The 54,945-nt window shown below is 41.4% G+C and overlaps 3 protein-coding genes and 1 long non-coding RNA gene across 6 annotated transcripts in view; 2 read left to right on the top strand and 2 right to left on the bottom strand.

The window, feature by feature from the left end:
- Positions 1 to 5,186: 5,186 nt before the first annotated feature.
- Positions 5,187 to 7,919, bottom strand: LOC134206924 (uncharacterized). Its single transcript, XM_062682667.1, has 7 exons — positions 7,856 to 7,919; positions 7,698 to 7,790; positions 7,191 to 7,654; positions 6,952 to 7,123; positions 6,368 to 6,555; positions 5,872 to 6,049; positions 5,187 to 5,659 (listed from the first exon to the last, which is right to left on the bottom strand). Exons 1-7 carry the CDS (start codon positions 7,917 to 7,919, stop codon positions 5,187 to 5,189), a joined length of 1,632 nt encoding a protein of 543 aa, XP_062538651.1.
- A 13,729-nt stretch (positions 7,920 to 21,648) lies between these two features.
- On the top strand, positions 21,649 to 22,874 carry LOC134210030 (uncharacterized). Its single transcript, XR_009978798.1, has 3 exons — positions 21,649 to 21,962; positions 22,039 to 22,508; positions 22,576 to 22,874. It is a non-coding gene; the product is annotated as an uncharacterized LOC134210030 (long non-coding RNA).
- Positions 22,875 to 23,612: 738 nt separating this feature from the next.
- Positions 23,613 to 39,608, top strand: LOC134205693 (uncharacterized protein YdcI). The gene is made up of 5 exons (XM_062681218.1): positions 23,613 to 24,019; positions 24,143 to 25,099; positions 25,155 to 25,522; positions 37,731 to 38,213; positions 38,642 to 39,608. The coding sequence occupies exons 1-5, from the start codon at positions 23,820 to 23,822 to the stop codon at positions 39,505 to 39,507; spliced, it is 2,874 nt and encodes a 957-aa protein (XP_062537202.1). The 5' UTR covers positions 23,613 to 23,819; the 3' UTR covers positions 39,508 to 39,608.
- A 15,252-nt stretch (positions 39,609 to 54,860) lies between these two features.
- The window catches only part of LOC134205692 (vacuolar protein sorting-associated protein 18 homolog), a 21,696-nt gene continuing 21,611 nt past the window's right edge, over positions 54,861 to 54,945 (bottom strand). For all 3 annotated transcript variants that reach the window (XM_062681216.1, XM_062681214.1, XM_062681215.1), the window contains one exon: positions 54,861 to 54,945. This exon is cut by the window's right edge and continues 213 nt beyond it. In XM_062681216.1, coding sequence (XP_062537200.1) covers positions 54,932 to 54,945 — 14 coding nt within the window. In that variant the 3' untranslated portion in view covers positions 54,861 to 54,931.

Here is a 54,945-nt window from a genome sequence, read left to right as displayed (position 1 = left end):
TATTAGTTATTAGTTAGGTTATTAGTTCCTGCTCTAGGGCTCTTGAAATGTGACTTCCAATTCTCTTGAAAGGAGGCTTTCGACCCCTTGAAAGGATGCTTCCTGTACACGCTTAGATTGGTGTACCTATTTATGGGTACTATATTCACTCATATGTGGGTAAATGCAATTATACCAATATTATTAGTAAGACTTACCCAAAATATTGGTGAAATTTACTGATATTCTGAAGAAATAGACTTTACCTATATTTGGGTAATCGCATTAACCCATATTTGGATGAAAAAATGAACATAAATAAATAAAGCAGAACTAATGGCCGCCTCGTGAATGTCGCCATCGTCACAGCAGTTCATAAATTCATCCCTTTCTTTATTGTTCAACCCAGTCAATGCCGGTATCTATCAAAGTAACTAGTTCCGAGTGTTCTTCATAAAAGGTACATATTTTTTGTATTTTATTGGGTAGGATTGGTGTTTTCTTATCTTATATATTATTGATACACCACTTTCAGATTGAACTTCGAAGATCTCCAGTTCCGACCAAATAGCACCATATCGACCTCCATGCATGCGGCCAAAACGGATACTAGTTCCTAATCGATCGGCGGAGATTCCATTGTCGAAGCTGTGAGCCCCTGACCCCAAACGGTTCCACATTCTTAGGAAGTGCCAGTGCTTCGGATTGTTTCTCAACAGTTCCAGTGAGCTAATTGATTTTGCAACAGAAAGGTCTTGACGATGTTGTTCCGACATGCATGCTACCTACCATCTTGGTCTCAGTTTTGGTGTTCCCGATCATCAATTTGGAAGTGGCCGTGATGGCATCAAGAAGAACAGATCCAGTTAATTCGAAAAGGAAATGGAACGTGAGTACGAAAGGGGTGCGGGTACGGGTGCAGTAGTTCCTGTTTGTACCAAAAAATGGTTTTGCTATAATCCGATGCTGCTCCTGAAGAAACCTCCGGATTGATAGGATTGGTAGGTTATTTGGTTTTTAAAATTATAGTTTATTCATATAATTGATGGTTTGGTTTTTATTTTCCAGATCACCAGTTCCGCATTGGCATGCCGTCAAACATCCACACCGGCATTGCGTTTATGTTGTCAGCTAATTTATGTTTCGGTGTTCCGTTCGTTCCGCTCGAGGTTCCACCATACTGATACGACGCTGCTACTAAGGGATGTCCTGTCCTGGGATCTGTTCCTGCGGTTCCTGCTGATGATTATACAGTAGCAGCCAAGCATCCGGCAACATAAAGGTTTAAAAATAATCATACCTTATATATGTACTATATAATGAGTCATAAATTCAGATAAATAAAATATTTTACTTTATATTCATATAACCAATCAATTATTATGCTTCATTTTTATTTATATTTTGAACATATATGTCATCCAAAACAATTTTCGAAATGAAAACATAAAAAATCACCCATATATGAGTGAATTTCACCTAGAATAGAGTACCCATAAATAGGTAAACATTACAAATATTTCTATGAACCACTTGTACTCAAATATGAGTAAATGGCACTTCACCCATAAATAGGTATGTGCACTTTTTCACGATTATAGGTACTGTTCACCCATATTTGGGTGAACTGAACTAAGCGTGTAGGGTTTTGCTCTGCATACGACACTGAACAATGATTACTGGAGTGCGGCCCTGGCAAGTGGAGAGAGGTGATAGAGATTGGGGAGAACAAAACAGGTGAATGGACTGACCGGTCGTGTTTCTGATACAGTGAACGTTCGCTAATTGGGGTTTTTCTAGTTGGGGCACTTTTAAGTTAGGGGTTCGCTAATTGGGGCGAAACCCAATTAAAAAGCAGCTAAACGTCAGAATGTGATGTCAAAAACGCGTTGACGTTTTGTTTCCGTGTTTGGCGGGATCGATATTTTCTGGCGCGTGAAATTTTCTTTTTTTCAATGCAAAAAATAAACAACATTGACGCTTGTCAAACCGCCCCAATTAGCGAACGACATTCGCTAGTTGGGGTGAGGTCGTGCCCCAATTAGCGAACGATCACTGTATCAGTTCAAGTAAGAGGAAAAATAAAGAAAGGATTTTTAAAGTAAAGTTTTTAGTTTGTTTCTGCAGTGAACGTTCGCTAATTGGGGTTTTTCTAGTTGGGCGCTTTTTAGTTGGGGGTTCGCTAATTGGGGCGAAACCCAATTAAAAAGCAGCTAAACGTCAGAATGTGATGTCAAAAACGCGTTGACGTTTTGTTTCCGTGTTTGGCGGGATCGATATTTTCTGGCGCGTAAAATTTTCTTTTTTTCAATGCAAAAAGTAAACAACATTGACGCTTGTCAAACCGCCCCTATTAGCGAACGGCATTCGCTACACTGAGAACAAAAACATAGTAACCACTACCGAATCATAGGGTAAAATTAAAAACATCGCACCATTTGATTTCGGTAGAACGCTTACTGCAATTGAAAACACCATTTCCGCGGTGGAAGTTACTATGCTCTGACACATATGGTTGGCATAGTACGATTTACTATGAATGTGGTGAAATTGAAAATTGCTTCGATGAGAAAGTGACATTTATGGGAATGGTTCAATTTGACCACAATGAAGATGATTTTACTATGGCAAAATATCGGGCACGGTATTTTTAGCTATGTAAAAATAGTCATGGTAGTACAGACTTTCACTGGCTGGTCAGACAGACTGGTTCAAATGGAATAAATATTAGGAATTAATCAGGTATTTTTTTTATTTGGTACAGTTTTTTTTATAAATTTGGTCATCAAATTATATAAAATATTTCTTCAACCTTATATAATATTTGTTTCCTATGCAGTACAAATGAATAGGTGGTCCATCGAAATCATCCGCATTAATTACCCTAAATATAGAGTGAGGTTGACCAACTTCAAATGAAGCAAAATGTTCTATGTAGCCCTTAACTAACCGTTCTTGACATGCTATAAACAAGTGCTCATCCTTTAATAAAATATCTTTGATCTCGTATAACTGTACACATTTCATATTGTTTTTCGATATTGTAAGAAAATAGCCAACTTTATAATCGGTTCCCCTATACTTTACAAAATTCGTGACTGAAAAGTTGGTTGTTAGCAGCGTAGTAGTTAATTCCAATTTAGGAAAATATGGAAGATTAACAAGTTTAATTTTAATTGGTTGTTTGGGTTCTAGTATTTCAGCAAAGTTGGTTTGATTTTTGATATTTTTAATGAAGATAATATGAGCTTTTTTGCATAACGTCAAACAAATATTTCGGCGGCTCGTTATGGTTCTACAATACTTTTTAAATATCTGATGAACGGCTTCAAACCGAAAGCTCCATGTGTATCTAGGTGGACCTATTTTTCTTATGGCTTGTGCATAGTGTAAAATAATGTGATACTTAGGTTTAAGATTTCCGTTAAATAGCTCAATGTATAGAGAGTGATGATACGTTATCTGTTTTTCCAAAACACCTATCATTTCTACGTCAAAGTTTGGTAACAAGACTATATCAACTAACTCTACTAACGATAGAATAAAATTCCACACTCTATTACTTTCTGGCATCAATTCTCCGAATATCAAAGGAAAGTAATGGATGAACATCAACATTTCTCTAGCTGTCATCTTGAAGTTAGAAGATTTTATCTGTTCCTTTGTAATTTTCTTAAAAGTATTGCGCTTCTCGGTATCTCCGAAGTTAAACATTTGAATTTTGTAGTTGATTGTCGACAGAGATATGTGTAGAGTTTGTATCAGGTAATTCAAAACAAGAGAAATGTCATAGCTACAAATTCCGTGTGAAAAAAAATCGTGCATCACATCTACTACTGCAGAATCAGCAACGTGATAATGTGTAAGCCTATTAAACTCCGAATTTTCTCTTATACCTGTCTCTTTATATGGTTTATGCAAATCTACCTGATAATTCTCTTTCGATCGGTTCATATTGGTATCAAGTGTTACCGCGGATTGCGCATCGTACTTATTGATTTTGCAAAATCTGCAATAGTAGATATAATGAGCTAAACGACATGGAATATCCCATCAAAGTGTTGATGCCCAAATTGACTCCTAATATTCCTAATAGAACAAAATGTACTTTTACAATGCTGCCATTAATCGTCAAATCTAGCCCGTTAGTTTCCAAATCTACTAGAATATCGACTAAATCATGCAATGCTTTAGACGACCCGAGGTCAGACATATCGCTCGCCTTCACAAAACCAGCTACGAAGATGTTATCTAATCTTGATAATAAATGTGAAGGTATGGTAGGGAAACTATAATATAACGAACACACTTTATGTGTCCCTGAGTGAGCGCCAATTGCATCATTCATCTCGGCCTCATCTGAATAAAGGAAATAGGGTATGATTATCTTATTCATGCATTGCTGTCTGATGGATTTCCACAAAGACGTATTGATGACATTAGTTGCTGTGTCCTCTAGCTCAAGTCTTCTCATGTTCTCGATTGTTCTATCAAATACGCTGGGGCTTTCGAAAAAAACTTTAATTTGATGTTTAATAGGCATAAGGCATCCTTTTGACTTTACTTGTCCGTCATTATCGTGAAAATTTAGTATTTGGAAAGGCGCGCCTAACCCTAAGCTACGCGTAGTAGTGTTGAATGTTTGTTCGGTTGCAATAAATTTGAAAGGATCCATCAGTTCATTTAAAATATGACGTGTGTTTCCATCTTTTGGAATAGATACTACACTAGTTATTAATTCTAAAATAGGTTTAACTATATCCTCCGTGATGTTTTTCTGTATGTCTAGTACATCCTTTCTGGTTAAATTCGTTTTACTGTATAAATTTAACGTGAAACTGTGAACTTTTTCTCTAAGAGTAGCCCTTAATTCTAAAATAGCTTCTTCACTTAAATTTGAATTCTCTACAACTTTCTCTTCACTTTTGGGATCGATGGTCTCCTTTTCAGCGTCATCCATCGCAAAATCGTTAAATTGGTCTGTTTCAATTTCATCACGGCGTTGCGGAAAGCTTTTTTGGTGTTGTGGTTGAGGTGCAGATTGGAACAGGTGCTTGTGTTGCCCGATGATATGCCGTTTGAACCGATGAATGTCTTGAAATGGCGTGATGGGAATGCAAGCAGTACATTTGTACATGAATACGGGTGGTGTGCCATGATTAATTGTTAAATGATCGATGTAGTCCGACAATGTACTATGTATTTCCTCACACAGGAAGCACTTCATGTTGTTGATTTTCCAGGAATGATAGAAGTTCAAGCACCTGACCGTTTTTGGTTTTACGGCTGCAGTCTACGTCATAGAAATATTTTGCAACAAAGCACCAAAACAATTCACAGCTTTCAGGGAAGTTGTAGTTTAGAACAAGTTTCAACTTGATCACTACATCAATACTGCGTAGGAATGTTGGTAGACGGTACTCAAGCCATTGAGTAACGACGTAGAATGCGTCAAGCTGCTCCGGCCTTCCTACCACAAATATACGGGGTGAAAACTGCAAACCGCTGGATTCTGTTTCCGCTCTCAGTGAATCTCTTTCCTTCGTGTATTCCTCCTCCGTTTCGCATATGTAAAAACTCTCAATCTGGGCTTGCAGGATTGTTGGCAACTTTCGCGTCGATGTTCGAGATGGCTTGATTACAGCGTGGAAGACGGAACAGTAAATGAAATTCCGTGTATCTGAAAAAAAAACAACAATATGAAAAACTAAAATGTGTCCATTTGTGGGATGCCAGCAATATGAGCTACATCACTATACATTGATAAACTTTATATCAAGATGGTTTATATCAATTGCTTTTTATCAATCGAAATAGCTTGTACTGTAAACATAGCTTAAGAATGTATGCGATTTGTGGATCATAAATAGAAAACATGATAAGTTTGCTTACCGTCGGCGAGTCTGCGATTGTTCAAGTAATCCAACAGTTGAAGAGAACGATGATCCCTGATGTCGCACTGGTCTATGTACTCTCGGAACTTCACGAGAAATGTGTTCCAGGTATCGTAGAGCTTGTTTGTTTGCGCGCCGTTTGTATTCCCGTATATATATCCGTAGTCAGCATCGATCTAAACAGGACATAATTATTTTGATTTATAAGTGACATAATAGTGCAATCAAATTTGTTTATAGCGTGACTTATCAAAATAACTTAAATCATGACTATGTTTTGGATAAGTCGTATATTGGTAGAGTGAGTTTAATATTTGATCACCTGATTTTAACAATAGTGAAGCACATAAGTTTTAAATTAAGGATTTTTATTGGTGATGATATCAATTAAGGTTACACAGTCCCCTGGCTTTAAAACCCGTTCCAGCGAAAATATTTGAATTGATACTATTCATCAAGTGATCACAATGAATATTAAATAGTCTACTACTTACCAGTAAATACCCATTTCCGTCTGACAATCGTGGCCAATTTTTTATAACGTTTGATTTGTTTGTATCTGTGTCGTGACTAATGTGAGGTATGCGCAATAAAACTGAATCGTTCCACCGAAGTAGGACTTCATCAAACGGTTCCAAATTATTCCTTAACCAGTTTTTTATCGAAGTCAGACGATTGATTTCTGAAATATTTGATAATTAGTGAATATAATATCCTGGTACTTATTCAAAAGGACGTATGTGATTTTGTAAACAAAGATTCAAACGTTGATTCGTCCAAACTGATGGCACTCCCACGCAAACCAACACCACCAACAGATAGCCGAAGGCTTCCCCTACCTATCTGTGGTGATGGTTTGCGTGGGAGTGCTATCAGATTGGACAAATCGACGTTTGAATCTTTGTTTACAAAATCACATTCGTCCTTTTGAATAAGTACCCGAGAATGTTGATTTTAAAGCTACCCACTGAGCGAGACAAAGGGATAAAGCGTGATTAGATAACGTTGAGAAATAAGTGTCAGTAAACGAACCCAGCACATTCTCCGTGGCGAAGAAAGCGTTTCATACTTAACTTACCTTTCTCTGTTAAGTTCGATGCTTTCGCCTTACAATTCGTCCAGGGATCTGAAACTTCCGTACGTCGTCGATTAGGTAAACTTGCTTTTTTCCTATTGTGGAATCGATCGTACAGAAGTCCAGAGGGATGCTTTTTACCAGATGCTGCGTTTCGCGGATTATAATAGATCACCTGCAATGAAAAGTTAGTTTGAAATTGTTTAGTATAGAAATTCATTGAAGGTGAAATTTTAAATTACAGATAATTCAGTTGGAAATCGTGCAGCAATAAGCTCAGAGTAACGATCCATATCAGCTAATGTAAAGTAGGAATTATTGGCGATGTAGTAATCTACAATAGTATGTGCTAGGTATCTCCGGTGTTGCAAATCAAGCCGCCTATTTGCTTCGTAATATTGGCAGACAATTTTGCCTTTCTCATTCCTTTCGAGTATGCTGAGAAGCTCGTTGTTAGTTACTGCTGTTTGAAGAAATCTGCGTTGAGATGGTCCTGGCAGAGTGTTTTGGCTCGAAGGTGCTTCGTTAATCGGATTAATCAGCGGAACTGTTGGGCGATACAAAGCGCTTTCGGTCCACTGCTCCAGTTTTGAGCGCAGAGCATGTTTATGTCCCGTCCATTTTACAACGGAGAAAATATCGTTTAGCGCTTTTTCATCTATGACTTTAAGATAGTCTGGGGTGATTCCGTAAATATGTGATACAGCTAGTACCGAGATTTGATGAGAAAATTATCACCAATTACTTACTTATTAGAATGGAATAAACGGGGGTTTGTAGCTTCCAATCGTTTTCAATAATGTCCCGCAAATCCGGTTGCTCTTCCGGCTGTTCGTCAGTCTCTGAAACCAATTTTTATTCGTGACTTCAACACAATGATAGGTGTGACTAATTGTTAATAATTCACCTTCAATCAGTTGGTCTTCAGCAAGAAATTCTTCCGATAAAACATCGATTTTGAACTCTGCCATTTTCATGAACATGCACTTTCAAAATATTGCGATACAAAATGGCCACCTGCACGAGCTCGGAAAGTTTAAACTGAACTAATCATTAGCAGTGTTAGCAAACATTTATATTGTCGTGATTACTATGTTTTGATGTAAAGCGGTATTTTGTTCACAGATATTCAGAGGTTATATTGATTACAAACATTATTAATATTACTATGATATGGATCGTGTAACTCATGGTAAATTTAAATGAACTGCAGTAATCGTAATATTTTTCATGGTTTTGGCTACAATATTTTGTCATGGTAAAACCAAACGCATTACTGTAGTTCTAGATACTACATAATTTGTATCAGTGTAGTTGGGGTGAGGTCGTGCCTAGGGATCCTATAATGAGAGATATGCGAAAGCGGCCATTGTAAGCCAATCGAGCATTGAGAACTGTCAAAACGTGAGCCAAATGAACGTTGTTATTGTTGCAGATTGAGACGAGGGTGAGAGGTATTGAGATAGATTTTAAGAAAAGTTTCTTCGAATAAATAATTTGTTTTACTTTCGCGAGTAGATGTAATCTAGTTTATGTATCATGTTTCGCCTATTTATATTGCACTTTTATTTTAGTGATAAAGCTTATTTAAACACTGTTAGTGGACAGACAAACATATTCCAAATTGTTATCAAATGCAAAGTCATATACAAGCTTCAACATTTTGCGCTGCGGCAAGTGCTGGAAGCGTTTGCTAACAAAAGTAACAGCGTTGCTAAATCGTCTGGAAAAGTATTTGCATATATCTCATTATAGGATCCCTAGTCGTGCCCCAATTAGCGAACGATCACTGTATCCCTTACAAATTTGGCGACGAGGATTGTGTTTTGTGGTGAGTGGATTTTAGAATAATATGTATGTGTATATGGTGGACTAGAAAACGGAGACTAAACTTTTTATTGCAAATCCAAAATGGCGACTCCTCTGTGAGAATATGTGGATATCATTTGGCTGGAAGAGCTGGATTGCAAACTGGTGCAAGATTGTGATAACAAATATGGTGGCTGGAGAGGATTTTCTTCTTCTTCTTCGTTTCCAAAATTATATGTGTATGGTTGGTAAGTTTGAGAAGTCGAATATTCTGTTGAAGAAAAATGCATTGATTGTGATGAGAGTTATTGGGGAAAAACAAAACGACAACAAGGTATGACGGGAGATGTGAACGGCAAAGTGTTTTTGTTTACGTATTGTACCTGTAAGGACGCAGGAGGTGAACAATCGGGTCACGGGTCATTTGAGAAAAAGGTTTGTACCTGCACTGTAAACCTAACATTACTCTTTAAAGAGTAAAAAACACCCATTATTTTTCGACATATAGAACTGTCAAAATAATGGGTAAATATTTTTTCCCAATAATGTATATTTTGTGCCCATTTTAAAGTTCCACGCGTTTACTCATTAAGGAGTGAAAATCAAGTTGGAATTCATAAAGAAACATTCAAAGATTCTGATAGCGGAAGAGGTGAGAATTTATACATTTGTTGCTTTTATTCTCAATAAATATCCAATAAATTATGCCTATTTCAGCCTGGCGAACGAAAAGCTTATCAGCCAACAAAGTTGCCTCGAATTGAGACCACCGATTCTGAACGATTGCTGATGCAACTGCAGCTGCTGGTGATGTTTCGTAGCCGAATACGTTAGTCAACAGTAAGGAACGGCAATAGTGCCCAACATTGGTCCCGGGACAACCGGCCGGAGGCAACCGCTGGAGAGGATTCGTAGTGAACTGGTATCAGGAGGACGAAACGGTTGACGGTGATAAGGAATGCCTTCGACTCCGGCATTGATAGACGGTCCCAAAGCAGCTGCTAGTGGTGCTCCGTAGCTCGGCGCAGAATGCCGCCACAAGTTGGATCCTTATTTGTAGCTTAACTGGTTCGATTTGCATGTAAATAGTATAGATCTCATGATCAAGTTTATGAGAATCAGTGATTTCTTTCGACGGAATCTAGAAATGGAAAAGTTTCGAGTCACCGGCGAAAAAACAACTTATCATTTTAAACATTATGTAAATATACGTTCATAATTGAATAAATACTAATATCATGTTCGATTATATTCATGCTCAACATCTCTATCGTTTAATAACTTGATGATATTTGTTTTCAAATTTTCGGGAATGCATTACCAAAATAATAAAGCATGTTTTTTACCCATTTTCCGGCCAAATTTTTTTCAGATAATGGGTAAAAAACACTCTTTGACTTGACGTTAGAGTGGTTTACCCATTAATGAGTAAACACTGTTTACTCTTTTAATGAGTTGAACTATTTAACTTCATAATGGGTACTTTTTTACCCATTAAAGAGTACTTTGCTGGCACAGTGTGTTATGTAATGACAGGAGGTGAACTATCGTTCGCGGGTTATGTTATGTACCTGTAGAATACAGGAGGTGGAATTTATTTCCACGGGCTGTCCCTGCAGTGGTGTGGCAGGAGGTGGGCTTACAAATAAACGGGCTACAGATAAAATGCGGTAAACTCACGGGAAATTAGTTTCTTTGAATGTGATGAGAAAGAAAAAGGGAATAAAATAAAACCTTTCCAGCCAACCGTTTCAGAAATATTTATAATGAATTAAACGAAGCATATTTGTTTGAATTGATCATTGCATAGTGGGTATCGATGTTATTTATTTGTAAATGGAGGATACACGGCCACTGCCACCTTTCCGGTGTGATCTGGGACGGTGTGATGATATTGAAAAGCAAAAACTGTCCAAAGAGTGGAGAATCTGGAAAGGTGCACTGGAATGTTATTTCGACGCATATGACTTAACAGATCAACGAAAAAAAACGCGCCAAACTTTTGCATTTGGGTGGGCCCCAATTTCAACGTATTTTCCAAAATTTACCTGATCGCGAAAACTTTCCGTTAGTTGCAATTGAAAACCCTTGGTATGATGTGGCAGTTAATGCGTTAGATGTGTTCTTTGAACCTTGTCGACAAAATTGTCTGGAAAGACACAAACTCCGGCAAATGAAGCAAAATAATGGGGAAAGGTTTGCTGACTTCGTTCTACGCTTACGGCAGCAAGTCTCCGATTGAAAAGTACGCTACAGAGGGCCGAGAGGTGTTGACTGCAGTCTTTCTAATCGACGTAATTATCGAGGGATGTTTGTCTCAGGAACTGCGCCGGCGCATTTTACAGCAGGATCGGACACTTGCAGAAGTTGAGGCACTTGGTGTTACACTTGAGGGTGTTGAGCATCAAGTGAGGGACTTCGGAAAGAAAGATCAAGATTCGGTGGTGAACCATCAGGTCATGAAAATCACAAGTAAACCCATTCTCAAATTTCAAAGTCGTTCACAGCAAGTACCAGGAAAAACATTTTTTGATCGCCAACGTCCATTAATGACCAGATCAGACATCAGTTGCTTTAATTGTGGGCGACGTGATCACATTTCCTCAGCAGAGAATTGTCCAGCTAGAGGAAAAGTTTGCCACTCTTGCAACCGGGTTGGTCATTTTGAGTCTCGTTGTCGATTCAGGAAGAGGCAAACAATGTCGTCACATCCGAGGAAACAGATCCGCACAATTGAAGAGCAGAAAGACACATCACCACCCGAAGAGGCATCCAAGACATACTACGCATTTCATGCAGGCAATGAGTCAAATGTAATACAGTGCAAAATAGGTGGGGTAGCATTGGACCTGTTAGTTGACTCAGGTTCGGATGCAAACTTGATTTCAGATAAAGAATGGGAAACATTGAAGCAGAAAAAGGTGATTGTCTTTGAATGTGTAAAGGGAAGCAACAGAGTGCTCAAAGGATATGCTAGTGATGAAGCGTTGACAATTTTGGGAACATTTGTGGCGGACGTGACGATTGGTGAAAAGTCGATCCGTGCGGAGTTCTACGTCATTAAAGGTGGACAAAGATGCTTGCTAGGAGACAAAACAGCAAAGGCGCTGGGGATACTGAAAATTGGACTTGATATACAACGAGTTCAGCAAGATAACGAACCATTCTCGAAAATAAAGGATGTGCAACTTCAAATACATATGGACCCAGATGCTAAACCAAATACCGATGCCTTTGGAGTGTGCCGTTAACCGTAAGTTAGAGCAAATGCTGGCCAGAGACATCATTGAGAAGAATGAGGGTCCTGCGTCTTGGGTCTCACCACTGGTAGTGGTAGGTGTCGTATACGCACTGGACTCAGCCGAATAGTCATACAAATCGCGAACACGAATGAACAAAATACATCCGATTGATTGAAACATCGTCAATAGACTAACCCTCTCATGTAGAGATGTCGCAAATTAATCGATTATTTCGATTAATCGATTCATCGTTGTGATAATCGATTAATTTTGAATCGATTATTACCCAACGATTAATCGATTCAATAATCGAGATGAATCGTGAGTAATCGATTAGTTACTAATCGATTAATCAGAATTTTACGACATCATAAGGATGTCGAAAATTAATTGATTATTTCGATTAATCGATTCATCGTTGTGATAATCGATTAATTTTGAATCGATTACTATACAATGATTAATCGATTCAATAATCGACAAGAATCAAGAGTAATCGATTAGTAACTAATCGATTAATCGGGATTTTACGACATCTCTACTCTCATGCACATTTCTGCTTTCTCTAGCTGCCGTCTGTCCGGCTCAGATCCTTACATTTACATTTTCTCTCTTTCATACCTTCATTCTACTTCCCTTCATTCCTTCATCACCAAGTCGCACCTCTCACGATTGAATGACGTTTGTCGCATTCGTATGCATCAACGTATGCGCTTTCTGTCTAAGCTTTTCAAAATTGAAAGCTTTGAAACAGTGGACTTTCTAACACTCAGAGAAATTCACATAAATGGTCTAAACATATATTAAATAGTTCAATCAAAGGTAATTGCCTATTTCCGGGGATTAAACCACCCGACTTGGACGTTAATTTACAATGTTATGGAAACTCATATGTGAATATGTACGTTATGTGGAAGATATTGATTTGGAAAATGTATTGGAGGTAACCACTTTCCCTTCGATGGGACTCGAACCCATGACCCTACAATACGCTAGACTGGTGCTTTAACCAACTAAGCTACGAAGGACCTCCGTCGGCCTTCGCAACCTAGCGACTACTGAACGAGCTCGAGATTCCCTAATTGGACGCATAGTCAAATCACTCGCAATCCATTTCTCAAGTCAATACTTCCACATGTGTATTGTACACATCCACATTAGAGGAGCGTGAGTATTTAGAATGTCTGGCAGGCTATACACATTCTTCATCAGCAACTGTACTGATCAAGTGAGGTTGTGTAAGCTATTTGCCAGTCGGTCGTCAAGCCAAATACTCACGCTCCTCTAATGTGGACGTGTACAATACACATGTGGAAGTATTGGCTTGAGAAATGGATTGCGAGTGATTTGACTATGCGTCCAATTAGGGAATCTCGAGCTCGTTCAGTAGCCGCTAGGTTGCGAAGGCCGACGGAGGTCCTTCGTAGCTTAGTTGGTTAAAGCACCAGTCTAGCGTACTGTAGGGTCATGGGTTCGAGTCCCATCGAAGGGAAAGTGGTTACCTCCAATACATTTTCCAAATCAATATCTTCCACATAACGTACATATTCACATATGAGTTTCCATAACATTGTAAATTAACGTCCAAGTCGGGTGGTTTAATCCCCGGAAATAGGCAATTACCTTTGATTGAACTGAACTTGAGTTGCGTGCTCTTGCCTACGCAATGCGGTCGGGTCTGAGCTTGACGACCGACTGGCAAATAGCTTACACAACCTCACTTGATCAGTACCGTTGCTGATGAAGAATGTGTATAGCCGCCAGACATTCTAAATACTCACGTTCCTCTATTGTGGACGTGTACAATACACATGTGGAAGTATTGGCTTGAGAAATGGATTGCGAGTGATTTGGCTATGCGTCCAATTAGGGAATCTCGAGCTCGTTCAGTAGCCGCTAGGTTGCGAAGGCCGACGGAGGTCCTTCGTAGCTTAGTTGGTTAAAGCACCAGTCTAGCGTACTGTAGGGTCATGGGTTCGAGTCCCATCGAAGGGAAAGTGGTTACCTCCAATACATTTTCCAAATCAATATCTTCCACATAACGTACATATTCACATATGAGTTTCCATATATTAAATAATCAGATGGTCTATCGCATTCACTACAGTAGGGAAAACCAACGGTGAGCCCAGAATATGTCTTGATCTGCGTCGCGTCAACGAAGCTGTCCTTCGTGAACGCCATCCGATGCCATCCGTTGATGATTATTTAGCTAGATTGGGTGAAGGAAAATACTGGAGCAAGCTTGACATTAAGGATGCATTTCTGCAAATTGAGTTGGCTCCTGAATCGAGGGATGTAACAACATTTATCACGAATACAGGACTGTTTCGCTTCGAGAGGCTTCCATTTGGCCTCGTCACAGCCCCAGAGATGTTTCAAAAAGTGATGGATCAAATTCTCGCGGGGTGCTGCGGAACTAGATGGTATCTCGATGACGTTGTAATCGAAGGAGATGATCTTGAACAACACAACGAGCGTTTAAATGAGGTATAGCTTGAAAAAAGCAAATGTTCTGTTTTATTAATTTTGATCGAAATAAATGAATTTGTTTGATTTTTTTTAAACATTAGGTTTTACGGAGATTTAAAGAGCGCAATATTGAACTGAATTGGGAAAAATGTGTATTTCGGGCTAAGGTAATGGACTTTTTGGGGCATCAAATTACTGAGTTCGGAATTTCCCCGTCACCGAACAAAGTTGATGCCATATTGTCATTTCGTCCACCAGCAAACGAGGCCGAGATTCGAAGCTTTCTCGGGTTGGCTAATTATTTGAACAAATTCGTCCCCAATTTAGCCACTATTGATGCACCACTAAGAGAATTGATGAAAAAAGGCACTAAATTTGAATGGACATCTCGGCAGCAAGAATCATTCGACATGATTAAGCAAGAAATGTCAAAAGCTTTGAAATTAGGATTTTTCAACGAAAATGACGAAACATCAGTGATGGCTGACGCAAGTCCAATTGGACTTGGAGCTATTCTGATACAAACTAAAGTGGACGGGACCAGCAGAGTGATATGTTGTGCTTCCAAGTCACTCACTGAAACCGAAAAACGATATTGTCAAACTGAAAAAGAGGCGCTCGCTGTCGTTTGGAGTGTCGAACGCTTTCAAACATATTTGTACGGAAGTTCTTTTAAAATTCTATCGGATTGCAAGGCGTTAGAATATCTTTTCACGCATCGCTCACGGCCTTGTGCTAGGATCGAGAGGTGGGTACTCCGGCTTCAGGCATTTGATTATCAGGTTATACATATTTCCGGAGAAAAGAATTTAGCGGACGTTCTATCCCGTTTAAGCACTATGCCTGCCATTCCTTTCGATCCAGCTGAAGAACTGATGATTCAACATATTGTTACGTCTGCTGCAACATCAACTGCACTGAAGTGGGAGGACATAGCTGATAAGTCTCAGAAGGATCCCGAAATCCAACAAGTTTTGAAATGTATTGACGAAGATAACATCAAAGAACTACCGCTTGCCTTTCGAGTTATCGCTAACGAACTGTGTCGTTTTGGAGAAGTATTATTGCGTGTAGATAGATTAGTAATACCAGAGTCCTTACGTGATCAAGTTCTCCATATTGCGCACGAAGGTCACATTGGCGTTAGAATGATGAAACTACATCTCCGCGGAGCGGTGTGGTGGCCAAAGATGGATACAGCTGTGGAATCTTATGTCAAAAAATGTCGAGGGTGCATACTTGTCGCTACTCCGGAACCACCGGAACCCCTGGGAACATATTGCCATCGATTTTCTAGGCCCTCTGCCAAACGGACAAACTCTGTTAGTTGTAGTAGACTACACAGAAGGAAATAATGGAAAATAAACAGCGCGTAAAACTCAACATGCGAAAATTTACACTATTTTACGCTATAATTGCTCTCTTCCTAACAAGATTGCTTATAACTTGTATGCAATATAAAAGATTAACGTCAAAAATTGTATACATTTAGGCCATATCCCGTCTGGACTTACGCTAATAATGGCGTTCCATTTATGTGCATGAATTTTAGCGTAAATTTCAGTGGATTTTTCTATCTGTGTATTATAGTCGCTATGTTGAAGTGTGCGATATGAAACAAATTTCCGCTAAAGAAACGATTAACCAGCTCTCAACAATCTTCAGTCGTTTCGGCATTCCTTTATCGATTCGGGCGGATAATGGACCCCAACTAAACTCTTCGTGTGAGGAGTTCACAAGTTTTTGTAAGGATTTGGGTATTAAATTGGTCAATACTATTCCTTATTGGCCTCAACAGAATGGGGAAGTTGAACGCCAAAACCGCTCCATTCTGAAACGGCTACGGATAGCACAGGAACTTGGGCAGGACTGGAAGAAAGTTCTGTCGCAGTACATCTTGGCTTATCATGCTACAATTCATCCAACCACGGGAAAATCACCATCAGAGCTTATGTTTGGTCGGCGTATTCGCAGTAAACTTCCAGAAGTACCGCGGTTTGATAAATCTCGTTCTGAAGTGAAGGATTACGATCGGCTGGAAAAAGCGAAAGCAAATATAGTATATTAACAATATAGTCCACTTCGTAAATACCCATATATTAGGCAAGCGACAGCACATTAACACCATCTTGCGTCACAAAAGGCAACTAACGCCTAAAAACGATAGCCAAGGGGTGCGTTAATTGCGAAAATTACACTAATTTTACAATTTTTGAAAATTTGAATCACATTTTTTTAAATTTTATTTTTAAACTCAGATATCAAAATGGGGTCATGGGATGATTTCTAGCATATCATTTTGAAATGTTATGTTGCATACTGAATTATACGTTTAAGCACCCCTCGGAATGTATCTTCACTACATTGCTTGCCTTTTGTGACACCGCGGCGCTACTGCATTGTCTCTTCAAATCAGCCAGAGTGGACTATATTGGTAATAGAGTATATTTGGCGAAAGGTAAGGAGTACACTGATGCAAAGCGAAAAGCTCGGAATAGTGAAATTGCAGTTGGAGATCACGTAATTGCCAAACGTATGCGCAAAGATAATAAACTGAAAACAGACTATTCTCAGGAAGAATTCATTGTGACTCGCAGATCTGGCAGTGATGCAACTATAAAATCTATGATGACCAATAGAGAGTATCGTCGAAACGTATGTCATTTGAAAAGGGTTGAGCAAAGCGGTGACAACTCTTTACAAGAGGAGGAACTAAAGAAGCCAGTGCAAGTTGCACCAAATGGAGTTGAAGACCGAAATGAAGTCTCCAGTATGCCTCCAGTCTGTGTCAATGAAGGCGAAAAACGAATTCGAAAGGAGCCTATTAAATACAATGATTATGTACCTCACTAAACGTGATAAAAATATTGTTAAGGTGGGATTGTAGGGTTTTGCTCTGCATACGACACTGAACAATGATTACTGGAGTGCGGCCCTGGCAAGTGGAGAGAGGTGATAGAGATTGGGGAGAACAAAACAGGTGAATGGACTGACCGGTCGTGTTTCTGATATCTTTTATCTTCTGATCTTTTGAGACTCCTGAAAGAAGGCTATCGAGTCTCTTGAAAGGAACCATTTGGAAGGCCTCTAAGGCTCTTGAAAGGAGGCTTTTGTCTATCTTCTCGCAATATCGAATTCAACCGTTTTCAGATTTTAAGGCATCGACACGGTTGTTTCTAATCTTCCTGAAATCAGCAGAAGTCAAAGTTTACGTTTGCGACTTTCGCCCTTTTGAAACAACAATGACATATCCAGTTTTCCGCGAGAGCGGTAATGACCGCCAGCTTGCCTGCGGGTTAGTCTCTGATTTTACGTGTGTGGAGGTTATCTGCACCCACCGTTCGAGCATATTGATCAATGTGTATATAAGAAGGCTTGAAATCACTTAATCAGCACCTTCTTAGGGCCGATGCCCACGTAGCGTGTTTTCAAGCTGCGTGCACGCCGCGTCCACGCAAAGTACCCAGCATCAAATCTAGACCAACATTTGAAAAGGGCGTAATCAGAAGGAATAAATTTTGGCTGTTACGCCCTTTTCAAATGTTGGTCTAGAAATGTACTCGTGCACACGTTTACGTGCATTACTCCATTTGATGCTGGGGTAGCTTGCGTGAACGCGGGTGCACGCAGCGTAAAAAACCGCTACACGGTTAAACTCGAAAACTCATTAATGAGTAAAAAAGTACGCATTTTAAGTTGTAGTATGTAAATGTCAAAAAATGGGGGAATTTTGACAACTTAGAATGAGTGAAAAAATACTCATTTCGAGTATGCAGTTTCCAGTTGAAAAAGAGTATTTAAAACACCTAAATGGGTGAAAAAATACTTCGGCAGTTTTTGTTTACGAATTCGACGCTCTCAATCAAATTATTGAAATAAATTCAATATTGTGGTAATAAACGAGAAACTAATAATGGAAGACGTCAAATAGATGAGAGAAGCAGGTAAGTCAAAATCTTGGGCAGTTTGATATTATTATGTATTTGTATTTATGTATTCTTTCAGAATCAGACCAAAGAGCCAGAACTTATGCGGAGAATCACGCGTGATTACTTATTTGCATCTGCACCTTGATCGGTAACACAATTCACAGTTTATGCACCGGAATCGACAGTCCAATCCGCCTACATATTTATTATTTATTTTCTTTCCATAGCAATATGGGCAAATCGTTGTAAGGATAGAAAAAAAATTATGTTACTAAATCCAATCTCACTGTATGTAATGTAATGCATGTAAATGACAATATTTGAATAAATGTACGACTTCAATTTAAATTATTCGATGGAATTAATATGTTATTGCAATCAAAAAGAATATTTCAAAACCCCACGAGATTTTATTCCCCAAAATGAGAGTTTTTTACCCATTTTTAGCTTCTTTTCATTCCCAAAAATGGGTAAATATCCCACATTTTTTGACGTATATGTCGTTAACTCAATAATGAGTAAAAGCAAGTTTACTCATTAAATGAGTAGATCCACTTATTCTTTGAAATGAGTGAAATTTTACCCATTAATGAGTTTCCGAGGTTCTCCGTGTAGGTGGACATCGGCCCTTATATGCCACATTGGTCAGAATGCACGGAGCGGTGGGTGCTGTTGACCAAAAGATATTTTAGTTACTAGATAAAGATTGTCGCTGTCGTCGCTGTCCGGAACATCTTTTGCTGGCGAGGATAGGGGAGCTAAATGTCAAAGAAGGAAAATCCATACGATTTGACAGGTATGTACCACACATGTTTCGGACAGCAGAACAAAGGGAACAGAAGCGACAATCTTTATCTAGTAACTAAAATATCTTTTTGTTGACCTCAAATCAGAGACTAAAGCCCCAAACGCAATACAACGGAACGGCGACGGAAACGGAAAATTTGACAGTCAGCCCATATATTTTCTGTCAAATTTGCCGTTTCCGTTACCGTTCCGTTGTATTGCGTTTGGGGCTTAACCCGCTGGCAAGCGGCGACCATTACCGCTCGCGGAAAACTGGATTGGCTGCTTTTTTTTAACAGTTTGATTGGCCTCACGATGTCCGCATTTTTCATATCCAGGCCTCTAGTGAGGAGCTCGTAATCAAATATATTCACGCCAAATGTTAAGAATTTGGCGGAGATTCACCTTGCAAAACAAACATGTTAGATTTATAAAATGCATGAATCGTGAGGTCCCTGGTTCCACAATTTGAAAACGCTTCACACCTTTCACGGAGAATTGAGAATACACATTTTATGTATTAAAATCACCCACTTTCGGAATCTATATGAAGCTGTCAAAAAGGTGGGTGATTCTAAAATATGCAGAATGGGGGGAAAGTACCCATCTTCAAATAGTTCTATTGGGTTAAGAATGTGAGTACTTTTTATCCGTTTATGTGGATGAAAAATAGTTTGCAGTTTTCTGTGAAGTTTGGGAATGGCGTCTCTCAGGGATTTTTTTATTTAAGATTATGTATTTGCAACAGTTTATTGACTAGTTATAACTATTAGGATGCTAAAGTTGTAAACAATAAAGGTAAGTAAATTGACTGTTTGAGTCAACAAATATGTTGATTAACGTTGCAAATTATATTGAGATTTTTTTATGCTATGGGTTTTTAAGAGGATTCATATTGCCATTTCAGCTTGCTTTGCGTTGGAACGGTATGCTAATATAACGGCATTATATTTGAGAACATCGACGAGACCTGGATATCTATAGATGGATGAGATAAAAACTAAAGAACTAGCATGCAATGGACATAAAAAGAACAGGGACGTCGTAGAACAGAAACGACTGGTCAATATGTGATTTGTGAATAATATAATTAATATTTTTAAGTGTATTATAATTATTTATAAGATAAAAGTAAAAATAAATGCATTATTCGTTGTTTTGTTGTGTAATATACTGTATATGTGATCATTTTTTTACTGGACCAAAAACATCAGCGCTGAAATTGTTTTTACTGCAGATGGGTGTTTTTTACCCACCCAAGAAAAAAATTGCTTCCTGAGATGGTTGAAAAGTACACATCTGTTTTGACGTACAAGCCCTCTTCCCATTTATGGGTAAAGCCATTTTACCCATCTTGTGGGTTAGTCCAGTTATCTCGAAGATGGGTGAAAAAACACCCACTTCTGAGTATTCCAATTTCTCCGTGTTTATCACACTATGCTTCAGATGGAAATGATCTACACTGTAAACCCGGCATTACTCATTAAAGAGTAAAATGGACCCATTTTTTGACGATATATGAAATTGTCAAAATAATGGGTATTTTAAAAAATTGGATAGTGGGTAATTTGTGTCCACTTTCAAGTTCAATAATTCTACCCATTAATGGGTGAAAAAATAGTTGTTTGCGACAAATCTGCATAAGACTGCCGATACAAAAAGTTGACTAAAGTTGAAAGTGAGAATTATTTTAGTTTTATTTGGTTTGTATGTTTTAATATAATATAGTTTTCTATCTATTTCAGCAAATGGAATTTTTTCAATCTTCGCGGACAACTGATTGTTGGGAAAGCATTAGGTTGGAGAAAAAATGTCGATGGACGAGTTCGATTGAAAATAATCGCTGGCCCGCTAAATCCCCGTGAAAAATATGCGATGGTTCTGAAAAATGCCGGAAGCATTGAACGAGGAGGGTAATTTTCATTACTTCTACGAAATGTGCCAGCTGAATTTGTGAAGCATGTTCCCGTAGAGAGAATGCTCTCGCGATGTATGGTACTGCCATATAAAGATGTGGATTATTTATTATTGGTGAAATAAAATGATTTTATTTAATGCAAATATTCGGCAAATGTTTAATTTATTGAATTACGAATGAATTTGATTTTATTATTAGCAATTTTTAAAACGATAAAGGGTGAATTTTACCCATTGTGAACAAAAAACTTTTTCCAATAATGGGTGAATTTTACTCGTTTTTTGACGTACAAGTTGTTTACTCATTAATGAGTAAACGTTGTTTACTCTTTTAATGAGTTGAACTATTTAACTTCATAATGGGTACTTTTTTACCCATTAAAGAGTATTTTGGCGGCACAGTGTAGGATAGGATGTGACAAGTAGTCAGTAAAAATCGTACCGATTTGCTGTCACAATCGTACCGGTTGCTGATTGGTTGAATATGACAATCGATTACTTCGATTGGTAGCGGCGCGTTTTCCGTACACGCTTAGATTGGTTTACCTATTTATGGGTACTATATTCACTCATATGTGGGTAAATGCAATTATACCAATATTATTAGTAAGACTTACCCAAAATATTGGTGAAATTTACTGATATTCTGAAGAAATAGACTTTACCTATATTTGGGTAATCGCATTAACCCATATTTGGATGAAAAAATGAACATAAATAAATAAAGCAGAACTAATGGCCGCCTCGTGAATGTCGCCGTCGTCACAGCAGTTCATAAATTCATCCCTTTCTTTATTGTTCAACCCAGTCAATGCCGGTATCTATCAACGTAACTAGTTCCGAGTGTTCTTCATAAAAGGTACATATTTTTTGTATTTTATTGGGTAGGATTGGTATTTTTCTTATCTTATATATTATTGATACACCACTTTCAGATTGGAACTTCTCGAAGATCTCCAGTTCCGACCAAATAGCACCATATCGACCTCCATGCATGCGGCCAAAACGGATACTAGTTCCTAATCGATCGGCGGAGATTCCATTGTCGAAGCTGTGAGCCCCTGACCCCAAACGGTTCCACATTCTTAGGAAGTGCCAGTGCTTCGGATTGTTTCGCAACAGTTCCAGTGAGCTAATTGATTTTGCAACAGAAAGGTCTTGACGATGTTGTTCCGACATGCATGCTACCTACCGTCTTGGTCTCAGTTTTGGTGTTCCCGATCATCAATTTGGAAGTGGCCGTGATGGCATCAAGAAGAACAGATCCAGTTAATTCGAAAAGGAAATGGAACGTGAGTGCGAAAGGGGTGCGGGTACGGGTGCAGTAGTTCCTGTTTGTACCAAAAAATTGTTTTGCTATTATCCGATGCTGCTCCTGGAAGAAACCTCCGGATTGATAGGATTGGTAGGTTATTTGGTTTTTTAAATTATAGTTTATTCATATAATTGATGGTTTGGTTTTTATTTTCCAGATCACCAGTTCCGCATTGGCATGCCGTCAAACATCCACACCGGCATTGCGTTTATGTTGTCAGCTAATTTATGTTTCGGTGTTCCGTTCGTTCCACTCGAGGTTCCACCATACTGATACGACGCTGCTACTAAGGGATGTCCTGTCCTGGGATCTGTTCCTGCGGTTCCTGCTGATGATTATACAGTAGCAGCCAAGCATCCGGCAACATAAAGGTTTAAAAATAATCATACCTTATATATGTACTATATAATGAGTCATAAATTCAGATAAATAAAATATTTTACTTTATATTCATATAACCAATCAATTATTATGCTTCATTTTTATTTATATTTTTAACATAAATGTCATCCAAAACAATTTTCGAAATGAAAACATAAAAAAATCACCCATATATGAGTGAATTTCACCTAGAATAGAGTACCCATAAATAGTTAAACATTACAAATATTTCTATGAACCACTTGTACTCAAATATGAGTAAATGGCACTTCACCCATAAATAGGTATGTGCACTTTTTCACGATTATAGGTACTGTTCACCCATATTTGGGTGAACTGAACTAAGCGTGTAGGGCAGCATGTTGTTGGTTTGGCCGTGTTGCAGGTTTTTAAAGTTGATTTTAAGGAAAATACGAAAATGTTTGAGTTCCAGTTTTTTAGTAAGAAATAAAATTATATTGAACTGCAAACGCCATATAAATTATTCTCAAGGGTTGTACAGGTTTTAAACTGTTTATTTTAAGCATTATCATTCACCTTTCCGTCATTTTCGATCTAAAAGTCATTTTTTCAGTAGCGAAAACTTCTCTCTGTTAGTCTTTCACTTCTCTTACATAAATAGTGGATGGAACGGGAAGAAAAACATCAAATTTTGAAACATGATATTTGGAAAATTGCTTTGGCTGCACTGGCGACCACCTCGTCAGAGCAACCGACTAAAAAACAACAAGGCAGTCCCAATTGAGTTGTCACATCCTATCCTAGGAAATGATTTACCTCTTTGTTTTGAAAAACCTTGGCTCTTTGAAACATGAAACGTCAAACCGGCAAAAAAATGCGAAAATTTTCAACCGTCGTTGTTTACTTTCAAATTTCTGCACTTTTCGGGTGAAATTATCAAAAATATATGCTCTATTTGACGCATTAGTTGTGAATTAGAAGTGCCATAAACCTCGTGGGTCGTGCTCTATCGAATAATAAGTGTAATTCTGCAAAAGTGATATTATTTAGCAAATAATCATGTCCACGAGGGCTCGGCGTGCCGCCACCAAGGCTCCTATCGTGATCGAGTCCGGCTCGGAATCAGAACAGGAAGACAGTGACCCAGAAGGTATCTTCTCTAGCCCGGACAACCCGAAAAAAGCAAAGCGGGGAGTCAAACGCCCGCGTAACACCGGCAGCGATGATTCCGATTTCGACGAAAGTAAAGTGGCCGAACTGTGAGTATAATCGGGAAGCGACAGGGCTGGTAGCGAATTAGTTTCTATTGACTTAGCCTTATTCCAATAGTATTTTAGGAAATCTGATGGTTTGTAAATAATTACATGTTTTTTTTTTTACAGGAAACCCACTGCAAAACGGAGAGGTGCAGCAAAGGCGTCAATTAGCCCAGCTAAAAAGCCGAAGGCAGAGCCCAAGCCCAAAGCAGAGCCTAAGCCCAAGGCAGTCAGAAAACCCAGGGAGCCGAAGGCGCCCAAGGCACCAAAAGCTCCCAAAGCGACTACGGGAGTAAAACGTAGCCGGAAAAAGGTGGTTGAGACATCTGCTCCCGAAGAGCCAAACATTGTTGAAGTAGTTGAAGCTGTAAAAAAAGAAGAAAAGCATGACGAGCATGAATCAATTCCGATTGATGATTCTATGGAGATTATGACTGTTGAACCAGTCAAACCGGAACCAGTAGCGTTCAAAGATGAGTTCCAGGATGAAGTTGACACAAGGCCAAAATATAAGAAACGTGTGAGTATGACGGTGCGGGAGCAGTGGGATGACTATGAGCTTCTGTCGGAGATGCAGAACATTGATCGGAGAACGGCTCGAACTATTATCAAGCTATTTGAAGAAGAGAACACAATTCCATTCATTTGTCGATACCGACGGGAACTGATCGGGGACATGAGCCCAGACGATCTGCGTGACGTCAAGTTGGCGTACAATCAGATTTTGTCAATCAAGTCCAAAGCCGACACCATTATCAAGAATCTTGAGAAGGAGGAGAAGCTAACGGAGGATATTAAACAAGATCTGCTGTGCGCCAAGAGCATCGATGAATTGGATCACATGTACGCGCCCTTTAAACCCGCTAATAAGGGTTCGCTGGCAGACCGTGCCAAGGCACTTGGTTTGGATTCTTTTGCCGAAAGCATTCTCATAGGAAGCCTTCCGAGCATTGATTTGCCGGAACTGGTCAAACCGGAAGTGGAGGGCTTGGAAACTGTTGAAAAGGTGGAGGAAGGGATCAAGCACTTGATGGCTCACAATTTCAGCAAAAACACAGCGGTTCTGGAGGAAATTAGAAAACTGTGAGTATTGATTAAATTTAGGGAAGATTTTTATAATGAATCGATTGCTTTTCAGCATCACAAAATACGATATCATGTTACATTCGACTCAAATAACAAAATCCCGATCCGCTAAAGAAGAATCAAACAACAATGCCAAAGGAATCGGTGGATTGAAACGGATTCCGAAAAAGGTCGACGAGCACAAGTTTGAGCATTACTTCAGCTTCAATTGCTGTACCAAATATCTGCGACCGCATCAGATAATGGCCCTGAATCGGGGCGAAAACCAGAAAGTACTCAGTATTAAGCTACAATTTAAGGATAACGTGAAAGGAGATTTATATTGGTTCCTCAAAAAAGAGTACCTTCAGGAGGGAACAGCGTCACGGAAACGAACGGAACTGTTCGAGGCGTCATTCGATGAGGCGTTTACAAAGAAGTGTAAGTATCGAAGAAAGGCTGTGATTATTAGAAATACAAAACTCTTCGGCGGTAGTTTGTATTTGAACAAATGTTTGTAACATTGTCCACTATTTGTTGTTTATACCCTAAACATGAGGTCGGAGCATTTATTTGAACTTTATTCCACTCGGTCCACGATCTACTACTCTTTATTTGAAAGGTCCGCAAGTCTTGTTTCGCCTGTTCAATCTCTTTGGTTTGTTGTCCCTTCTGGTACCAGTCTGAAAATTCTTGTGAACAATTTCTCTCCAGTGTCGTACAGCATTCTGATGACGTGTCCTACTCAGTCTGAAACAAAAACCATCAAGACGCGGTCGATATTCAAGACCTTCGCGATCTAACTTTTGCAAGAAGAATTACTTTCTGATTTACCATATCGTTGGTTGAAAACGTGTAGAGGCACACATCCTGCATCTGTCCTTTGTGGCCTTTAAAGTACTACACGTGAACCTAATAATGTTCAAAAAATAAGAGGAGTTTTTATGATTTTTGATGAAAGAGTTGTTCCCGACACAAAGATCTTTCCTGCACTAAAAAAATAATTCTACCAGAATATGGAACATATTCGCTTCACTAATAGTCCAGCGGATACAAAATTGTTCGATATTGTTGACAATATTTTTATATCGGGATGATGTGGTCCGCAAACTCTTCTTCCACCTAACCGATCTATCCTGGTTTCACCTGACCGATCGCAATAAAAATCCACTTGATCAAGCTGTTTTCGGACTTTTTTTATTGGGTGGCTTCTGCTAAAAGTTGTCTACACTCTGCTCTACACATGCCTGTCCATCAATCGTCTTCCACCTGATCGACAAACTTTGTTCGAAAACCATTTTCACCGGGTTATTGTCCAAATAGTGCGCCCCACCGCAGTCGTCCGATTTTCGCAGTGTTAACGATGGTTAATTCTTTCGCGGTTCATTCGTCTCCTCCACGTGCCGTCCGCCACCATTGTGTGACGCAATACATTTCTTTCGAAAACTAAAAATGCGCGTTGCTCCTCCACGAGCATCGTCCAGGTCTTGTATCTGTAGATGGCTACCGGTCCAATGAGCATTTTGTAGATAGTCAGTTTGGGACGGCGGCGAGCTCTTGTCGATCTGAGTTTCTTGTGGAGTCCGAAGAACGTACGACTTCTTGCCACTATGCGTCTTAGTCGATCCGTCTCTCTGCTGGTATCGTTTTCGACGGTCTTCAGTGAGTCCAAGTACACGAATACTTCAACAACCCCAATTTCATAGGACGTTCTCACTACATGCCAAATCTAACGCGATTGTGATTCATGTCTTATTTTCCCGGACTGCTGATGCCACTCCTAGTTCATTCCCTTTTTTCATGTATCGTTTTTTACACCCCTGTAGAATTGTTAAAATAACAAACATTTTTATTTCCTTTTGCCATCACGATAGATAGTAGGTACGATCGACGTGTTCAATGATTGGTAGGTTTATTTCAATAGATTGAGTTCGGTTCGGGTATAGCGTGATAGAGATCAGGATGAGAAACTAATTTTTCATTGTGGTACCATCAAACGTTGTCACCAGAGGCCGATAGCAACTGAAAATCGGGATCGGAAGTGGGACTGGGTCGGCTACACACCAAACAAAATGTGTAAACAAGTATTAGACTGGAACCCAGCGGGACAATCGTAGCAGAAGCAGACCCAGAGGCTCATGGCAGGGTAGTCTCAATAAAAATAATTAAATAAGTCGACCGAAGTCTACCATATTTTAGACATCTGGCACACCAATTTGAGAGACTTATTTGGGTGCTCACTCTAGCATGCCCTGCCACTCCTTACTTCTGACACGCCATGCGAGGCTGACTTGAATGCTCACTCTACTCTCCGCATGGCATGCCTCGAAATGTCGATAGCAATTATAGGTACCAACAGTTCTACGCTACGATCTCCTACCTCGGCATGTACAGTCCATACTCACACCGGTTGTCCGACATTTCGCGGTAAAACATTCCGCGGTAAACCATTTCGCGGTGTACCATTTCGCGGTCTGTACCATTTGGCGGTAATCTGTTTCGCGGTTTATACAATTTGGCGGTATTCCATTTTGCGGTTTATATAATTTCGCGGTTTACAATTCCGCGGTGCTCCGTTTCGCGGTATTCAAGTTTAGCTTATCTTTTTAACTTTTTTTTTATTTTTAAGTGTTTGCCATTCTTTTCTACCAACTCTTAATTTCCTTTTCTTTATATGGCCGTTTCTTTCAATGCGTTTCCCTTTCAAGCATTTTTCTCTTTTCTTTTACGCACTATTTTATGCTATTTCCAAAAAAACATATACATTATTGTCAATATGGTAATTAGATGTGTAAACTTTGTCGTCAAGATACACTATATTATATGATAAAGCTCGTTGTCTGTCTATTTATTTTGGTAGAACTCAGAAGATGGAATGACTAAAAGTTATTCATATGGCAAAATGTATCTTCCTTAAATGTTAGCCGGTATCAGAGTGTATGTAATTAAGAGTGGCGACACTGTCAGAATTGGAACAAAATTCATCTGTTATTCCCATACAAAATCGTGTTCCAAACGAGCAGGAGACCTGTCAAATGCGGCACATGTCGCCACTCTTAATTACATACACTCTGGCCGGTATTAGGCGAAATATCACGTGCTGCCTTCTTCAAATTGTGATGTTTTGTATTCTTTAAATATTTGCATTTGCTCGGTAGAAGGCAAAATGTGTTGTTTTGCTTTCTCCGAATGTTTGCATTTGCCCAGTATAAGGCAAAATCTATTGTTTCGCCTTCTTTAAATGTTCGCATTTGCCCGGTATAAGGCAAAGTGTGTTGTTTTGCCTTCTTTACATAGTCGCATATGCAAATATGTTTTGCTTCCAAATATTTTTTTTGTTGGGATTTGAATTTATACAAGTCTGGTGTAAACTCAATGATTATATGCTTTACATTAAAATTAGGTAAATTTTGAGGCTTTTCAAAGCTAAAGAACACATTATTGAGCTACTTATAACATTAGTAAAATTAAGCATGCGGATTGGTATTGACCGCGAAAAAGTTCACCGCGAAATAGTACTAACCGCGGAATGGTATACCGCCAAATAATATAAACCGCGAAATGTTATACCGCGATATGATCTGAACGCGAAGTGGTAGACCGCGAACTGGTACACCGCGAAATGGTCAACCGCGGAATGTTTTACCGCGGAATGTCGTACAATCACTCACACCTTTGCGCTTCCTCTTCCATAATGCCTCAAGGTGGCGACTGCGGTTGCCACCCGCTGCGACACTCTGACCTCGACATGTGCAAACCTTTCATTCACTTCCCCGCGCTCAGCCTGTTTTCGCCCTAACTAACCAATCACAAGTTCGTCATGCATTTCGACTGCTGCTCGGTGCGCCAGATTCTCTGCAAGCTGCAGGCAATCTGAGTGGTTGCAGTCGAAACTGCGTTCCACTTCTTCACTGGTGCACACCATGGAACTGTTGAACATCATCCTCGATAACGTCGAAACCCTCTTGCATAGTCGACATGGCTGCCGAAGGTTAGCTTGTTACATTATTACCAATTACCTTCAAAAGGTTGCAAAACCCGTACACTAATTACGTAAACGCTAACGGGAAAAGGGGATGTAGGTAATGTTCGCTCCATATAAATAAAAACCATATTTTGAATAAAAAAAATTTACATGGTGAGACGATGAGTTGAAAATATCAGGAAAATCCTTCACCTAATAAAGGTAGAAACGAAGATGATTTGTTGATATTGTGGGGACCATTAATTAAAAAAAATGCAATCTCAACCATTGTTAGGGTTACAGGCCTGGTAGCGGGTCACTTTTTAGTAACTTGGTCACTTTTCTTTTGTTGGTCACTTGGTCTTTTTTCGACCTCAAGTCACTAAAGTCACTTTTTCTCGCAAAAAGTCACTATTTTCAACTATTTTAAAACTATTGACTATGATTTTTTTTTAATAAAGCTCTATGTCGGACGATGCTTTGTTCATGGCATTTCACCAGTAGCTAATTGAAGGTCACATTTTATAAATTGGTATAAGTCATGCAAGAAGGAAACCTCCCGAGTTGATTTTTTTTAGCAGCACAATTCAAACCTATTTGGTTGCGGTGACTCAGAAACAGAGGCCCTCCTTAGCCGTGCGGTAAGACGCGCAGCTACAAAGCAAGACCATGCTGAGGGTGGCTGGGTTCGATTCGCGGTGCCGGTCTAGGCAATTTTCGGATTGGAAATTGTCTCGACTTCTGTGGGCATGAAAGTATCATCGTGTTAGCCTCATGATATACGAATGAAAAAATGGTAACTTGGCTTAGATACCTTGCAGTTAATTAATAACTGTGGAAATGCTTAATGAACACTAAGCTGCGAGGCGGCTCTGTCCCAGTGTGGGGATGTCATGCCAATTAGAAGAAGAAGAAGAAGAAGAAGACTCAGAAACAGCAACTTTTGTGTAACATGTGTAGGGGCAGTAGGGGCAATATGAACATACAGGGCAATATGAGCCACCCTCATTTTGAGCTTATTGACAAGTTTTATCATGTAAAAGTTATATGATCTTTAAGAGGATGCTCCACATATGCATCAACGTGAAAACCGCATTAAAATTCAATTCAAACATGAACATATACTTGAAAATGTAAATTTTCACTGCATAGGCAAAATTATTATAAGATTTCAAGTTTATAAATAAGGTTTTGACACAAAACTGATTAAAATACAGGTCAAAAATACACCACAATCAGAAGATATATTAAAATTGAATCTTGTGCACACATGTTTATATTGATACAAATCTGAATTTATCATGAAACTTTTTTTTCCTCAAAACCAGTCTCTATGGGGCAATATGGGCATACCTGCATAGAACAAGATATCTGGCCTTATAATGCGAATAACTTCAAATTTCAGTATTCAAATACAAGAATATTATTATATATGTAAGATTCATTACGGAAAATTACAACAGCGCATTGAAACAGAAAAAATGACCATTGACCTATTGAAATGTGGCTGTTCAAACGGTGAAGAGTGGCAAATCAGTTCAGTCCGATGTTGTGCAGTTTTTTTATTTTATGGTATGGAATACTCACAACTGTTGTAGGAATATTATATTCTTCTATATTACAATACTTTTTTCGCCTAAATAAAGGTTTTGGAAGGGTGGCCCATACTGCCCCAATTGGTGGCTCATATTGCCCCGTATAGTCGGGAACACACATTGAAATCAATACATTTTCAAAAGTGCATTCCAACAATTTCCAAACGCATTTTTTGTCATTCATCGACGAAATATGAAAGGTACTATTCTCTAGTATCAGTCAACTACATTTGAACGATGCTTTTTTGAGCTTTTCAGCGCTTTTCGGAACGATTTCCTTAGGTGGCCCATACTGCCCCGATCACCCCTACTGCTCGGGTGGTAGACTTGATTCTCCTCTGTTTTATCGAGAACTAAAGTACCGTGAGCGTGCCTTATTCTGCGCGGCTACCCCGTACTGCTTACCGTTTTTAATCAAATTGCTTCTAGACTGTTTGGGAAGAGTTTTAATAACTTCGTCGTATGGTTTCCCGTTGGGATTTTTCGATTATCATCTTTTGCTTCTTCTTCATACAATATCAAAGCGCCAATTGTGCGCACGGAATGAATAGATACAATAAGCCTGGCTTGTCAACCTAAATTGAACGTAGCAACTGTTTTGGCAAGGAACCATATTTTAAAATGCTGGAATAAAACAAGAAGAGCAAAAATGCGAAGATAGATTTGCGAAGATAGATCCGGAAAAAGACACTACTTGGCCTTGCGCACCACAGCTCCACTGATCGTTTTTTAAACTTCGAGGTATCTAATCTAAATGTGTATATCACGTGACTAGCACGAATAATTTTCCCCATTTTCCCTGAAAAGTCGACATAATTCCCCACTCCTAGGTAAGACTAGCGTTCCCACAGAAAATAGGACTTTTGGCAACATTAGAATTTATGTAGGACTGGTCTTACGTTACGCGTTGGATTACATTTATTTCCATTCTATATAAATATCCGATTTGATCGGAATAAAAAATTGCCTTTTCATCAATGGCGAACTTTAGTAAACAAGGCAAAACAGTGACTTGACCATAGACATGAACACAACCGATCTGGAAAGTTGTCTAATGGAAAAATGGATCGTCGAAAGCAACATGTGGGATGGCGAGCAATCGGATAATGAACTTGTCATTTTTAAGATCTTTGTGCACATATATCATACACACATACACGCACACACAGGCATTATCACAATTCATCGCAGATGAGTCGATTGGGTTTGGGTCTAATTCGCTAGATTTTATATTAAAGTTCGTTTTGGAGCGGACGTTTTTTCGTATACTTAGCATACAAGAACGGTAAAAGTTAGATAGACTAGGAAACAAACATGGTACTAAAAACGTGTAAAAGTAATGACATATTTGTATAAATGTTCAAAACCGTTTCATGAGACAAAAAATTACTCAAACTAAGTGTTTATTATTGTGCGCAGAATTAGGAACCATATGGCAATTCACAAATTGACTAATATATATTCTTAGTCAATTTAATCAAAATGTTAATGATTCATAGTCTTCCCTGGATTATGGATAGTTACACAACTACTGCAAAAAAGTATTCATAAATCATTATGATTTCTCGATAACAACGATTTTATTTCACAATTTTCTTAAATGCGCAGAATATGGTACCTCCCGGTAGTATTGTTATAGCGTATTTTTATAATAGATCCTCTAGACAAATGATCGTTATGTGGCGAGTTATTTTTTTATTGACAACCTTATTTACTCTATTATTTATTGTGTTTTGTCTCTCCTAGAGATGTTTTTTAGTGGCCACGCAAAATTTCCCAATAATGACCAAGAGCTTTCATTTTTTTTTACAGCACAAAGCCATACATATCCTAAATGATAAAAATGCCAACATTCCACCACAATTTCAGGATATTTGGATTTTAAGTTGTTGCCTTAATATCAGACATCATGTACGCGTACAAAAAATGAGATTGAGCAACGACTGCTACGCGCACATAAAATTTAGCACACGCGAGTCTCACGATACTTGTGTACCTCACATTAACGTTGGTGAGTCGCATTGAGACATCTCAATGCGATCAGCTCATGCGCTGTTTGCCATGGCAAACCTTTGTAAACAACAGCGAAGGAGCGTAAAACATGCTTGGGCGGGAAATTTTCATTCAATAATATCGTCGCCTCAGTAACGCCATAGCTATGCATTCCTAGCGCATGAGATGAGTCTCATGAGACGTACATTGATACACGCTCACTCAGTTATTTTATTTGCGCGCTAGCTTCTCTTGTCGCACTGAATCGATGCTACATGAGATTTTGTAGCTCATGGCACACTGTCTCATTCATGTAGGTATACACGAGAATTAAGAGACTCTGCTCAATATGAGGAGACATGAAAAATTTATTGAGTAGATGTCATAACAAGGAGATCAAGTCTCCCCAATTATTAAGATTGCATGCGCTGTCGAATTCCATAGCGAAAAACGCTTGATTTCGTCTCATCGAACTTGCAACTGAAACTGAAAGTCACTATTTGGTCCCTTTTTTCGTCAGCTTCGGTCACTAAACTCACTATTTTGAGCGGCATCGGTCGCTACCAGCCCTGGGGTTAAATAGTCCTAATATTTTTATACTAAAAAAATCCGACTAGTTAAAAAAAATCCTAATATTTGCACTAATTTTTGAGATTCTGAGAGATTTTTGTCAATTTTTTCTATGTTTTATTTTTCTGGAAATATTTTGAGGATTTTGGGAAAATTATAGAGATCCGGAAGGAGGTATTGAAGTATTGAATGAATGACACGTAAAACCGGATTTTATAGAGATTTCATGAATAAACTGGTTACTGTTCTTCCTATGGAAGTGCCCTGGCGACAATCGAATTTTCTACCATTTTCGGATGTGGAACTGTAGTTTGCATCCTTGCCCCATCATGCACACTTCTCACGAGGTGGCTGAAACATCCGGAAAGTGGAGAAAATAGAACTGCGGCTCAAGCTCAGTTCGACTTTCAACAGGAATTATAATATAAATACTGTGAGAAATTCTCGTAAGTTTTCGTCAGGGTTTAAAATTTCTGTAATTACTCATAGTTAGTGGGAATTCGAAAGGACCCTAAAATGAACAAATCTTGGAACCAATCAAATATATATTTTTTAAGTTAGAGTAAATTTATTCTATAAAAAAACTATTAATCTTTATTTCACAACTTTATATCTGTTTAGATCTGCGTTCTCCGATCTGGAAAAGGCATGTCTGTTAAGTTACAAGAGGCCGAGTTTTGTTGAACAGTGAAAACTAATCTCTACCTGTAAGAAAATTCTACTGAAAAAAAAATGTGGCCAGGCGCCCCTCTGACCCCTCCCCCTCCTATTTACGCCAATGCAGTGAAGCCGACGATCTTAACACCAGAAGGGAACTTCAGTTAGCAACGCTTTTCTGATCGGCATCGGTCAGCCTGTTAAGGATGATCTTCTCTTGCAACTTGCCCGTCGTATCTATAAGACAGATTGGTCTACACGCCGATAAGTTACCCAGCGGCTTCCCGGCCTTCGGCAACAAAACCATTTTCTGTCTTTTCCATCTTTCAAGAAATTTACACTCATCTAGGCATCTTTGCATAACTAGCCTGAACATGTTCGGGCTTGCTATGATTGCTGTCTTGAGAGCGCTGTTTGGAACTCCATCAGGCCCTGGAGCTTTGTTCGGTACCAGGGATTTGGCCACCATGAGTAACTCTTCGTTCGTCACCGGAGCCACCATTTCGGCCGCACCCATATTGCCTTGCGGCGCAGGAGGCCAAGGACTCGTCGGGACGGGAAGAGTACCTCGATAATCTTCGCCAACCTATCCGGGGACCGTTCGGGGGGTGAAGAGCTCCCTTTGGTCTTGGCCATCACTATCCTGTAGGCGTCACCCCACGGATTCGCGTTGGCTCCTTCGCATAGGTTGTCGAAACACGCTCCCTTAATGCTCTTGATGGCCTTGTGAAAAGCCAGTTTCGCAGCTCGAAACACTTCACGGTGGTCCGCTCTTTCATCCTCGGTGCGGTCACGTTGCATCCTTCGTCTAGCCTTGAGGCAGGTTGATCGAAGGGCCGCAATTTCGGGACTCCACCAGTATACCGGGCGTCTGCCATTTCTCAGAGCTATCCTCGGCATGGTGGCGTCGCACGCGCGTGGTAAGACAGCTACCAACGCATCCCCGCTTAAACCTTCAGTGTTGGTTTCCAGTCCTAGGGCCGCGGTGAAAACCTCGCTGTCGAAGTGATTGGTTCCCCACCCACGGTCCTGACAGGCAACCCCGGAGCTCGGATGTTGCACGCCATAGTTGATCTTAAAGCGAAATGCTAGATGATCACTATGTGCTAGTGGAACCATCATTGACTAGCACTGCATCTAGCTTGGCTAGCTCCTCTAGTACCGCTTGACCCCTTCGATTGGTGCAACGGCTGCCCCACTCCACTGCCCAAGCGTTAAAATCTCCTGCTGCGACGACCGGCTTACGACCTACTAGGTCATACGATAGCCTATCTATCATCTGATTGAACTGTTCTAATGGCCACCTTGGTGGGGCATAGCAGCTACAATAGAACATACCATTGATCTTAGCTGTCGCGACACCCTCAGCAGAGGAGTGTACCACCTCTTGGATCGGATACCGTTATTCATTTATTTAGTTTACATCTAAACAGATAACACTGAATCAACAATTTGACGCCACGATTACACGATTCGAGGCCGCATCTCTCCATCCTCAAATGCCCCCAAGTCGTTTTGTACCTGGTCTGCCCACCTCGCTCGCTGTGCTCCACATAGGATATCGTCCCGTCGTGCAAATAGGCTCCACTCTAGACCCGTCCGCCACCCAATTGCCGTTATCGACAGGGATGTTGAGAGAGTCGGACAAGAGGGCGACGTCGCTCCTCGACTCCGATACCGACTGCCACAGCAGCAGCTGGGCAGTTGCACAGTGGTTAAGATTCAACTGTGTTACTTACACCGCTTCTTCTTGTTTGTCTCTCCGATGGGATACGAAGATCCACCTGTAACGTGGTTACAAGCTTGCTTTTTGCTGGCACAGACCCGTTGATGCATTATCGCATTCCTGAGCCTTATGCTCTTCCTCACCACAACGACGGCACAGGTTACTACGGTCTGAAAAAAAAAATCATACTAATTTGAGCCACCCTAGTCTGGGCCCTTATCCAGCTTTTCGCGCACGGTAATGGCGGCTCTGTGAGTTTAATGCTACGTTTAGACAAGGCAAGTGAATTGAGCAAGTCGCTTGAATCGAACGCGAACTGAACGTATAAACACCTTAATTCAATTCACTTGAACGAAAAGAAAATTGAACATTCAACTGAGTTATTCAATTCACTTGCCCTGTCAAAACGTAGTTTAAGGGTGTATCCGTCCCTGTACTTCTTTGACATCTGGCTTTGCATTTTCCTTCTGTTCCAGGATGAGGGGAGAGGGTAATCGAAATGTCAAACCCAAGTCAGATGTCAAAGAGGTACAGGGACGGATACACTTTTAAGCCCACAGAGCCGCCATTACCGTGCGCGAAAAGCTGGATACATTAATATCCCGATTTTATCACCCCCCTGGTGAATTTTGGGGTGATAGAACAGGGTATGAGACAAAATTGGAAAAATTCCAATTTTTTTATTAATTCCACAAATATGAACCATTTTATGCCTTGGAAAGGCCAAATGCGTGAACAGTACCCGTTATTTCTTGTCGAAATTGCTTACAAAATATTTCCCAGGTACTCAGAAGTCGTTCGTAATAAACTACAGGCGGTAAAAGTTATTTCATGAAAATCAATGTTGTTTGTGGTATTATTTACGAAAATAAAAAGAATGACATTTTTTTTTTGGGGTGACAAAATCGGGGGTAGACAAAATCGGGGTAGATAAAATCGGGGAGTGACAACATCGGGTCAACACTGTAGTTGTAGGACTTGTGCCCGAACTCTAAGCACCGATAGCACCTGTGATTATTCGGATTCAGATTGGGCGGGCGATCAACGCACAAGAAAATCTACCTCTGGAAATGTTTTCTTCTTCGGAGAAGGCCCTATCAGTTGGACTAGTAAAAACCAGGAGTCTGTGGCACTTTCCTCGCTTGAAGCTGAATATAACGCGCTAGCCATTGCGTGTAGAGAAGCCATTTGGATCAGAAGGCTGTTACATGACCTGGGCGAATGCCAAGATCAGGCGACAACTATCTTCGAGGACAACCGAGGCTGCATATGTTTTTCCAAGGCGGAACGTATAAGTGGCCGAGTGAAGCATATAGAAACTAAAGGTCATTTCATCAAAGAGTTGTGCGAGCGTAAAATCGTCGTATTGACTTCAAGTGAAATGGTTGCCGATGCCTTAACAAAACAATTGGGATTATTGTTACACAACGAATTCGTTTAGTAAATCGGACTTACGGCTTAGTGGTAATTCAGGAGGAGTGTGGAAATGGAAGGGCCCTCCTTAGCCGTGCGGTAAGACGCTCGGCTACAAAGCAAGGCCATGCTGAGGGTGGCTGGGTTCGATTCCCGGTGCCAGTCTAGACAATTTTCGGATTGGAAATTGTCTCGACTTCCCTGGGCATAAAAGTATCATCGTGTTAGCCTCATGATATACGAATGCAAAAATGGTAACTTGGCTTAGAAACCTCGCAGTTAATAACTGTGGAAGTGCTTAATGAACACTAAGCTGCGAGGTAGCTCTGTCCCAGTGTGGGGATGTAATGCCAATAAGAAGAAGAAGAAGAAGTGGAAATGGAATGACCACTAAGTCACCCCTCGTTCTGTAAAACACATCTCATTGTTATACTTTATTTGTCTTCAGCCATACTTGTAGTAATACTTAAGTTAGTTATCAATAAATCGTCATAACGGAAGGTTTCGTTCGTCTCTTTTATTCTCCACGCGTCTTGAGTTTCCGTTTCCGTCCGTTTCCCGGGTGAATTCCTGTTCTTTGCTCATCATAGCTGACGTGATACAGCATTTCCTTAATCAGCCGCTGGGTACGCTGTTTGAGCCGCACCTCCTTAGGATGATTATAATTGAAATTGTTTTAGCTCTGTTTTTGCGTGCTCAACCCAATTAACTTGCTTCCTCCATCTTCCACAGTGGTCCCACTGATGAGCCGCACCGTCCGATCGGAGCTGACCAAACGAGCGGAAAAAGCCTCTGTCGAAGTATTCGCGAACAATCTCAAGCAACTGCTGCTCACGGCACCGGTCAAGGGCGAAAAAATCCTAGGCATCGATCCGGGCTTCAGCAATGGCTGCAAGCTGGCCCTCATCTCGGAGTGTGGGGACCTGTTGGATACGGCAACCATCTATCCGCACATTGGTGGCGATCGGTCCAAGGTGGCACCGGGAATCATAGCCAACATGATGCGGAAACACGGCTGCGCTATGATTGCCCTCGGCAACGGCACCGCTTGCAGGGAGACCGAATCGATGCTTTCCTACATGATGGAGGAAGGCATTCTGGATAAACGCTTCATCCGGTATAGTATCGTGCCGGAACAAGGGGCTTCTATCTATTCGTGTAGCGAAGTTGCCAAAAAGGAATTCCCCAAAATGGACGTCAATCTGATCAGTGCTGGTAAGACTTAATTAATTGTAACCATTGATTGAAGAAGCATGCGATTTTTCCCAATTCTAAGGCATGAAATTTATTAACATCAAAAGGCATTTTCGGTATCTTGCGATATTTCATTCACAGACAAACAGACGTAACACTAGAGAAATTTCCATCGTCCATGACTTCAACGACCAATTTGAATTTGATCGATTGCGCGTTTCACAACTAAAGGGCGCTAACGTCGTAATCCTTCGAGTTTGACATTTCACTCCAGCGCCTTCTGGTGACAATGTCATATGAAACATTTTTCGTGCAACATGCTCGCAAGATGGTGGTAGAGGAGTTGGGCGATGGATTTTTCTGAAAATTTTCCAACTGTTACGTCTGTTTGTCTGTGTTTCATTGTTCAATTCAATTGCATCAGCTTCTTTATTTTTCTTTCTTTTCAGTATCAATTGCCCGCCGTCTGCAAGACCCCCTCTGCGAGTACGTCAAAATAGAACCCAAGCATCTTGGCGTTGGAATGTACCAGCATGACATCAACGAGAAATCCCTCTCGGAAACCCTAGACGAGGTTGTGATGGAGTGCGTATCCTTTGTCGGCGTCGACATCAACACCGCTTCCGTCAGTCTGCTGAGCCACGTATCCGGGTTGACCGCCAAACGAGCCGAGCACATCGTTTCGCATCGAACTAAAAATGGACCATTCCGGAGTCGAGATCAGTTGCTCAAGGTAAAATTCATCGGCGACAAAACCTTCACACAGTGCGCCGGCTTCATTCGCATCGAACCGCTAACTGCCGGCATCCAGGATTACAACCTCCTGGACTCAACGTGGGTTCACCCGGAGAGTTACGCCCTGGCCGAGAGCGTCATCACCAGAGCAGGTCTGTCCAACAAGGAAATCGGTCGCGTGGATTTCATTCTCGGAATAAGAGATTTCGCTTATCGCACACCGAAAAACACACTACCCGGCATGTTCAATCAAACGATCGAGCGAATCGAAAGCGTGCTCTCTGCACTACAGCGAGAGCTCCTGCGAGACTACCGGGCAGACATTAACAAGCCGCCAATGTTCAAAAAGGGTCTCACCTCGATGTCCGACTTGGCCGAAGGAACTGCCCTCACCGGAGCCGTGAACAATGTCACCGACTTCGGAGCGTTTGTCGACATCGGCGTGGAGAATAACGGACTGATACACCGCACTAAGATGAACGGGATGCGGGTGAACATTGGAGACCAGGTGGAGGTGACGGTCATCTCGATCGACGTGGGTAAAGGTAGGATTGGGTTAAAGCTGGAAAGGATTCTGTAGACAATGCACATCAAGGTATGCAAACCACGCATATTGACTCAAATTGTAAATGCTTGAGAATTAGAACTCGCATTTTGTGTTGTTGGACAAACAGAAAACTATTTTGTTGTTGCAACAATTTGATAAAAAATGGTAATTTGTTATCTTCGAAATCCATTTCAGGCTCATGTACAAAAACATTGTACATTATCGTTTTTTTCTCCTTTTCTCGCACTAAGAATCATAAGGGCGTAACTGTATTGATCGATTTCTCGTCATAGATTTTATATTTTGTTAATAACTCACTTTCGTCAAAAACTACAATCGTGATTGTTGTTTCTGGTGCAATATGTAATCATTCTTCATCTACCACATTGTGCTCTAGTTAGTTCTTACTATTCTTGTTGATACTCATGAGTGATGGTCGGAAGAGTATGGAAGGACTATAATTTGTGCTTTTAGATGACCCACCTTTTGCTTCTTTTGGATGGAGTCAATGGAGTCGAAGCCGACGACATAAAACGCATATCTTCAGAGCGCTCATTAATTAGGAAAGAAGCGGATTCGAATTTGGTGGATCTGCTAAACGCCTGTGAGAGTTGCCACGTCTCGAAGGGAATAAATAGGCGGTACCTCAATCTAAAGAGGCCTCACATTAACTTTGAAAAATATCTGAATAAAAAACGACTACATCATTTCTTCTCAATAGGAATGGAGCAGAAAGACATGCACTAAACAAATGACACGGGTATACTGCAAAAGTTCAATCTAATGGACGCAGTGGTTCATCCCGAACAAAAAAAAACCATACTCTGACGCAAGAGGAGAACAATGTTGTTGTCAATGGCAATGTTTCAGTTTTACATTCGCTGCTTTTGATGTTTATAAAACAATTTTATCAGGAAATATTCTGGTTGATGTTTGGGGTATTTTGTCCAGAAATTATTTCAGTCAAAATGTTTAAGAATATCTTCTGAAGATAATTATTCCCTTCACAAATTTTTACAAATTACTTGGAAATTCTCCCTGAAACATTTAAAAAAAACAATCCAGGATTTTCAGGAGCTCTCTCGATAGTTTTTATCCTAGAGTACCTCGATGGATGTTCAGCAGATTTTTTTTCAAAAGCTCCAGTCAAAAAATTTGGTAAATTGTATGGTATATACTCATTTCATTTATTTAGTTTACATCTAAACAGATAACACTGAATCAACAATTTGACGCCACAATACACGGTTTAAGGCCGCATCTCTCCATCCTCGCTCTCATCGCATCCTCTCCATCCCACGCTCGCCAAGTCGTGTTGCACCTGGTCTGCCCACATCACTCGCTGAGCTTCACGCCGTCTCGTATCTGCCGGATCGGAAGGGAACACCATCTTTGCAGGGTTTCTGTCCACCATTCTTACAACATGCCCTGCCCATCGTACCATTCCGGCTTTAGCTACCTTCTGGATATGTACTGGGTTCGCCGTAGAACTGGGCGAGCTCGTGGTTCATTCTTCGCCCGCCCGTGGTTCATTCTTAAGCACCCGTTCTCTTCGAGAATTGTCCATGTTTCATGTCCGTAGAGGACTACCGGTCTTGTCAGCGTCTTGTACATGACTCATTTGGTGCGGTGGTGATTCTTTTTTGACCGCAGTTTCTTCTGGAGCCCGTAATAGGCCCGACTTCCACAGATGATGCGCCTTCGTATTTCACGACTAACATTGTTATCAGCCGTTAGCAAGGATCCAAGGTAGACGAATTCCTCGACCACCACCGAGGTATCCCCGTCTATCTTAACCCTGTTCGCCAGGCGGGCCCTGTCGCGCTCGGTTCCGCCCACAAGCATGTACTTTGTCTTTGACGCATTCACCACCAGTCCAACTTTTGTTGCTTCACGTTTGAGGCGGGTGTACAGTTCTGCCACCTTTGCAAATGTTCGGCCGACAATGTCCATGTCATCCGCGAAACAAATAAATTGACTGGATCTGTTGAAAATCGTACCCCGACTGTTACATCCGGCTCTCCTCATGACACCATCTAGCGCAAGGTTGAACAATAGGCATCCATCAACAGGCGTCCATCATCTTGTCTTAGTCCCGGCGCGATTCGAACGAAATGGAGTGTTCGCCCGAAATCTTCACACAGTTTTGCACACCATCCACCGTTGCTTTGATCAGTCTGGTAAGTTTCCCAAGGAAGCTGTTCTCGCCCATAATTTTCCATAGCACTACGCGGTCTATACTGTCGTATGCCACCTTAAAATCAATGAACAGATGGTGCGTTGGGACCTGGTCTTCTTCTTCATTGGCATTACATCCCTCACTGAGACATTTATTTATTTATTTATTCAAGGTCTACATCAACAGACTACTTAATATTTCCTAATGATGGTAATATAAAAATATAAGTATACATATCGCCAAAAACTTTTAAAAAATGGGCACAAACACTAAAACAGCTGTCTATTGCGATGTGAAAACTTCTTTGAATCTTCGACGCAGCGTCTGACGAGGCAGGTTGAAGTCTAATATTGTAGAAACCCTGTTGAATATACGCTGTAATCCTTCAATTCTACCGTTCATACTGTAGTTAGTCCGACAAAATGGCATTCTTAACATAGCGTTATTTCGAAGTGTTCTCGGCTGTACAATTATATTAATCTGTTCCAAAATGTCACTACAGTCTAGTCGACCTTGCAAAATGTACAGGCAACAAGTACAGCTCAAGCGGTCTTACAGCGTTCTCTTAGCGGCTCCAGATCGATAAGCCGACAGCGGCTTTCAGAACTTGGCAGGCGTATTGGATCTACGCAGTGCAAATCGTAGGAAGCGTCGTTCGTTCGGCACCATTCGTATAATTGGGATTCAAAACGGCGGAGCAATATTCCAGTATCGACCGCACCAGTGAGCAATACAAAGACTTTAGACAGTAAAGATAAAGCCCAGGGTTTTGGAAGCCTTACCTACAACGTATGAAATATGCATTTTGTACGTCAGCTGGGAATCCAAAATTACGCCCAAGTCTTTGACATGACTCAGACGTTCTATGCTGGTATTCAAAAGCGTGTAGTCGAATCTAACGGGATTATTAATCCGAGAAAAAGTGATCATCGAGCATTTTGCCGGATTGACTATCATACGGTTGACGTTGTACCAATTGGCAAAGGATTATAACTGACGTTGAAGGAAATAGCAATCGTCGATGAATTGGATTTGCAAGAACATTTTCAGGTCATCAGCATACGATAGGCGGGGAACTTCGAGTACAAAAAACACGTCATTGAATACCAACGGACCCAAATGACTTCCTTGGGGTATTCCCGATATAGCCACGAAGGAATCAGATCTGCAGTCGCCGATAGCAACCGTTAGTTAGCGGCCGAATAGATATGATCGGAACCATACCAATAGAGTGCCATTTACTCCTAACTTGTCTAATTTGGCGATAGCTCTGCAGTGGTTTAACTTATCAAAAGCAGCTGACAGATCTGTGTAGATGACATCTGTTTGAGCTCTTTTCGTCATGCTGTTCGTGATGAAAGATGTAAGGCACAATAAATTAGTACTAGTGGAGCGATCGGCTATGAACCCATGCTGAGTTTCAGACAGATACTGCTTGCTGTGGGAAAGCAGAGGATCCATCACAACGAGTTCGAACAGTTTTGATATTGCACTCAGCGAAGTTATTCCTCGATAATTGTCCACGTCACGTTTGTTCCCTTTCTTGTACACAGGAAACATTTGTGCAATCTTCCAACATGAAGAGAATATGCCACTGCAATAGGAAAGCCGAAACAGGAGGAGCAACGGATACTGCAAACTGGAAATGTGTCTTTTCAGGAAATTGGACGAAATACCATCGGGACCAAGTTTGATCGATGACTTTAGTTTTGATGCAGCAGAGGAGATCATCTCTTCGCTGATGTCGATAACACCTAGTACATGGCCATATAGGGGAACATTGTCTGCTGCGTGATGTACTTCGTTGTCGGTAAGCTGTTCATCGGTAAAAACGTCAGCAAACTTTAGCGAAAACAGTCTGCAGATCTCCTGCAGTGATGATACAGTTCCCCCCTGAAATGTTGTTCGCGTTGCTTTTTGACATGATTCCAAAACAGTTTAGGATGCGTTTTGAGATTGGTTTGTGTAGTGATAGCAATGAGGTTATTAAAAAATTAGGAAATTAAAGTTGAACAAATATTATTTTAATGTACTGACAAAAAAAGTACATACAAGGCACTTATTATAAATCTGCCCATATCACAACTCATCACTAACGAACCATGTCTCATATGTCCATAGATATGAGTAAAATGGCTCAAAAGATTTGAATTTTTGGCCGATGTGCTGAAGCACATCCAGCAGCAGGACCATCGACGGGCCAAGGCGGCTCATCCCAGGATCCGCAGGAGTGGATTCGAAGGAGTTCCCGATGACATTCCGATGGTGAGTAAACGGGTGGCACCGCCCTCTGCCAATATCGGAATGTCTCATCGGAGGTAGCAGCGAGCATCCGCTCCGATGCCGAGTAGTGGGTGGCACCCTACTCGACTAATCGGAACGTCGATGAACATCAACAACTTTTATGTTGTTGATGCAACGGTTAGTGACTAGGACACGACAGTTTGGATCTTGCTTTGATATCGGGAATAGCATATACTGCCGTAAATCGCATATCTGTCCCATCTTTGCTGGGTTTCCTATTCATATGGGACAAAAATGCGATTCACGGCAGTATACGACTGACCCGTTTATAGGCGTTGTCTGACGTAGTGATTCTTTAAGGAAAACGTGCGGTATTTAGTGTATTTCCTTAAGGCGGCTCTCTTGGCAGTTTTAAATTCTTTTAATTCCCGAGTGTACCAGGACGGATGAGAGCTATTATTGTGTACTTTTTTGGGAACATGTCGGTCAATAACGTATGCCAAGATACGCGAGAAAGTCAACGCAGCATTTTTTACATTATCGGCAAGTATAGCGTCCCAAGGCATACCAGATAGTACGTCGACAATGCTTTGATGATCGGCCTCCTGAAAGTTGTATGATACGGAAGCGGGAAATACATTGAACTCGTTGGCCAGGCTCACCGGAATTCGGACAACTAAAGGACGGTGATGAGGGACGAGCTTAACCATGGGAGCTGAAGCTGCGGCGATGAACGTAGCGAGATCTTGCTTGCTCACAAAACATAAGTACAAGCAACGTTGATTCTCATTCGCTACATGATTGATTTGAGATAGCATCGCCGTGATGTAGTCATCGAGAAGATGCGAAGCATCCGAGTGAAATACTGACCGATGTCCGTCGGGATAGAGGAAACCATTGTGAGACGGTCTCCACGAAACACCGGAAAGATTAAAGTCGCCGATGACAAGAAGCTCATCCGCCGCTACCATACCCTCGACTACGGTGAAGACGGAACGGCAGTGGGTATCTAAGTAGTCAACGTCACGTGTTCTAGCTGGAGGTATGTACACGATACAAAGGAAAATGGCGCTCTTCTTTAATAATTCGCGCATCTTACCGCGGCTAACAAGGGTGTTGGGACCTGGTGTTCATGGCATTTCTGAAGGATTTGCCGTACAGCGGCCGTCAACGAAGCCGGCTTGATAACTTCCCACGAACTCATTCACTAATGGTGACAGACGTCGGAATATGATCATCTAGGATATCACTCTGTAGGCGCCTTTCTTGTAGATGGGGCATACCACCCCTTCCTTCCACTCCTCCGGTAGCTGTTCAGTTTCCCAGATTCTGACTATCAGTTTGTGCAGGCAAGTGGCCAGCTTTTCCGGGCCCACCTTGATGAGCTCAGCTCTGATACCGTCCTTACCAGCTGCTTTATTGGTCTTTAGCTGTTGGATGGCAACCTTAACTTCCCTCAAGGTGGGGGTTAGTTGGCTTCCATCGTCTATACTCACATTACTTAAATTAGAATTGAAATGTCTTTGTGGAGGATTTCATACAAAAATATGCCAAGGAATCTTCAAACATGTTGTTGTAGCTGTCTTGACATAGAGTTGAGTAGTTGAACTTTCTATAAAACAATGCTGGAATTCCAAGACGATTGATTCACTTTTGGCAAACAACTAAAAATCGGCAAAATAAATATGGAGTAGGTGTACCTCCCCCCAGCATTTGAGACTAGTTAGGTTATTCTTCAAATACGACCTATTTTTTTCAATATTTTTTCTATGGAGCCATTGTTTCATTTAAACCGAAGGCCACAATCGACAAAAAAAATAAACGACCTTTGTGTATACAGACCCAAATATTCAAAGTATTGCAGTGGTTAAAAAGTTTTCCTGGGCTTACTGAAAGTGCTGAATGGATTTATGTGAGCTTGAAGGAATTGAATTTTTGATTATCTGGAAGATTGCACTATTTTCAGAAGATCATAAATTCCACAGAGAGTGAATAAGAATTCTTACTCCGTAAGTATACTTGAGACTCAATGGAGGTTTCTCGATGTCCAGAAAAATACCTAATTCGTATTTTTTTTACCGGAAAGAATCCACAAGTCGTGTCAAAAGATACAAAATTTCAGTCAAATTTTCAGAAAGATAATGAAAACTTCAAGTCCGTCAGTAGTTGTGGAGGTCTATTACGACTCCAGGGAGTCCAATAGAATTCCCGATGGTGTATGAATGTACAAGACAGTTATAACATTAATTGGAGCCAATTTATTTATTTATTTGCCGTCAATCAAATGTAGACCAATTATACTTTGTACAATAAATACTTATTATCTAGTCTATGTGTACTTCAGTCATTACCTAACTTGTCTAGAGAAGAACACTTTTTTTAGATTAGTTTTACTCATCGTTACATCAATTGTTTCACAATGTGCATTATAACATGTCATCATTCTATTTATTGGGCCATTTCCGCCGTAGTTTGTTCTTTGATTATTGATATAAAATAGACTTCTATTTCTAAGTGGACGGATAGGGGCGTAAAAATTAATATTTGCCAAAATTTCACTACTATCCACTCTTTGTGCGATAATATCGTTCATGAAAGCTATCATTGAGAATTCCCTGCGTTTTTTTAGTTCTTCTAGGTTAATTAATAAACACCGTGATTCATAAGGAGGCAATGGTAGAGACGTCCACCCTAGTTTTCGGAGCGCAAAAAGTAAAAATTGTTTCTGAACTGATTCTATGCGGTTTACATGTGTTTCATGATACGGAGCCCAAACTACACTGCAGTATTCTAAATGAGGCCTAACATGTGCAACGTACAAAGTTTTGATTGTGTAAGGATCATTGAAATTATAACTGAATCTTTTGATAAAACTAAGCATGTTGCTTGCTTTATAGATAATATTATTATAGTGATCTATAAACGATAATTTGGAGTCCAGAATGATACCTAAATCTCTAATTAGTTTGCATCTTTCAACTGTTTTCTGACCTATGTATATTTGTTCTTGTGCCGTATTGATCTTTCTTGTAAACGAGATTGAATGGCACTTTTTTATATTCAGTTGTAACAGATTTTTCTTACACCATTTACACCATTTATAATTTACAAATTTCATTTTGAAACACTAGTAGATCAGAATTTTGGAAAGATGAGAGTAATGCTGGCTGAATTATGATAACCTTTCAGGAGTTCTGCGCATTTACTTGAATCATTGTGAACGACCAGAATTACCTACGATTTTCTACAAATTCTTAATTTTCTGCTCCTAAAAAAATATAAGGCTTCTAGTAACTTGAGAACACATATGGACTTCAATGATTCATACATGCAGAGATTTTTATATGCTTCTAGGAATTGAAAAACACATTTTTCATACATGGAACTTTTCGAGAAATGATCTGGAAAATCAAGGAAAGTCAGGGAATTTTATTCTCAAATTTGGGTTGACGCCCTGCTAGAGTTCCAAGGTACACAAATTCGTCTACAACTTCACATTTTTCGACATCCAGCACCACTTCACTACCACCACCACTAATGAACCCACGTTGATCTGGTGGCGGGTTGGATGAGCGCTAGAGGCCTGGAGCTCGCTCAACATAAGACGGAGGTGGTTATTGTCATATTGTCTACAACCGCAAGTCGGTTCAACATGCAGTGATTCATGTGGGTAAAGTCGCGATCGCATCAAAGCATGTGTTTGAAGTTTGAAGCTCCTTGGGGCCGTTATAGACGACAAGCTGACCTTCGGCAGCTGACCTGCGCGCAAGAGGGCTTCGACTGCTGTTGCGGCATTATCGAGGATGATGTCCAACAGTTCCAAGATGTGTGCCAGTAGACGCGCTACTGGCCGCGGTTGCCGTATCTACTCTTAGGTACGGCGGCCCGTCCTGGGCGAGAGCCCTGGGGGTAACCAGTTGCATGCGGAAGCTGGAGAGCACGTACCGCTTGATGTGTCTCAGAGTGGTATCTGCCCAAGCAGCAGAAGTCAAATGAAATTGGTTACAGCAACCTAATTGTGATTGAATCTGGTCACATGTGAGTTACTGTAATTTATGTGCAACATGTGTGCTGCTCGGGTGCCTACCGCACGATATCACACGATGCAGACTGCGTAATAGCAAGCATGATGCCAGTAGGGCTGGTCATCCGGGAAGACGAAGAGTGTTTCGAGCTATGTGGCACCAGAGAAGCCCGCGAGCGTACCAAGGTGGCTTTGGTCGCCAGATGACAGCGCGAGTGGGTAACTCCTCGAAGGGAGGTGGACCCATTGGCTGATACCTAACATATCGAGCTGGGTAGGGAGACCATATGGGGAAGTTCGCTTTCCTTTGACACAACTCCTGTCAGGCCATGGCTGCTTCCGGCAGTACCTCCACAGGATTGGGCACGCGGAGAGCCCCGTCTGCTCTGACTGCTCAGGTATTGAAGAAACTGCAGAGCACATACTGTTCGTATGTCCTCGTTTCGACGTCGATAGAAGAGCTATGCTAGACGTTTGCTGTCGGGACACAACCCCGGATACCCTTATCCAGAGGATGAGTTGTTTTTTATATGCTGTTGGGCTGCGAAATGGTGAGTTGACATCTGGGTAGGAGCGACCTACACAGCTCTGGTCTTCACAAGTTCTAATCTCACGCTTCCACGGGTCTTCCGATGACAATCGACCGCCAGCTAAGGGTTTTGTACTTAGCTGGTAGTGCAACCTGGGCACTGTTGTCCTTCTGACATCAGCTAGAGTGAGGGGGTGCGACCAAAGGGATCAACGTCCCTAACCCCTAATCCCAAGGCGTTAAGCGACCCGTGCCGAGGGGATGCATGGCCAGGGGAGTGAAATAATGAGCTAGGCCTTTAACGGAGCCTGTGGGGTACCTGGGCACCCTCCACAGTAATTGTCCCTTATCGCGTCATACTGGGCTCTGGCAACTCGTGGGACCAAAATGGAAAACCAAGTCAATTCTTCAATTAGTGGTAGTAGTGTACTGCCGCTAACCGCAAGTCGATCACATCTGTATATGGAGGCCCATATGGTCGGGGTTCAGCCAAAACGCACCAAGCGGCTTTTTGACTGACTTGTGATATTTTGGCGTACATTTGTAATAGGATATTTTCATTTATTGGAGTGAGGGATATCCGATACGATTTGCGATCAATTAAATCTGCTAAACAAAAGTTTGGGCAGAAAAATGGGTAATTTTTCATTGGCGCTTGGTGCGTTTTGGCTGAACCCCGACCATATGGGCCTCCATATACAGATGTGCTCGACTTGCGGTTAGCGGCAGTGTAGACGACAACCCCTTTGCAAGAGGTGTGTTGTTCAGGTCTCCGCCTATGAGGCCAGAGGCAATAGTCGGCAGCTCAGTGCGCAGCGCCAGCGTGGGTCACTTAACCTTCATCTCGGCTAAAAAAACGCCGGTAGAGGTTATTGACGGCCCATGGCTTGTGGAGGCGATGAACCGCAAACGCGATGGGCTTTCGGCCTTCGAGGTGGCGACGGAACAGCTGGACGCCATCATCGACTTTGCGTCATCGAAGCATAATATCAGTAAGGACCTCAAGAGGAGCTTGCTGAAACTTCGAAAGTCGATGTTGGACGCCAAGCTGGAGAGGGCGGTCGGGACGGCCAAGTCTAAACCCGTGAAATCCGTAGAGCCGAGGTCTACCCAGACTGAGGCCCAGGTCTACCCAGACCGAGGGCGTGCCAGCAAAGACGGTGGTGCCAAAGTCTACCCAGACTGAGGCTCAATTATTCGCGGGCACGTCGGGGGTGACTGCTCCAACGGAGCAGACACAAAAACAGGGGAGACAGTCTCCAGGGGATGAGCTCCCTGGGGGCCGCTCCAAAACGTGGGTAGTGGGGCTGGGAAGCTGAACCCCGGCCAGGTACCTCCAGGATGACGCCTCCTGGACCTTGGTCAAGAAGAAGAAGAAACCGAAGACGTCAAGGCCCAAAAAGAAGGCCCAGGCGAATGAGGGTAGCAAGAAGTCTAGGGTAGGCGCCAATCGCTCCAGGGGCGATCCCCTAGTCATCAAAACGGACGAGGCTAAGCACTCGGACGTCTTGAAGGCGATGAGGAGTGAAGTCAAGCTAGGTGAACTCGGCGCCGACGTACGTCGAATAAGACGTACTCGGATGGGCGAGATGATCCTCGAGCTGAGGCGGGGCGTCCTGCAAAAGGGTGCATACAAGAAGTTGGCGGAGGAAGTCCTTAGCGAGACGGTCAAGGTGAGGGCACTCACGACTGAGGTGAATCTAAGGGTTAAAGACCTGGACGAGATCACCGAAGTCGAAGAGCTCGTCACGGCACTGCGGCGACAGTGTGAAGTGGAGACGCCCACCGCAGCCGTTCGGCTATGGAAAGGTCCGGCAGGGACGCAGGTAGCATTGGTTCGGCTATCTGCAGCGGACGCCTCCAAGGTAGTCAAGTTAGGGAGCGTCAAGGTGGGATGGTCGGTGTGCCCTGTGGGCATATACGAGCAACCCGAAGTTTGCTTCAAGTGCCTGGAACCGGGGCACAAGCAATGGGACTGCAAAAGCCCTGACAGAAGCAATCTATGTCGACGCTGCGGATCGGAGGGACATAAGGCACAATGCTGCACGAACCCTCCCAATTGTTTTATTTGTTCCAGCAAAGCTGTGAACAGCAAGCACCCCATGGGGGGTTCGAAGTGCCCGGCTTTTAAGTGTGCTGCAAAATCACAGTGCAGGTAACGCAGCTGGATGCTCGGCCACGCCCGAGTGTTTGGTGTGCGCAGGTTTAGAGGAAACGGCGGAACACGTGTTGTTCGTGTGCCCACGTTTTCGCGCAATGCGTGACCACATGCTTGCCACATGTGGTCTGGACACTACCCCGGACAACCTAGTTCGGAGGATGTGTAAAGATGAAGTTGGCTGGAACGCCGTTTTATCGGCTATTGCCCAAATCGTCTCGAAGCTACACAGAAGGTGGCGCGTGGACTCAAGGATGGCTAGTTCAGGCGCAAATAAGAGGTGGTCCAAGGGATCGGAGTTGGCTTCATGGGTCATACCGGTGGTCATGCTCTGTGGTCGAACTCGATCCTTTTATCGAACAAGTGGCTGCACGAAGAACAACATGGTATCGTCGCTTTCGCGGCGTCGGTCAACCGGGCGGGTTCCGAGCCCGATGACGAAAAGGGGTCCTCGTCAAGGCTGGGGCAGGCGTAGGCACTGCGTCGGCCATTCCCTCTGTGTGTTGGCGAATAGACCCTGTCGCAGAGAGGTCAATTTGGGGTGCACGCGGCATCATCATTCTTGATACTAGTCGTGCAGAGGGAAGCATGCTCGAAGTCGACCCTTCCCACCTTCCGAGGACATAGGGCGTGGTAAGGCCACCTGGAAAGCCGGCAATGCGCTGGCACGATACCATGGTGTCCTTCTAAAAAAGCGAGTCACGATGTTCGGTGCTGCAAGGACCCGCAGCTAACCTCGATGGTGCGTTGTGCACTGGCCCCCCTTTGAAGCATTACTTTCTGGTTGTACCGAAGGGCTTGGCGGCATTGGAAACGGTTTAGCGGATCGGGGATGTAGTCCTGCCTCCCTCGTTTGCTGTTGGAGGTGGTCCCTAACCCCGCACTTCCTGGATAACCCAGATGTCTGTTGAGCAGATTCCCCCTCCATTGCTTAGGAAGAAAAAAATCTTAAGGGTTATGTACAAGACACGACCGCCCAACGTAAACTACGTAGAACAGTTTGGTGCATTGAGGAATGTAGTCATATTTTAAGATAATTCATTCGATTACTTATGTCACTGGTTTAAAACAAAATTACCATAACTTAAAATATAAAAAATTGTTGGATACCGCAGTCAGGGGTGACGTCCGAGCCCTGACCGACAGTCTGGAGGTCGGATAACAAAATCGTTCAAAAAGGTCACTTATAATTCAGTTTTATTGTTCTCAGATACATTAAATCTATTCTACAAGCATTCTATGTAGTTGAAACAATGACCCATTCTCACCCCCATTTGACCCGTTTTCTCACCGACGACGGTACGATAACTTAAAATTTTAACTTTGAAACCCCAAGTGGTAATAATGCTTTTCGCAATTCCAACTGTTGCATTCGACTTAGAGTAAAATTAGTAGGGATTCAGTTTCATTCCAAATTTTCGACCACTATTCTAGTTTATTTGTAGTAATATATAGGTGGAAATAGTGGAGTATGATTATTAAATAATACTATTCTGAAATAAAAATAACTCACTAGCGTTACATGGTTATGACACAGATAAACAGACGTCTCACTCAACACATGTTGCATCGTTCACCTTTTTAACGGTTGATTTAAAATTTTGTAGGTGGTCAATCGGCCACCGATGGCGCTTCCATCGATTTTGCTTGTGTTTGACGTTTGCGCACTATCGCCATCTGGTTGCCGCTTGACCAAACACAATTATTTTAGCATTGGGCGACAATGTTTCTGTGACGATGATTTTGATTGCATTTTGTTCTAAGTGAGACGTCTGTTTCTCTGTGGTTATGATATCACAAGCAGCACACGTTGAGCCAATCTTGTTGCAGTAACCATATTGTGAGAGAATTCGGGCATATATAAGTTACTGTGATCGATGTGCAATATGTTTGTTGCTGGGGGTGTATACTGGTGAGTGCGTGTACCACGATTTAGCGATTTTACGACAGATGTGAGACGATACGCATCGGCCCTGGACCTGGCAAAGAATCTCTGCTCTGGCTGGACAAACAGGTGCCTCTGTCCAATGGTAGTCAGAGCATCGAGTCATCACTGGTGGAAGAATACGAGCCTTGGATCTCTGGCAGAATTTCCGCCTTCTGTTATTTTGAGTGACGAGGAATAGTTGGCAGAGAAGGGATAAGTAGTCGTATTGTTGAGTCCGACAAAGAAGCGCGAGTCGATAAAACCCGGTTGCGCCAACTAGAAATCAACAAATACTAGCCATGTACCGTTTTGACTCAAATTCCGAACATGACTCATATTCCGAACTTTAGCTTTTAAATGCCCATTTTTACTTTATTCGTGTAATTTTCTCCACAGAAGTTTGAATTCGTTTGTTATCTTGATCCTCAGTGCAGAAAACCAATGACAGTTTTAGTTTTAGGGCGCTAAAACGCCAGTGTTCAGAATATGAGTCATATTCGGGATTTGAGTCAGAACGGTACCAAAAACCAAGCCATTCTGTTGAGATGCGCCAGAGTAGTAAACGCTGCGTACGGGAATAGGGTATTTGAGCTATTTTATTACAATCTAACTTCCACTATCTGGCAGTGGCATTATGGATAACATATTCGTGCAACCATATTATTAATATGATTGCAAGAATCTTAGATCCGGGAGCTAGAAAGTAGTAGTTCTATTGTAACCTGTAGCCCATTTCAATAAAGTATGCGTTCCGAAGCTTTAGCCGTATACAATAAGCCCCGCATGATTGTACCCAAAGAGTATCTGAAGTGCATTCAAACTTCCTGAATTAAAATTGAATTCTTTTGATTTTGGCGCATATTCAATAATAAAAATAATAACAATTTGCAGTTTATCATAAAATGGCTTAGATAACTTACTTTGAATCGAACATGTTTGTTCATCTGCATTGCGATTATCGCATTGCCGTTGCTAACAATCGATCATTCTATCCTTGCACAAACATGCGCTTGTATGTATATCGCCGACTGCGGTCACTGCTCTGGCCCTACTTCTTGAGGCAAACTGGTGCGAAGCACCGCACAAAAAGAAGAGCCCAAAAACCAACTACACTGAACGACGGCCGAATGAGACTCACGTTGCGAACGGGAAAAAGAGGTGCTGCCAAAATGGTCCAATACCCTACTTTAACGTTGATAATCAAATGTTTCAATATAACTGGAAAATTGGTGGAGAGTTTCCGAGTCGATTGATATATAAATCTCAAAAATCCATCGAAAGATGAATTCGCTATTAACGTTCAAAATCTTACATGATTTCGTGACGGTCTCGGATTTGGAAATTTTCATTTGTCACCCTGTATCCGAGTCTTCCCCTTAGACGTAGTTTACGTCAAAAACACACATACACACAGACATCACCTCAATTCGTCGAATTGAGTCGATTGGTTTATAACACTATGGGTCTCCGGGCTTTCTATAAAAAGTTGGTTTTTGGAGCGATCGTAAAGCCTTTACGTATACTTAGTATACGAATGCAAAAAGTAAGAGGCTTAATTAGTTGTTACATTCAGCTTTTGAGGTATTATCTGGGACTTCGGGATGTCTGCTGAGCCCCCTCCTGGGAAGGGACCCTCTCCCCATAACCGTTTAGGAACTACATCTCTCCTATGCTGTGCTTTAGCTGTTGATCTTTTGGCCAAACCGAAGCCCGCTGGGAGGCAAGCAACTGCATCTGTGGGAACTGTTGGGCTGTCCACCCGATCACCTAGGACCGGAGGGTGATCTCTGGGTGATCGAGGGTGAATTCTGTAGTAAGCGCCACATGAATCAACGCGGCATCTTTAGCCGAGCTTGTCCTAGCTAGAGAGCTGAGAACGACGTCCAGCGAATCAAGACTCCCGTTGCACTTACCTGTTGGCCAGAAGAATCCTCCAACAGGAGAAAAAGGCAGAAGGGTCCTACGCAGGAGAAACAAGTCCCTGCTAGTCTACCGACTTATCCGACACCTTTTATAGAAGACTATGTTTCCGCTTTGTTACAAGAGTTGAGATCTTTGCGCTCGGAGCTGGAATCCCGCCGAAGTTCAATCCTCAAGAATCGAGAACGACCTAAAAAAGCAGCGGGACAACAGATCTGTTTCTTCTCGAAGCCATGATTTATCTCAAACCAATTCTTTTCCCTTTACCGTTCAACCGTCTAAGTTACTGCGAATCTCCCACCGTCCCTGAGTTGGTTTGGCAAAAAAGGCCTATATGCATCAGCAGCATAGGTAACCTGAAATGTTTATGATTCTTCAATGATAGGCATATAATGAAAAATAGCGTTCTTCGACTTATTATTTTTATTTAGTAGAGTAATATTCGTGACCTTATAATGTGCAACAAACTGTATTCACTATTGCCAATCAC

The sequence above is a fragment of the Armigeres subalbatus genome, chromosome 1 (genome assembly GCF_024139115.2).
Source record: "Armigeres subalbatus isolate Guangzhou_Male chromosome 1, GZ_Asu_2, whole genome shotgun sequence".
NCBI lineage: Eukaryota > Metazoa > Arthropoda > Insecta > Diptera > Culicidae > Armigeres > Armigeres subalbatus.
The sequence above is the reverse complement of the archived record's forward strand: the minus strand, read 5'-3'. Positions and strand labels throughout refer to the sequence as shown.

What these genes read in the sequence shown, in the direction of transcription:
- LOC134206924 (XM_062682667.1), bottom strand. Translation starts at nt 7,919, where the DNA reads ATGGCAGAGTTCAAAATCGATGTTTTATCGGAAGAATTTCTTGCTGAA. An exon ending in GATTTCCAACTGAATTATCT is followed by an intron (nt 7,124 to 7,190) that starts GTAATTTAAAAT and finishes TTTTCATTGCAG; the next exon opens with GTGATCTATTATAATCCGCG. An exon ending in CAATCGCAGACTCGCCGACG is followed by an intron (nt 5,660 to 5,871) that starts GTAAGCAAACTT and finishes TTTTTTTTTCAG; the next exon opens with ATACACGGAATTTCATTTAC.
- LOC134205693 (XM_062681218.1), top strand. Translation starts at nt 23,820, where the DNA reads ATGTCCACGAGGGCTCGGCGTGCCGCCACCAAGGCTCCTATCGTGATC. An exon ending in TGAGGCGTTTACAAAGAAGT is followed by an intron (nt 25,523 to 37,730) that starts GTAAGTATCGAA and finishes CATCTTCCACAG; the next exon opens with TGGTCCCACTGATGAGCCGC. An exon ending in CGTCAATCTGATCAGTGCTG is followed by an intron (nt 38,214 to 38,641) that starts GTAAGACTTAAT and finishes CTTTCTTTTCAG; the next exon opens with TATCAATTGCCCGCCGTCTG.